This window comes from Panicum virgatum, chromosome 7K (assembly GCF_016808335.1).
Source record: "Panicum virgatum strain AP13 chromosome 7K, P.virgatum_v5, whole genome shotgun sequence".
Taxonomy (NCBI): Eukaryota; Viridiplantae; Streptophyta; class Magnoliopsida; order Poales; family Poaceae; genus Panicum; species Panicum virgatum.
Window position 1 is genome coordinate 25,082,604 of NC_053142.1, and position 66,936 is coordinate 25,149,539.

Genomic DNA, 66,936 nt, shown 5'->3' on the forward strand with positions numbered 1-66,936 from the left:
GGCATAAGTCACTCGGGGCTTATCCCTTTTCCTTAGTCACTCGTTGCTCTCAGCTCTCCTGATGGCTATCAGAATAACTATTTGGATTTATGCTAAGCCGTTGTCCATACAACGGTCGAGTGGTTTGCACGAAAGTGGAGTTAGGTGAGATGTAACACCAACTCGATCCTTTGTTGCGACAAGATGGATATCTCCCTTCCTTGCCCTGCCACACTGGCACGGGCACACCAAATGGCAAATCACACTGAAATGTCATCCATCCCGTCTAGACTCATCTTTCGAAAAACCACTTTTATCCCTTCCCACACACACACATTTTCGTTGTAAAGCGAGTTGAAATGTGTATAAGTTTCTAAGCGTTCTAGCAGCGATTAACATCCAAACAAAATCAGACATTAATCTAGGTGGTCAAGGAATGGTTATCACAAATCAAGGGGTGGCTATCCAACCGTGTTTTCATGCAAGCAAATCATATGCAATTTTGTAAAACAGGCCAATAGGTTGTGTTTATAAAAACTAGGACAGAAGCATGCATCAAAGGGCGGGATTGAACTTGCCGTCTACAAAGCCTTCTGGGATGTCCTGCCCTTCGGGCTCGGGGTCGCGGAATGAGTCCTCATTCACCTGCTCACAGTACTGCTTGTTGACGGGCTCTCCTTCATTCACTCTGTGGTCTACAACGCACACAAACAAGCACACAATCAATACACAGAAGATAAAGATCTATCGTTGAGCTCGAATCGGGAACACATAAGATATAGAGTTCGGAGTAATATTTTTAGGTGGTTTCCTAATGACATGGCTAAAAATATATTAGAAGTGGCGTGGTCGAATTTGGAGGCAATTAGAGGATTTTTGGCGCATGAAATGATAGGTTAAGGAGGTGTTTAAGGGCTAAACCGGGGTTCAAGAAGAGATGAAAATAGGATGAATGGATAGTATATGATTTTATAGGAATTAAGAAAGAAGAATCACTTGAATGGAAGCTTGGATGGGTGAGATATTACATGTATAAGATTGGGTGTTTAAATAATTCCGAAAATAGAAAACAATATTGATTATGTGTGACGTGCTTTAACAGGTGCTGCATGGCCTGTTTGTGCGTGGCTTGAATGTTGTCTTTGGGCTGCACGGCCCAACAGAGCGACGTGTGAGACTTTGGATTGGTGGGTTCTATGTTCCTACATGTGTTCACTAAATTGGCAGAGACGAGAGAGTAGACGGACAGAGCAGCTTCCTGCTCGTCCGCTCCGTCCGCCATGGCTGACAGCTCAAATTCGAGCCGGCGGCAGCTCCGGCCACCATTCTTGGATCCGAGTGCACGGGGAGAGAAAGGAGGGTGAAGGGATTCTACTTTGGTGGCTATAGGCACGGGAGGTGGAGGTTGGCTCCGGCGGCCGCGGCAGCCATAGCCGCGACAACTCGGAGCTCGTGGGGAGCTCACTGGTGGCAGGCAGAAGAAGGGGTGCTGGTTGGGAAAGGTAGAGGAGGGTACGAGGATGCTCACCGTCGAAGCAATCGAGCTGTGATGGCCTCGCGGAGGAGATCGACGATAGTGCTCTGCTTTTGGGGAAGAAACAGAGGAGCTAGGAATTAGAGCAGCGAGGAAGACGAGCGGCGGGCTGCGCAGCTTGGTGAGCTCGGTGGTGGCGTGGAGCTGTACGAGGGCCTATTTATAGGCGCTGAAAGGCGGTGGAGGGAAGGGGGCAGCGGTGACTGGTCGGCCGGCGGGCTTGCAGCTCGCCTTCAATGGCGTGGGGGCGGGTTTGGATGTCGTGGAGCGGCACGGAGCGGCGGCACGAGCGGCGAGGCGGGATGTGATGTGTCGGGCAGGCGGCGACCCGGCGCAGGTGGTGCTGTGCGGCCGTCAACGCGGGCAGTGGGCGGGTGGCTTGGCCGTGTGGAGCACGCGTGCTCGTGGCACGGCGAGGCGGGTGGCGTGCTGGTGCCGTGGCGTGTGCGGGCGCGCGGGTCGTGGCGCGGCCGCGTGTGCGTGGGCGCGCGGAGGCGGTCTGGAGCGGGCGTGCTCACGCGCGCGGGCGGTGTGGGGCTGGCGCGCAGGCCTGCGGCCGTGGTGCGGCGTGGCCGTCGCGGCTCGGCACGCCGAACGCCGTGTGCGCGGGCGGTGCGGCCAGACCGGGGCGGCGCGCGTGCACGCGGTCGAGCGGGTGCTGCGTGCCAGGGTGGGGAGCATGGCCGTGCGCGGGGAAGGTGAGGGTGAGCCAGGCCGGGCATGGAGCGCGGGCAGGCTCGGCATGGCACGGCTGTGCGCGCGGGCGGGTCGTGTCGCGGCGCGCGGCTCGCGCGCGAGCAGGGGGACCGCGGCGGTGTGTGCGCGCACGGGCAGGAGGCGGCCGGGAAACACGCGGCGCGCGTCGCGTGCGACCGAGCGACGGGGCGGCGAGCGGCTCGCAGCGCGCGGGATGGCGAGGTCGGCCGAGGCGTGCGCGCGTACGGCCCGAGGGGGTGGAGAAAGGCGTGCTCGGGTGGAGCAGGAGGCGAGGGGGCCGGGCCAAGCGCGCGCGGCAGAGGAGAATGGAAGGAAAAAGAGAGGGAGAGAAAAGAGAGAGAAAAGAGAAAAAGAAATGGGAGAAAGAAAAAGGAAAAAGGAAAAAAAAGAAAATGGAGGAAAAAGAGATGAAAAAGGGAAAGAAAAGGGAAGAGGGAGAGCGGGTGAGCACCGGCGGCAACTGCGGGGTGCGCGGGCCATGGCGTGCGCTGCCGGGGCGTTGGCCGTGCGCGGCCGGGTGCGCGGGCCCGGGAGGCAAAGGCGCGTGCGGCCGGCGCTAATCGCGGTCGGCGGTCGTGCGTGGGCGACAGGCCGCCGAGCGGCGCGGGACGGGACGTCGGTGAGGAAAAAGAGAAAGAGCGAAGTTCGATCGGTGAAGAAGATGGACACGTCGAAAGAAATCAGGTGTTGTAAATCGGGTGTTCGGGACGGGGAAAAGATTCCGGGAATTATGGTTCTAGGTTTTAGGAGGATTTTGAGCTCAACGATGGAAAATTTTGGAAATAAATATTTTATCGCGTGTGATTTATTTGGTGAATTTTTCGGGTCGTTACAGTGAGGCACCAGTTCCCTGTAGCCGCCGAAGTTACTCGATGCGCCAGTGAGCCTTGCAGTTTCAGATCAATGGTGGGACAGCCTCTCTCGGATCAGCGGCGGCTCAAGCGGCCGGAGCAGCGCCGCCCCCATACTACGCACGCGGTACTGCACGGCCGGCCGGCCGACGGGCCTCGCGATCCTAAGGGACACAGGAGGAGAGGAGGTGGTGGTGGAGGAGGAGGAGGAGGAGGTGGTGGTGGAGACGGCGGGGAGTAGGACGAGGAGGTGGTGATGACGGTGGCGCAGATCCGCAGCGGGGAGGAGGAGCGGCGGTGGGCGAGTGGGACTACGAGTGCGTCGGCGAGGTATGCAGTCCGCAGCACCGTGGCACGTCCGCGGCGGCCGCCGCCTCACCCCGCACATTGCCCGCCGCGTGGGGTGGAGATGATGGCGGCTGGGTCCGAGCAGAGACGAGGTTGTCTTCGCGAGGTGAGAAGAAAGCTCCCGAAGTAGAGATATTTACTGCTACAGTTGCAGCACGAGTGGGATGAATACGTGCGCTTGATTTACCATAGGACGGTGAAAGTTATTTTTACCTCCGTGGCCAGCCTCTTTGTGCGTCGTGGGAACGAACTTTCATCTATAAAAATTTTGATGGAAAACATACACCATCTTTAAAATCGTGTCAGTTCAATTTTTTTAGTTTTTTCTTAAAACAAAGAAGATATCCGAGTACCATAGAGAAACTACATTTTTCAAGTCTTTTTGTTGACTGATCATTGATCAACGATCGGTAGGTAAGATCCAGACCAATGGAAATTGGCATGTAGCATGGAACCCATCATAATTCAGAGTCTGAACAGCTACATGTAGGTGTATTCTTCTACATATATGAGGAAATTAAACCGTGTTCAAGCATGCATGTTCTTGAATTCTTTAATCTAAACCGAACCAACCAACCTTATTACGAGTAGATAATCCTGGTGTCGGTTTGACCGGCCTGCCTTGCACCGCCTTTGCCTGCCAGCGCATTGCCTCCATTTTCGTATCCCTGCACCCCTTCGTTGTTCGTTCTCGCCTGGCCTGCTATTGACTGAAGAACTTTGAGACCCTTCGCTCTACCAACTAGTGACCATACTTTTTTTTAATCTCTCTCACACACACGTTCAGGGTCTCGCTCACCGGCGTAGTGGCCGGTATGGTTTTGTAGCGCGTCAGTGAATAGTGACACTTTGACTGTTTATTACGGTGTCAAACAAAGTCAGTTTACAAAACCAACTCCAGAACCCCGCGCTAGTGACCCTGAAAAATTTAATGAGGCATTTGACCACGCGATTAGAGGATGGTTACTGTAGCATCACTGTAGCAAATCATCGATTAATTACCGTCATTAGATTCGTCATGAAAAGTTACACCCATTCCTAAAATTTTTTTTGCAAATAGACTTCGTTCAGTCCTTCATGCGAGAAAGATTTTTTTCTAACGGTAGGATTCTAGCGCGCATCCAAGCGGGGCCAGTGTCTGCATAAATAAGGGTGCTAAAGGACCAGCAGCCACAGCAGCGGTATCTATCTCCGTTGTCACATCACACGAGCTATGACTTGTGCCAGCGGGGAGAAGGAAAAAGGGCGGATCAGAAGACAACAAAAGTTGCAACAACCAAGGTTCCTAAAGGCTCACAATGCGGCACATGATGGTAGGACGAGCAAGTACCAGTACTTTCCATGTCAGCAGGGGTTGGGCCCACAGGCCAGCTGGGTTCCGAGGAAAGGCCCTGGGTATCTAGATTCCACACACAATGGCAAGCCCACACTCAAAACTAAAGCTAGCTCCCCTGTTTGTGATTAAGAGATGGGCAACAACTAACAGGCCAGCAATGCAAAGAAACCTTCCCTGCTCCCCCCCATGTTCAATCATTGCCGGTGTGAAATGGGGAGAGAGGTATCATGCGTGCACGATTAACATAACATTAGGAGGACTTCGGTGCCAACAACCAATTGCCGGTAAAAGTACGACGGCAACAGCCTCAAAATCTTCTGCCTTCCTTTTTTTTTTTTTGCAAAACAGAGGTGGAATTTCATTTCATTAAGCCATGTTTAGGTCACAATCTCTACACATTAGGTGCTCAAGCCAGCAGCAGCGAGGCAGCCAGCAGCAAGCCCAGCTGCCGAACGGCAGGAGCAGCCAGCAGCAGCCGCGAGCAGCCCAATGACTAGCAGCTGAACACGGTGAATATGTGCAAACCCTATTTTGGTTTCTACTACATTTGTACAAAATCCACCGTACCTCTCGGTGCACCTTAGCGATACAGTAACTTCCTGGACAAGGAAGGCGAGACGATTCTGTTAAGACGTAGCTTACCTTCTTCTAACTTTGGATGAGTGACATGTGGGTCCGGTGCCACGCACACGTCAGCCACTGAGGCATGAGACTTGTCCGAGAATGCCAGCCGCAGGCCACACGGTGTTGAATCACTTGTGTTTTGTGTTTAGATGCCAAAAATTTTTGGCAAAAAACATCACATCACATATTTGAACACTTACTAAATGAAGTCTATTTAGACTCTGTTTAGTTCTCAAAAAAATTTCTACAGTACCCATCACATCGAATGTTCGGACATATATGGAGCATTGAGGGCGGGTTTGGCACAGCTTCGCCGGTAGCGGCTTCGGCTTTGTGCTACAGTAGATGGCAAGAAGCCATCACGCAAGCCGAGGTTCAAAATGAACTGGAAAAGGGACGAAGCAACCGAAGCTTGAAAACATGGCTTCATTGGCTTCAGCTACAGTGACCGAAGCCGAAGCAATCGAAGCTGGGCCAAATGCACCCTAAATGCAGTTGAAAAAAATAACTAATTACACAGTCTAACTGATTAGCACGAGATGAATCGTTTAAATCTAATTAGACAATGATTGGACATTGTTTGTCAAGCAACAACGAAATATGCTACAGTACCAAAATCCAAACCTTTTCGCGAACTAAACACAGCCTTACAAAACTTTTTACATGGATGGATTGTAAATCGCGAGACGAATCTAATGAGCCTACTTAATCCATGATTTGCAACAGTGATGTTACATTAACCATTTATTAATTATAGATTAATTAAGCTCGTTAGATTCGTCTCGCGATGTGCAACTCATCTATGTAAAAAAATTTGTAAATAGACTTCATTTAATACTCTAAAATAGCAAGATTCCCTTTAAAAAATTTTACACCTAAACATCTAAACACGGCAGGCCCTGACTTTGGATAGCAAAGGGGAACAAAAAAAATTCTGCCACCACAGAAAACAAGAAAGCTTTGCATATGCATTGCTAGAGATCCAAACACTCTACCACATCTATTTACTTGTCCAGTAAGATGAGGCAAGGTTTGCCTGGGTGGTCTAAATATAAAGATACTCTTAATAAGATATTTTTTCTAAAAAAAAACTACTCTTACTAAGAATTGCGTTTCAGGTCCGTGGCATCACTATGCTCTGGTGAGCACACTTCCAATTCCTAGCTACGGTCGAGGAGGCGTCGAGCCACGCACTCTGCCTGCCGGAGCGCTGAAAAGAGAGGACTTTCCTGCTCCTCTGCCTCGCCAATAAAAAATGGACCCTCCCGGCTCGGTGGGTCCCGCTCGCGTTGCCAGCGTCTGAGCTGATGGCAATGATTGTTTCGTTCCCGATCGGGACGCCGCCGCTGGTGATGCTGCTGCTGTCGTCGCGTATGTACAGACGGCGGCGGCGGCGGCGCCGGCCGGGGGAGGAGGAGGAGACCGGATTTTTAGGAGAGGGAAAGGCAGCACTGAGCAGCCGTGCATTTACTACGGCTGCTCGAGCTTCACGTGGCTCGCTACCGCCGCCGCCGCTGCTCCTGCCGTCCTGCACGCACCCCCACCGAGCAGCGGCCATCGACCGACAGAGCCCGGCCGTCGTCAGCCACTGTGCGGCGGACGCTGAGCAGCACGTGGGCGAGAGGAAGGCACACTGTTTCCGAATCTTGCGAGTAAATGGCAGCCACCGCCGGCCGGCCCCGGCCGATTGGGTTTCACTTGCCGTCGAGGAAACTGTCGCACGCCGGCGGCGACGCGTGCAGGCCGTGGCCGTAGTCGTGGCATGCGGCGGCGGCGGCGGCGGCGCTGTGGAGGTCGTCGCCCTGGTGCGCCGCCCAGCAGGCCGGGCGGAAGGCGCCGGCTCCGGCGCACGAGTCCACCAGCTGCGCCGACGGGTCGGCGGCGGCGGCGGCGTAGGAGGAGGGGAACGCGGCGGGGGGCGGCGCCAGCATTGCCGCGGTCGCCTGGTAGCGCGCCTCCGCGTCCAGCTCGGGGTTCATCGTCGCCAGCTTCATCGCCAGGAACTGGCGATCCAAGGCATTCAAAATGCACGCGATCGAGCTCAGAATTTTTTTTTTAAAAAAATAAATTACCACGAGGAAACGAAGTAAAAAATTCAGCTGATTTTGCTATTACTACTATATAGAGGTAGTAATTAATAAGGTGATTACCTCGACCTGGCGCTGCAGCGACTGGACGTAGTTGATGATCTCGTCCAGCATCAGCGCCTTCCCCGTGATCTGTCCGCCCGCCCGCCGCACATTATACAATTAATTACTAACCAAGTAATTAACTCATCCAAGGTTTACATTAATTAAATCATCATTAGTTAACCCTTCGACGATAACTATAACAAATCAATTTTACAAAGGTAAGAAATGGAAAAAAAATTCCTAGTTTGACTTTGACCAGCAGCGGTGGCCTGGCGGGCTTGAGCTCACCGCAAGCCAAGCAATAATTGGGCACTAATCCCGCGCCACCACCGGACCCACCCACACCGTGTCCCTCCATTTCATTAATGGCTTTCTGATTAATTAATTAATTACTCAATAAGTATGCTATTACTACCTAGCTAACCAGCGGATTGATTACTAGTATTAATTAGTTCCGGGTTGCTGGACCACGCACAAACCACGGTCAAAGTTTTACTGCGGCCGCCGCAAAACTTTTCATCACTACTCGCACAACAGCCCAAAACTACTGTGCCCAGTGATTAATTAACGAACTGAGTGCCTCAAATCCGGCACAAATTACTCCAAAATCTGAAAAAAGCGTAGTACTACTAGCACTGACATAGTAGATATAATTGCCTTCTCTTTGTGATAACATTGTTTAATTAGCTACTAGTTTCCATGCATGCGATGACAAATGGAGGTTTACATAATGCCCGAGTTTATTAAGAGCATCAGTAATGATGAATCAAATGGAATGCGCGTTCGGACATGACAGAGTACCTTGTTGCTGCCTGGCACGAGGGACTGCAGCATCTTCATCCTCTCGCTGATCCTCTCCCGCCGCACCTACCAACAATGGACGGAGAGAGGCGCAATCAGCAGCTGCGACGAGACGACGACGATGTCGTGATCGATGTGCCGGCCGGCCGCACTTACCCTCTCCGCCAGGCTGTGGCTGTCCGTCGCCTGCCCCCGCCGCGCCCGCACGTGGATGTAGTCCTTGGCCGGCTCCTTCTCCGCCGCGGCGTCGGCGTCAGCGCCAGCTTTGCCTTCGGCGCCGCAGCCGCCGACGACCTTGGCCGAAGAGGCGACCTTGCCCTTCCCGGCCGAGGTCTTGCGCTTCTTGGCCGGCGGCGCGGGGGGGTCCCGCGTTCCGGCGCTGCCGCTGCCCACCGGCGGCCCCGTCTCGGGCCGGCTCGCCTCCGCCTCGTCGGGGCTCCCGGATGCCGGCGTCGCAGCCCCGGCGCCGAGCGACTTGCTGCTGGCGACCCGGGACAGCCTGCCGCCGGCGCCGGGCGCCTTAAGGGCCGCGGCGCCGGCGGGGTAGCCACAGCAGCCCCGGAATGCCGGCGACGGCGCGGCGGCGCCGCGGGGCGGGGAGCTGAGCGGCGTGCTGTAGCAGGAGTTGCTGGCGCTGGCGGCCGCGCCGCCGCCGCAGATGCTGCCGAGGCGCCCGATGAGGTCGCCGATGGCCACGTCGTCACCGCCGCCGCCGCCGTTGTGCGCCGGGGACGAGACGAGGGAGCTCAGCGCGGAATCGAAGTGCGCGGCGCCGGAGGAGTCCGGCAGCTGCAGGTCGGCCCACGCCAACCCGAACGCCTGCATCGCGGCGGCGTCGAGCTCGAGCAGCCCCGCCCCGGCGGGCGGCGCGTAGGAGTAGGAGGCGCCGAAGAAGGGCGCGGCGCCGAGGCCGGACGGGAAGTCGCCGGGGCCGGGGAAGAAGTGCTCGTCGGCCATTGCCACGCGCGGGCGCTCGTCACGGCGGTGGCGCGGGCGGCAGGAGGTGGAGGTGGTGGTGGTGAGAGGATGGGTGCAAGGCAAGCTGAGGAGGGAGGGGACGAGGTAGTTGACCGTTATATAAGAAAAGAGGCAGGGGAGGGAAGTAACCGTATTGGGTGGGTGGGGCCCACTTAGCCGTGTACGTAGAGGGACCTCTCTCGGTAATAAACAGGAAAAAGACAGCGCCGCTAGTTGCTGTTGCAGTCTCTCTTCTTTTTGAACCAACCAGTGAAATTAAAGCGGATGTGCCAACGAGCCGGTGGCTCAGTGGTAGCGCTCGCGGCTGCGAGCCTGCCCGCCAGCGTTCGATTCCGTGATCGCAACGCTGGTGTCGCACCAGGTGACGAGGCCTGTGTGTCGGTGTGCATGTGTGTGGAGGTGTGCGTGTGTTTCAGTATGGCGCGTTCCGAGATTATTCGGGTAGCCTCGTCTATATTGAGTCCGGTTAATATGGGCGCTCAAAATCTTACATGACTACCCAGTGCTCCTGGGTGCTTTCAAAAAAAAAAATTAAAGCGGATGTCCGTAGAATTTCTTTAGTTCTATGGCCACCGGCCCGACACCTCAGAGCAAGGCTAATGGTCTCCGCCCGCTACTGACTGCAAGAGTGCCAGATGAGCATATATGGTGACTAATATTTTAAATAGCGGTCTGTAGGAATTAGCGGCAGGGTTCTCAAAATGCTATTAGCGTCGCTATAGCCCGCTATAATGCGCAATTTTGTACTGCAGTGAGTGATCATAGCGGTAGCTCTGCGAAAATCGCTATAGTGCTGCTATAGCCCGCAATTTAAAACACTGATGGTGACAAACCCCACTAGCATTTATTGCACAGCAGTGAGAGCAGCAGGTCTTTGCGCTTCGCGGGCCACCGACTCCATTCTCTCCCCTGCTTTTCTCTCTCTTCCACACAGAATCTCGCCAGCTCTTCACCCACTCATAATATTTGCTCTCAAATGTTCATCATCCAGATGAAGCTGGACGGCTAATGGCCTAGACTTGTTCTACTTGACATTGCCATTGCACCAGATGAGACAAGGAGCCCGTAAATACTTCTAGTTCATTGACATTGGGGGCTTAAAAGTCAAATAATCCTTATAAGAACAATGCCCTGATAAATAATTTTCCGGACGTGTATCTTATGATGGCACATTTTGTCATGTCCACCTAGCCTTAGCCTCAACATTTCACTCTGGTCCAAATTTGCAAGTCAAAATTTTATTTTCAATATCCTAAATAAATTGCAATTCTGACTTGGGGGTGGGGGTCTACACTACTACACTATCTTTAATCGAGACGGTCAAAACAGGTTAACCGAGACGGTTATTGCAACCACCTCGGACGTAAGGCCTTGGTTAATCGTGGCCTTTACCGAGGCGGGGACCGCCTCGGTTAATATGTATTAACAGAGGTGGTTTCTCTAATATAACCGTCTCGTTTAATAGATATTAACCGAAGCGGTCCTTCTTTACGCGCCCACCTAGGATAAGATTTTACAAAATAAAAAAAAGTTTAATTCATTTCAAATTTAAATCTGAAAATAAATTTGAAAGCACAAACAAATATAAAAACACGTGTATGGAGGATAAACACATATATATTAGATCCATGATATCACACATTGAGTTAATATATTAATTAATTACATTCATGCATGTATCACACATTGAGTTCACAAAATTATCGCATCAAATCAACTACTCGAAGAGGTCCGGCAACTTGTAGTCATTCATGTCGAGGTCAGTTCTCCAATTGCGTAGCTTCACATACTTCTTCTCTGTGGCTAGCTCGCCTTCGTCATTGAATAATTTTCCATGAACATAACAACATTCGTCAGTGACAACCTTACAGATGTCGGATATTTGAGTGATGACTGAATTGTCCATCCTTGTCCTTTTCCATCATCGTACAGATCTTTTGAGCTGCCGTTAGCTTCAGTTGTAAGCTTCGTAGACCCTAAAGTACGTGCAAGCATAGTATCCACACAAGACATTGTCTTCAGGCGCACTACATGCATGTAACATATAGTCATTAGGACACATATAGATAGCATGCATAATGTATAGTAGCACATACGATTCTCCATACGTGTCGGGAAGTCTCGCCTCACGCGCAATTTTGTGCCATTTTTTTCTTAGACTCGGACCTCCGATCATAGCAATCTGGGTCTTCCACGTATTTCTTGTAAGCGTTGTATGCCAACCATTAGTGTCAACAACAGATTTGATACATATTTCGAGTGCATAAATGAATGTCCTCTTTCATTCACCGACGAGGTCATCGTCGACGAGTTTCGCTCAGATGCACCGGTGACGCTCGTATCTCCTTCGCCGTAAAACTTCTAGACGGTGTAGTTCTTGACAAAACCATATCAGATCAAGTGAGATTGCACCACACTATCTTCTTGGTCCAGTTTGTTATGGCACCTATTGCATGGACAGATGGTGTGCTCCCGATCCAGGACAGATGGTGTGCTCCCGATCCAGACTCTCACGATGCTATTTTGCAGCGGCAATAATCTTTCGCACATATTGTAGAAATGTCAGATCGTTGCTAGCACTCAGTATCTTGTACATCCACTCTGCCATGTCCATAGACAAGACCTTGCACAAAGCGAGAAACTAGAGTCAGATAAACAGACATAGAATCGGATCCGATTTTCTCTCTCCCCATTTAGATCTAGATCTAGATCTGGACCAAAATCAACCAAAAAGAGAGCACAAAGCGAGAAACTAGAGTCAGATAAGCAGATCTAAAACTGAATCTAATTTTCTCTCTCCTCCATTTAGATCTAGATCTAGATCTGAACCGAAAGCACTAAAATCAACCAAAAAGAGAGGAGGAGAGTAAGAAATCAACCTCTTGCGGTGCCACCTCCACCAAAACCTCTCCCCCTCTAAAATGGCCAATTTTGATGTTTTGAGCTCAAAATACACAAAAATGAAGTGGGAGCCGCGGGGAAGTTGGGTGGGCGGCTGTGCTGCTATATAGAGAACTTAACCGAGGCAGTCAACTTAACGAAACCACCTCGGTTAAGGACCTATTAACCGAGGTGGTTGCGTTAAGGTGTACCGTCTCGATTAAGATTTTACCGAGGCAGTCAAGTTACACCAATCGCCTCGATTAATGTTTTATTAACCGAGACAGTTTCCTTAGAGCGCCCGCCTCGGTTAATACATTAACCGAGGCGGATGCCAGCCCAGCAGCCCAGCCACCTTTATCAGAGGTGGGCTGCCAGCCTGCCCGCCTCCGGCTGCTTTTCCAAGCTCCTCGCAAAATCCCATTTTGTAGTAGTGCTAGACTCTAGAGAATGCATAGGTTTTTGAATTATCATGTTTTTTATGAATTGAGGGTGCATATCCATCCATCCATCCTTCTCCTGCAAGGTTGCCTTATGCGGTATCTTGGACGCGTTTCTGCATCACGACTTGATTGCGTCAAAAAACGAGAGACAAAATTGTGGTTCCAAGCAACTAGGTTCGTCACATTTCCTTACCGGAGGACAAGAACATAATACCAAACTGTGATCCCGCTACTCCCTCCATTTCAAATTATAAATTGTTTTAATTTTTTTGACCCCAAGTTTGACCACTCATTTTATTCAAAAAGTTTATATAAAATATTATTTTTTGTTGTGGTTTGATTTATCAATACAAGTTCTTCAAAAATAACTAAAATTTGACTATATTTGTATAATTTTTTTGAATAAAACGAGTGGCTAAACTTAAAATTAAAAAAAATCAAACGATAAGAGGAAGTACTAAATCCAAGCGATTGGGTTGGCGCCGAAGGTAGCTGAGACAAGGAGGGTCCGTCGAGGTCGAGGAAGGTCGATCGGAGACTGTGCATGCATGAGCATGGCATGGCTGCCACCGGTAGCAGTAGCACCACCCATTCCGTGCTGGACCGGTGCGCGCGCGGGGGGGCACTGTTAGGCGTCAAGCCAGCAGCACAGTGGCTGTTAGTAAAGTGCTTTGGCAGCTGGCGGGTGGGAGCAGGCGGCCGAGAGCCGACGCCGGCCGGCCGGGCAGCTGTTAGGCGTCAAGCCAGCAGCACAGTGGGGGGGGGCACTGTTAGGCGTCAAGCCAGCAGCTCACGACCGAGCGCACGGCCGAACTCCGGCTCCGCCTTTATTGCGGCGGCCGCCGCCTTCTGCGCGCGGTCCAGGCTTTTTTCGTCCCCCCTCACCTCCTCGGCTGCCGAGACAACGCGACGACGACACGGGCACTGCCACAAAATCTCTCATGACATGTGTGTACACAGCAGACGCTATTTTTTTTAAGTAACCGAGACATACCATTTAGTACCAGGTGATGACCATTTAGTACCGGGTGATGTTATAGTCCGGTACCAAATAGCTGGGGCCCTGAGTGCTATTTAATACCGGACCAGAACACCAACCGGTACTAAATTGTCACATTTAGTATCAGGTGGTGTTATGGCCTGGTATGAAATGGCTCTGGAGGGCTGCTATAAGACCGGTACTAAATTAGCATTAGTATCGGGTTTAAAACAACCGTACTAATTTAAGGTAGACGAATGACTATTTTTCGAGTAGTGGGAGCGCGCGCCGCGCCTGCGTCGTGCCGCTGGCGCTGCGTGCCCACGGAAAAGCTAGCAGGCCGCAGCGAGCGATCGGCAGAGGCGTGCTCGATCGACGTCGGCGCGCGCGCGCTCACCTGTGGATGGGCGGCGTGGCGTGGCATGCATGGATCGGAGCAGCATGCGTGGGGCCATGCCCATGCGTGGCATGGCGCGGCTGACGCCGATCGATCGGAAGCAGCCTGGCCGTGGTGTGTTGCGCGAGATCAACGGGGGATGCATGCATGGACGTCGTCTTGCGAGGTGCGAGAGCTTGTGGACCGTCGAGGTGCTGAGAATCTGAGATGCCGTGTTCTCCTGCACCTGCTGATGGATGACGGACGGGGGATCAACAAGTTCCAGAAACTGAAACTCAGATAAATGAATCGGCACTCGGAAGAGAACAGAGATTTTATTTTTCAGATTTCGAGCATCTCGGTATAAATTTTGCTTGGGTCTTGTTTCCAAGCCGGGGATCACTGTTGCTTGAGTAGTGGCGTAGTGTTCTTCCTCGTCTTCCGGATACTCGTGGAGTTTGTAGCTAGTGTCTTTTAGGATTTTCTATTGTTAAAGTAGCATAGCTGTCTTTTGACAATAAAAAATATGAAGAGTAATAATCCGCGTCTATCTATCTATCTATCTATCTATCTATCTATCTCCCGCTTAAAAAAATTCCGTCTACCCCTCACAGCAGGGACTGCTTATCAGGTCATAAGATGCAAACACTACTGGAGAATAGGCTTTTTGTCCCGGTCGTCAACACCCTTTAGTCCCGGTTTTTCAACCGGGATTGACCATCCGGGACAAATGCATATACCTCTTTTGTCCCGGCAGCTATTGACTCGGGATCAATGCCATTTTCACGAAAAAAAATTAGGTTGCTAGCTCCCACGTTCGTCAGCTAGCTTCTTCAAATTCAAAAAATTAACCAAATTTGCAATCTCAAAATCAATATCTAATTCATAACACATCATACAAGTAACATGCTTATCTCATGACCATCACACAAGTAACAAAATACAAGATCTGAAATTTATTGATTCAATTCACAGAGACATTCACAAATGGGAAAAAAAAATCAAAAGCAAATCAGCTCATGGCAGCGGGAGTCACCGCACCCCTGCTCATGGCCGCGAGCGGCAGCAACGCCTCGCCAGGGCACACCCGCGCCCGTCCCTGCCAGGCCGCCAGCTTGGCCTGGGCTCGCCGCACGCGCCAGCCTGGCGGTGGGTCGCCGGCCCCCGCCTACGCCGAGCTGTGCGCGGGGGCATATCTTGCCGGCCCCAGCCATGTAGCCTGCGCCTGGCCGCGCGTGGCGTCGGTGGCTCGCTGGTCCACCCGTCCCCGCCGGCGCCGGACCACAGCTCGCCGCCCCGCGCCCGAAGCTCGCCGGACCCGCTGGGAGCGGAGGCTCACCGGACTCCGCCTGCGCCGGAGAGGGAGGAAGGTGAGGAAGGGATCTGAGGGAAGGTGAGGAAGGGATCAGAGGGAAGCTAAGGAAGCTTTGCTGGAGGAAAAATGTCGAAGAAGAGAAAGTGATAAGGATGAGAGAGAGGGTGGGGAGCTGTAGTAAAATAAGATGAAAGGTGTCCCCGTGAACCATTTTGTCCCGGGTGGAGTGTCGAACCGGGACTAAATGATACCTTTAGTCCCGACTGGTAACTCCACCCGGGACTAAAGGTCCGCGCGGCTTTTTTCCCGGTTGGAGCCACCAACCGGGACAAAAGAGGGGCCTTTGTTCCCGGTTGGTGTCTCCAACCGGGACAAAAGGCATATGTCCCCCCCGCTGGCCCGGCTAGCCGTTGGACCCGGGACAAAAGCCACCTATTATCCCGGGCCCAAAGGCTGTCGGGACAAATGGCCTGGAACAAAAGTCTGTTTTGTAGTAGTGAAAAGTTTTAAGGTGTTGATAAAAATAGTCAATTCTAAAATATTTCTGCTTTTTTAGGGCTTCTTTTTTCATAGTGAAAATTTTCTACCTGCCCCAGTACCCACTGATCCAATCCCGCCCGCCCATCACTCAGCACTTCCCTTTTTCTTCCCATGACTCCTAAAATTCATCCGTACTATAACCTGTCTCTGTGTTACGCCTCCTAGCTCCATTCGCAATCCGTCTCTCCGCCTCTCCTCTCCATTGGTAGCGGTGGAAGCCCACGGGCCTAGGAAGAAGCGCATGTGGTTGCGGCGGTGGCGGACAGTCTCGGCCATCTCCTCTACATTTACACCACTACCATCGCCCGCTTCTCCCTCAACGTCAAGTTGGTCTGTGCCTCTATGGTGGTGGTGATGTCTGCCTCCCCGACCCCTATGTGCTCTTCCTTTCGCCGTTTGCGCGGGCCAACACGAGCATCAAGGTCGACCTTCGCACTCGCCGCGAGTCGAACCTTGCAGGTATACCGTGGTGGCGGGGACTCCGTGCATGTGCTAGAACAGCTCCATTCCTTGGAGGTCCAAACCCTAGCACGGGACAACCACTGCTCTTGTACCTTGCTCTTCCTTAACTCATGTTCTTGTTGTTGTTTCTGTGTTTCCAATTGGCCATCTTGTTGCTCAGTTGTGTATTCAAGTTAAGGTTCTAACTATTCCCCTATAGCTTCCGCTATAGCCTTCTATACTATTTGAGGCAAGGTACTGTTGGAAAAATAGACAACTGTAAGTTTAAATTCCGAACTAGATTTATCATGACGAGAATTAAACCTAGCATGCATGACTCTAACATACTAGACAGTACGTATATCATAAACATGATATCAGAAAACATGATTATGAAACAAATCTGATCACAAAATGTATACTGTGCGGGAGCCGCCGGGAAGACGAAAGGCGCAGATGAGGCAAAAATGGTCCTTCGAACGGAGCGTAGCAACCGGCGTTGTAGACGATGGTACGCCGCAGCTCTGGACTTGGACGGAGGACGAGCCGTGGCGAAGAAGATGAGCAGTCGCGCTTAGCGCTTCCCAAAAACCTTATTCGCCCTCTCCCGGTGCAGGATCACAAGAGCGAGCGGTTCCGGAGACCTGCTCTCCCGTTCGCCGGTGCACGCCGGCGCTCGGGATGGAGAAGACTACGGTGGCGGCGCAGCAACGAGAGAAGGCAAAACCCTAACTCAGATTAGATTTTCTTATGAATTCCCAAACCTTGGGGACTCCACGTATAACGATCTATGGTGCACTTTTTCCATGAGGGAGGTGATCCGTATTTAAAAGGAGAAAACCCCCTTACACCCTCGTCCATTAGCAATGCGAGACTAATAGATGGTGTACCTCCTCTTAGCACTAATGGACCTTTGAGATTTATTAGGATTATTTATATGGGCCAAGCCCATAAATCTAACAGGTAAAACTAAACTTAAGTAAAATTTTGCCGCTATAACTCATTGAGCACGCTATATATTAGATGTTTTTAGAGTCTAGCCACTAAGCCCCTTGGCCCGCTATTTAGAAGCATGATTCAATTTCAGTTGTTCAAGCCAAATGGCAGACAACACCCTAGGTTATTTGAGCATGATCTTCCCAGGTTATTTGAGCTTGATCTTGTCTTCCTTGAGCCTAAATGCATGTTGGGAAGTGCTTGTAGTTGTTCGAAGGAACTAGTTAGAATATCAAGAACAGGCTAAATCGAACTTGGTTGATTGCTAAAAGGTTGTTGTTTAATAGAACCAGATTTCACAAGTATACATTTTCTTTTTGGTACAGTGTTGTGTGCCACTTGACTTACAGTTTGATTTCGACTCATGTTGCAAGTTGCAACATTCATCCTATGAATCATAAACTGATGGCATATCTGATTCTATCATGCAGTGTGTTGAGAGAAGATATAGTGCAAAGTATGGACATGGTGGGATTTAGAGGTACTTACTACTTAGGTCGGTACCTGGCCTCTGGGCTGTTAATGAGGAAGTTGATCAAATTCCTTCCCCTCCTATCAGTCCATCCATCCAATATAAGCGTGCATCCATAATGCTTCCACGCTCTCCCTCATGGTATTTGTCAACTTAACAACATCTTGAAGTAATGGCTCCCGAAGTACGTAGATGGGAGAGAAGGGGGCTTGTACCGGGAACCAAACTGCATGATTGCTTCAACTGCAATCTGAAACTGCCTTGCTGCTACTTCTGCATTGAATGGTACACCACACTCATAAAATAATAAGGGCCATTGCATATCAACATAGTGCTTCTCTTCCTTGGTCTTCATCTTGGCTGAAATTGTGGGTTTAGAAATCCCTTTACGCCTCTCATCAACTACTTCTTCCAGTGTTTTCCGAAGCATCACAAGAACTGATTGCTGCTTTAGCTTAGTCTTGCTCTTGCTTGCTGGAGCCTTGAATAAATAGTCTGCACACCTTTGTTTGACTGCAGTCCCTGAACTTGGCTGCATCTTGGAACCTTGAGATGTAGGAGCACTTGATTTCACTTGAACAGATTCAGCTGGGTCGGCTTCCACCACGACCACATCATCTTCCTGCTCATCATCTTCTAGGAACAATGGGCTTCTCCTCCTGTTTCCCTCCAAATAATCTCTCATCTCTTTTCTAATAGCAGTAGTGGTCTTTGCAGAATCTCCATAGCCACCTGCCAGATGCTGCTTCAACCTTTTTATCGCTCTACAAAGGGTGCATGTCACTTGATCTTAGTTTTCAAGGTTTGCCCAATAACCATACTTCCAACCTGGATCATTAGACCTAGCCTACCTTGCTTGATCAATCTTTGGATCATAGTTTTCATTGTTAATAGAAGGTGGACTAACCATTCCTTCCTGTTGGCTTGTATTGCATGCAAAGAAAAATGAGCACGTGAGGAGGTGAAGGAAGAGCAAAGAAGAGGAGAGAAGATATACCTGATGTGAAGGGAAGGTCATTGGCAGAGAAGTGGAGCAGAGGAAGCAGCCACGAATCCTTGGGGGTAGTGCTTCGGAGGAGTCATGGAAGCGCAGATTTGCAGGCGGAGGAAGCAGAGGGGTAGATCCATGTGAGGAGGTTGAGCAGAGAAAGAAGCCACGTTTTGCAGGTAGAGGCTTCAATAGGTGGACGGGCTGAGCGCAGATCAGAGCCGTGGGGCGCATCAGGAGGTGAGTCGTGGAAGTGGGAGTGGCTGGATGGAGAGGCCGCGCCGTTGGATTCCAGCTCCGGCCGCTAGATTCCGTCATCCCACCGCGGCCCTCCTCTATCCTCTCTTCCCCCCTTTCTTCTCCTCCCTCCTCTCTCAATTGGCGTTGCTGGGGCGTGCTCGCGCAGGGTATGCGCTTGCAATTTCCCGTCCATGCGCAGCTTCCTGTCCCTTCCCGCACACACATCATCTTTTCCCCTACGTGCACAAGGTGCCGACACATTTTTTTCGTGCGCATCGCCTTCTGCTCGTCTGGCATCCATTCGACGCCTGGTGATGCTTCCTGCGCGAGGCGACGCCATAGGCAGGAAGGGAGTGGCGGGCCGGATGCCCCGATTGGGAACTCACCTGGACTCCAAGGCGCGCCATAAAAACCATGGATGATACTAAATAAATAAATGGCTGTTGAAAGGAATTCGCTTGTGCCAAGCATCAGTAGGATACTGTTTTCTACTTCGGACCAACAATTCGATCTTAAACCGATCTTAGTATATTGGTTTGCTATTTTGTATTCCTCTCTTGAAATTTTATGAGAAAAGAAAAGGAAAGAAAAAAAATTTGGTTCACAGTGGTATCAAAACAATTGATAATGTCCACGAAGAACTATCTAAATTTTTGTTCCCCTCTTAAAATTCTTAAACATAGATGAGCTGTTATTTTATTTGTCCATGGAAAACTATCTAAGTTACATTCATATTTGAATGTTAGGATGACGATGCGGCTTAAAGTTGAAGGTGATGATATATAGAGGGGATGCCGATGATGAGAGGATAGTTTATTGGAATGCCTAGAGAAGCATCTGAGGAAGGAGAAGAGTATTAGAAAGCATGGTCTTGGAGAATTATGAAGGAAATATAAATTTCTCCATGCTATTTTTTAGAGAAACTACATTGGAGAAACTATATTAAAATTTCCATATTGTTTGCTAGACAGATAATTGTGGTTTTTCCGTGCACAACAAGCCAGTTGGATGGGAGTTATGTTGATTGTATTTTCTTCTTATTTTTTATAGAGCGTTATTGCGTTGTCTTGTGGGCAATAATATTTTTTTTGGGCCTATCAATTGGGGGTTACCAAATAAACCATGGTTGAGTGCGGTTCATTCCGCGAGTCAATTAATTATAGGTTCTTTTTAGAAAATTATTCTTAATTATGATGTGTACATCTCCTATAAATACAAAAGTGTTCCTTCTTAAATACTCCATCCTAGCCAAATTATAGGTCGAGCACTCATCTTATTCAAAAATTTATGCAAAATATCACTTCTTTTATTGTGTCTTACTTTATCAATATAAGTTCTTCAAAAATAACTTAACTTTAATAATATTTGTATAAATTTTTTGAATAAGACAAGTGATCAAATTTGGGGTTAAAAAATCAAACAACCTATAATTTGGAACGGAGAGAGTATTTTGTATATATAAATTCTCATTTATTGATTTTCTTTAAAGATGTCCGTGCCACCCTTGAATTCTACTAGTTTTTTTTAAGAAAGAAGTTCTTCTATATTACTCCGTGTCATGAGCTAGCAGAACAATAGCGCACAAAGTAAACATGGAGCCTTGGAGGTGAGTTTAAACTTTGACGGGAATGTAGAGGTTTGCAAAGATAAACAAAATTCCGTCAAACAGGTTTACAAATTACTAGTTTATATTACAACCCTACGTACGTGTACCAATTGGCCGGGGTGGTGCAGGCAGCTAACTGGCCGGGAACAACAGCAGCCCGATAGACGGATCCCATTGAATTCCTCGCTCTCCTCAGCTGCAGTAGGGTCGGGACAGGCCCCTTTGGCTGATCATGATGGCGTCCGCCTGGACCAGCCGCCAGGCCAGGGCGCGGCGGTGCGGCGCCTCTCCCGGCGGGATGGGCGCGCATGGCATCGTGCCTTCTCGACCGGAGGTAGAAATCGATGGCGCCGCCGCCGGGTCGAGACGACTGACGAGCGGCGCAGATGCCGGCACCGGCACCGGCACCGGCCGCACGCGGCTGGATCCATGCAGTGGCGGATCCAGCAAAAATACGTAGGAGGGGCTGAAGTATAAGAGAGTCCAAGTTTATAGTATCCTATGTAAGATCAACATTGAAGTTTTACATCACAAGAACAAGCAAATTTTGCAATTTAAATCGGTGCATACATATGTAGTTACGTACCCAAAAAGTAGATGGCATCGGAGGCTTATTGCGACGCAAATCAATCTTCATGAGAAGTAATCTACACACACTGAAACAATATAACAAATTAGAGACAAGCCTAAATTTTATATGAAAGAATTTAATTTAAATTATCAAACAAGAATAGAATGAAGCATACCACCATATTCTTTTTAGGCAGTAACATACGACGATCTTTCATCTCTTCAAATCTCTTCATGATTATTTCATTACTAATGTTTCTAAATAGTTCCTTCTCAGTGTAGCATATCATCAAGTCATTAAGCCATTCATCTCCCATTTTGTTACGCAGATCTGTCTTTATAATAGACATAGCTAAAAAGATCCGCTCAACTAAAACCGTTGCCACTAGAAGTATCAATGTTAGCTCAATAAGACGATAAACCAATGGATATGATTTGTGCATCCCATGCTTCACCATAATTTCAGAAACTTGTGAAAGCTCTGTACATCCAAGAAAATCTTGATTTCTTCTGGCACATCCAATAAAACCTCTAAGTTGGCTTGGCAATACCGTAATTTCAGCAATATCAAAATCTTCGGCGTAAATTTCAGCAAATTTCACAAGCTTATCCACATCAAAATTGGAGAAGGAGTTTCTTGGGTTAAGACATGCCATGCATACTAATAACTCCGAACTAACTTCACTAAACCGATGATTCATCTCCGACATAATGGCATCGATGGCAGCTAGGAAAATCTCAACATGGTAGAAATGCATGTTTGTTACCTTTTGCCTTCGACGTGTAGATGTCCCTCTAGCATTTATTTCCTTATGCATATCTAGCACTTCAATCTCATTTTTATCACAAAATTGTTTTGCTCTTCTGAGTAATGGCTCCCATCCATTATCTCTCATGTCCTGCAAGCTATCTTTCACACCCATAATCAAATGCATTGCTTCAACAATGTCTTGATCCTTCCTTTGCAAAGCACGTGACAAACCATCCGTGATTCTCAACAATTCTATCATCAAATGCATGATAAATACAAAGTCAAAGCTCTCTATTTTACCAATCAAACCAAAGGCTCCACCATTACTTGTTGGTTTAATAGAATATTTCTTTACTATCTCAAAGACATCTATGATAGCCTCCCACATCACCAAACTGAGAGCATATGCCCTCCTTAACTGGTCTCTAATTTCAGGGGGATGTTCATCAATTGGTTTGCGGTCTCCTGGATCACCAATGATATCTGAGTGCCAAAACTCCACCCTAGTTTTTTTCAATTGACCGATGTTATCATTGCTGGTTGGAGTTGGAGTCCCACTGCTTGAACTCGAATAATATGTGTGCAGCATTCTTTTTGACATTTTGATTTTGCGTTCTTCACAGACAAGCCAAAGATCTGCCATTTATCCATTAAATACAAGATCAAATCATGGACATTGGCCAATTGGATGATTGGACCAGACATTCAGACAATCAGACCATAAATATGCAAAAAAAAACTCACCAACTCGCCCGCTGCGCCGCACCCGCGCTCGGCCGCCGCACCCGCCGAGTGCTCGAGCACGCCAGTGCCGGCCGGCATCCACCAAGCCGGCCGCTGCCGCTGCCGCGTTGTGGTCCTGCGGCCCTGCCCCGTGCGGCCGTCCCACGCGCCCGAGCAGCCGCCGCTCGCCAAGGCCCCGACCTCGAGCCGGCGAGCTGCCCCGCCCCCAAATCCCCGAGCAGGCGAGCAGCAGGCGGCAGCCGCGCTCGCCGTTCGCATGAGCCGGGAGGAGAGGGCGAGATGCGATCAGGGTTTAACTTACCGACCGGTCCGGCCAAACCGGCGGAGTCCGTGTGGCAGCCCCGCCTAAATTAATCCGGCTTAGGTGCGCTAACCATCACCGAAACAGTAACTAGGGTTAACACGCACTTAAAACGGAGTAATCCGGCAGTGCTGTCGGGTAAACTCCCGATTAAACCACTTGAAATAGGATCGACAAAGCAGTTCAGAGCGTGCAATATTCCACAAATTTTACAGCACAGAGTATGAAATTGAATTATTATTACAAACCAAGTTTGAATTTATAAAAAGACAACAGAGTTCAAGTGCAGCAGAAAAAAATACACGATAGTCTAGCGACGATAGAAGACGTCATGATGAAGCCCGTACATGACATCAATCACACACTCAGATGTACCACCTAAAAAACAAAGCCACAAGCAAGGCTGAGTATACTAATACTCAGCAAGGCTTACCCGACTAAGGGTATACTTAGCCCTTTATCTAGACATGCAAGGCTTTTGGCTTGAGGGGTTTGTTTTGCCGAAAAACAGTAAAGAGTAGATCCTTAATTTCAGGTTTTAGCTTCCAAATTCTAGTTTAATTAACCATTTTAGGTGAGCATCTATCCAATAGCATACATGGTGGGAAACAATTATCTTTCATCATCCAACCAACCATATTCATCATCATCATCATCTTTCACTTTTTACTCTATGTGGCAAAAGGGTTAAGCAGTCCCAAACCGTGGGAAGCGGACGATTCGAATCGAATTTGTTAACCTGGCCAGGCAGACCTAACACACGCATGGGGATCGACATCTCGCTTCGCCCACGCGACTTTTCCCTTCAATTCCCGCTGCACGTAACAGGCCCACCACCCTCGACTACAAGAATCCACGCCACGGTACGGCGCCGGGTCGTGAGCCTTCTTGCACCCGCATGTTGTCGCATGAGAACAACGTTCAAAGACGGTGGGGAGTATGTTCCGGCCTCGGTGCAATCCAGTACTTAAGCTTACCGATTACCATATTTCTCGGTATGTGGTTAGTACGTTCAAAAGCTTAACCACCACTACCACACACTGCGGCCTTATCCATTTTCACTAAACAGACGGGGTATCACAAGTACCACAACCCCACCCGTGAGCCTTATAGTTGCAGTATGTAGTAGACATTCAATTCCTATACTTCTCGCGAGTGACAGGAAATCACTCGACTTCTACCGAACCATTAGCCTAGCCATCTAGCGACCTACACATACTAGTGTTCAAGCATAGGTACCTAGGATTATGCAGCTAAGGTTCCAAGCAACTCCTGTAAACTTAAATGCACAAGTAGATAGAAACAATAATAAGTTGCATAAATTTAAAATAGATAGGACGTGCTCCGGGGCTTGCCTGGAATTAACACTAGGTCAGTGTTAGTTAGGGAACAATTGCTCGGCGAGCATCTTCCTTCAGTCGTGCACATCGGGATCCATCCGTCCATCTTCTAGACGTGTCCACCATTCACCATCTTTTGGCTCGGCTCCAACGTCACATCCTTCACGTGGTTCATCTATCGTACTTAAATAAAATATAACAATGCATATGTATGAATGCACAGTTTCGAGTTGCTCAACAATGTAGATGTTATTATTTTTCCTTCACGATAAAATTGTAGTCCAACATGATGTGAGTTTGGATGTGAAACATCTTAATTAACATCTCCTGGGCAGTCATTTATAGAGTAGAAATTTTATCTATACTAACTCATAAAAAAGCTGGGTGTGCTGCTTTTCTTTTATATTAATACAGAAAAAGAATTTCTACCCAAAAATAATTCTCCGGCTAGGGAATGTAAGTCCTGGTAATGAAATTTGACCAGTAGGTTAGATTCCTTAAGATGAGTTTGTGGTAAAGGTTTCATAGATTATTGAGCTATACAGCAAGCATAGGAATTTAGATTCCTTTCCTAGGCATTCATCTAACTACAAACCTACAAAGTAAACTACTTAGTTTCAGTGGCTAAAATTTTACAGGAATGATCATGTTCTGAAAACCAAGCTCTAGTAAAAATATGAGATTTTTCTAATGAAGGAAACTAGGGTTTTTGATTTACAAAGTTTATTCTTGAATAAATCAAAAGGACTAGTTATACATCACTAAAAGTTCCCAAAATTTTTCTATAGCATCTAGAAACTAAAGTAATGTTGCTGTAAAAATTTCAGCTGAGGAAAACTAAAATAGAACCCTGTGGATTTAATTCTATTTAACATAGGCATAAACCAAGATCTAATGAAACATATAGCTAGATTTGTCAAAATGTGCTCAAATTTTTACAGTAAGCTACTCATCTAGGTTATAGCATACTTTCCAAAAATAAACTAAATATCATGGATAGAACTTGAGATACATACAAATGTGGATAAAATGATATTTAATATAAAGATAAAACTATTGGTCAAATGCAAAAGTGGATGTAACAAAAGTTGTAGATCTAGGTTCAAGGATTTCAGAACAGTTGAGTTTGTATTTGTCCGATTTTTCTAATATTTTCTACGAATTTTCAAATTTGATGTTTGAAGTTCATGTACATTTTGCAAACTAGCCCCTGGAATTTTTGTTTCTTTTAACCATAGGTCCCTGGTCGGACCAGGAACAGAGGAGCGGCGGCCGGCCCTGTTTCGCTGAGGAGAGGCACCGAAGGTGGGGGCTAGGTTGGGGAAAATGGAGAGGAGCTCGGGCCGCACCTGTAGATGGTCTCGGTGAGGGCTGGGGTGGCCGGATTGGGGGTTCCCCGCGGAGCAGTTGCTCCGGCGGCGGCGGTGAGCAGTGGAGGCGGCGCTCCGGTGGCTTGGGGCGGCGGTGGAGGGGTCGGTGAGCTTCAGGGGGAGGTCGTGGAGCGATTCCCGGGCTCAGTTTGGGCGAAGGGAGACCGGAGATGGGAGCTCCGCGGGAGCAGGGCGGCGGCAACCATGGCGGCGGCGCTCATGGAGGCCGGCGGCGCCTTTGGCGCAGGGGAGGGGCTGGGGCTCAGCTCTGGGGTGCCGTGGTAGGTGAGAGAGGGGACTGCGAGCTCGGTTGGATCCGAGAAGGAGCGGAGGTGAGGGCACGGCGTGCAGGGGCTAGGCGGCGGCCATGGTGGACGGCTGCGCTCGCGGGCACGGGGAAGCCCGAGCTCTGGGTCTAGTGCGATGCGTGGAAGAGGCGAACTCGGTTTTGGCATCGTGAACCGATGAGGACAGCTTGAGCGGCGGCGAGGTGGCTCGATGAGCGACGCGTGGACACGGACGTCGAGAAGCTGCGGCGGCGCGAGCAGAGAAGGAGATGGAGATGAGGGCAGTTTCTTAAATAAATCGAAGTTCAAAACTCCAGTTTGTAAACTCAATGTTTCTCCCTCTACATAGCCTCAAATGAAAAACTTTTGAATACCAAACTTGCTCAAAATTTCGAGATCTACACTTTCATTTTAGGCACTTTTTCATTTGAGACTTCGTTTGAAAGATAAAATTTGAAACTTGAGTGCATTTGAAAAGGCCCTATATGCTTCGAAATTCAAATTTTTATCCCATTTTTGTGTGGTAACTCGAAAAACTTTGAACACTAAAAGTGTTCGTCTTTTGAAAACCTACAACTTTGGTTTTGGGCAAAAGTTCATTTGAACAACGGTTTAAAATTTGTTTTTAACACCTGTTTGTTACAATTGTAAGATAATTTAAACATTTAAAAAAACTGTGATTTGGAGAACTCGTCATTTCATGTGCCAAAATTTCATTTTCTCATTTTGACTTCATCTTGGCTTGATTTGTCATGACTTTAGTGATATGCCAATGCAATTTCATATGCAAACTTGCATCATTTTAGAAATTATTTAAGTTTTCTCTCCTGTTTTCAAATGCACACAGACACACATACACATAAATATTCATGCATAGACATGCATTAATTCAAGGTTTCCTATTTAATGATGCATGATTTGGTGCTAGTTACCCTAAATTGGCTATTTAAAAACCTGGGCCGTCACAGTCCGGTTCCGGTATACCGGTCCGGTTTGGCCGGAAACCAGTCGGAACCGGTCAAATTCAAATTTGAATTCAAAAGCTGCCGTGCAATCGGTTCGGACCGGCTTACCGGTCGGTTTGACTGGTAACCGGCCAAATTTAATTTTTTTTCTTTTTTTATTTAAATTAAAATGCCCGCAAAGTATACTAAATAAATGTTTGTATAACATATTTTAGCCTAAATGAACCCTCCAACCCCTTTTGTACTACTTTTACATTGTATTTGTATACTTTTATATGCATGTTTTTTTTAACTTAAATTCCCGCAAACTATACTAAATGAACGAATTTTTGAGAAAATTTGACACCATTAGATTCGTCGCACCTTGAAATTTTTTTAGGAATTTTTTTTGGAAATTTTCTATTTTTTTGAATTCAAATTTGAATTTTAAATTTGAGCCGGTTTGGTACCGGCCCAAACCGGAACCGAATCGGACTGGTTTGACCGGTCAAACCGGACCGGTTCCCACCGGTTTGGTGAACCCTGCTCGCCGCCCACGCGCGGAGGCCGACCCACGAACGACCGGCACTGCTGTCCGGGAGCCCAGCCGGGCCGAGCCCACCGCGCCACCAATAATCGCCGGCGATCTTCTCCGAGGCCGCGCGCCCCCTCGCACTGCCAAGCGGCGCGCCCCCGATCGCCGCCCGTCGATATCCGTAGCAGAGACGAGCGCGCGGCTAGCCCCCTACCTTTTTCGGCGCGGCCGTCCCGGTGCCGTGCCGCGCTTGCGCTCCCTCGGGCTCCCACCCGTGGCGTGCCGGGGGGTGACGAGGTGCGCCGCACCGCGCGCGTGAAGGTGTCGCAGGATGGCGGCGGCGGCGGCGGCGCATAAACTAGCTTATCCTTAAACCAGCCGAGATCGATCTCTGTATCCAGTAAGATTTGCTGGTGCCATATCTATCGTCTATCGACCACCCTTCCAAGTTCTTCCTCCCGATTTGCTCGTGGGGCCCCGGCCGGCGTGCGTGCCACGGTTGATTCCGGGCCGGAATTGAAGTCTCGTCTCCTCTCTCACTCATCAGACTTTATGGGCTACTAGCCTACTACTCTTCCCGTACTGTCTGTTAATTACTCTATCTTTGTATTGCAACCAAATTGCAGGTTATTTTGGCTTTATCTGACTACATAGATTTTGCTACATCCTATCTAGATACATAATAAAATGTAAAATCTATATATCTAGACAAGGCAAAACACAATTTATAATTTGGAACGGAGGGAATATAGATGAAATTAAATTAACTTATCTAATTTTTGCTAATACATTTATAGAAAAAGTATTAATATCTGCTTATATTAGTTAGTTTGTTGAATCCGCTATAAAAACATGTCAAAGAAATTTTCATTGAATCCGCTAAATATTAATATCTACTTAGATTTGTTAGTATTGATATCAATATATTTTTCTCAATATATATCTAGTTGAAGCCAAAGAAATTTGACTTATGGCAAAACCAAAAAGAACTATAATATAATTTGGAAAGGGAGTACACCTAATAAGTGTATAAATAAACAAACAAGTGTGCGCTCCGAGGGCTGGTTTCCATCGGCCACATCCTGCTCGAAGCCGCTCTCGAAGCTCTCGGCCAGACGCATCCGAGGGAGAGCTTGTCAGAGTACGCCTACAACTACGACGTCAAGACCATGCACCGCGAGTTTCATTGGCAGATGACTGGCCTTGAAGATGGCATTCGGTAACACTACCAATAACCAAGCATGCAAGGTCAGTGTACGTGCAACTCCTATACGTAAATCTGTTAGTTCCAAAGAGATTTCTTTTTTTTTTGAAAGACGAGATTTCAATTTCGTACCTTTTTTTTTTGCTATGTTGTGCTTGACTTTTTTTTAGATTATAAATGTTGTGCTTCACTTTTTTTTAGATTATAAATGTTGTGCTTGATGATATCGCAATTGGTGTTGCCAACGATCCTTGAAGGTGTGAAAGCCACGGAATCCTTGGTGAGGCTCATGGTGGCTCGGCGACAAAGAGCGATAGGGAAGGTGAGCAAAGTGGCATCATAGTTTTTGCGTGTGTATACAGTAATAAGGTTCTGTTTAGATTGGCTAAAGCTAAAAATTAATTAGTTAGGTGCCCTGAATAAAGTCGTGAAGGGTTAATAGTCAATTTTTTATCCTTTTCAGGTAGCCATAATTAATTAGCCCCTCTCGATTAACTAATGGGCTAAGCAAGGGGTGTGGCTAAAAATTAGCTCCTATTTTAGCTATGGATTGGCTAGTGCTTATTTTCAGCTAACTAATAAATTAGGCATGGTATGAAACAGGCCCTAAATAATCATATTTTTCAACAAATCTTGATCAATATAATACTACATGCTCTCCATTGTGTTTTATCTAATTTATTTTATATCTTTTAGTCATAATTTATCGAAAAGATTCGCTCAAATCCCGCAACAACACGGGGAATCACCTAGTTGTCTACTACACACAGTCACTTGTGCGGTTGTGCCTAGTGTCCAACAGAAAAAAGAAAAAAAAACATGCCAAGATAGGTAATAAGTTGTAAGACCCATGCGAGATGGCCCAAGATTGGAGGCGTATTTAGACAATTGTAGGCCAAATTGGATGACTACAGGCCCAATGGATTCCAAGAGCTGCTTGTTTTGTCAGGCCCATGCGACCCCCATTCGGCCCAATACTGACTTCTCTCCTCTCCTCTTTTCCAAACCTTTTCGTCATTTCCAATGCTACCCTCTCATCTTGTCACTCCTTTTGGCTCCTGTACACTTGTCGGAAGTGGTCAACCTAGTAGTATCCTGTACCCCGTCCTACAGTACTCTCTCCTGAGCGTACCACACCTAGCGAGACGCCGAGACCTCTCGGGACCACGCGAGCATCTCAAACCTTTTGGGCCGACCGACTGCCTTTCCAAAGTTCACCGAATCCTCATCTCGACTTGCCGCCAGGGTTTAACTTATCGACCGGTGCGGCTAAACCGGCGGAGTCCGGTTCCGGTATATCAGTCCGGTTTGGCCGAAAACCGGTCGGAACCGGTCAAATTCAAATTTGAATTCAAAAGCCGCCGTGCAATCGGTTCGGACCGGCTTACCGGTCGGTTTGACCGGTAACCGGCCAAATTCAAATTTTTTCTTTTTTGATTTAAATTCAAATGCCCGCAAAATATACTAAATAAATGTTTGTATAACACATTTTAGCCTAAATGAACCCTCCAACCCTCTTTTATACTACTTTTACATTGTATTTGTATATTTTTATATGCATGTTTTTTTTGTTTAACTTCAAATCCCCGCAAACTATACTAAATGAACGAATTTTTGAGAAAATTTGACACCATTAGATTCGTCGCACCTTGAAGTATTTTTAGATTTTTTTTTGGGAATTTTACATTTTTTTGAATTCAAATTCAAATTTTGAATTTGGGCCGGTTTGTTACCGGCCCAAACCGGAACCGGGCCGGACCGGTTTGACCTGTAACCGGTCAAACCGGACTGGTTCCCACCGGTTTGGTGAACCCTGCATGCGATGCGGAGAGATTGAGAGAGAGAACAACCGAGAGGAAAAAAAGGGGGCCCGGCTCGGCTATTGGGTGTTGCTGGGCTTTAAACTTGGGCCTTGGTGGGGGGACAATTTTGGGCCAAATGGCCAGCCAAACAGCCCAGTTGCGCCAGCAGCCCGGAGGATTGTGCATCTTCAACCTCCAGCCCCTCCTATCCTCTCTCCCATGGCAGAAAATTTTAGGGGGGGGGGGGGCTCCAAGTGTTCTTCGGCAGTAGGGGGGCTCTAGCCCGGCCGCCCCACCTGTAGATCCGCCACCGGATCTATGGCCTCCCCAATTTTAATCTGTTCACACCACGGTCTTTCCTTTCCTCTTCTTGGTCTGGGCCCGTGGCAGGCGCCGTCTGTCCACTCGACGCAAGGCGCACGGGACCCAGGGACTACGTGCCGTGCTCGAGTCTTGGATTGGAACTAGCTGAGGGTGAGGGCCGTTTCAATTTAATTATTCGACACGTTTAATTTCTGTCTCTGATGCACGGCCATTGCATTTACATATTTATATATATGTATATATATTGTGGGTTCCTACTACCGGTAGAGATTATAATATGTAACACACGCCGCCGCACTCAAGCTAAGTACGGTTGTGCAAGTGAATACACAAAGTAACTAGGTGATACCTCGCGTGTTGCTTCGGGAAAATTTTTTAAACAGAATTTTAAGTTGAAAGTTGAAAATAGAAATACTAACCTTTTGCTAATGACATTATATATGAAAACATGTTCATTTTTGTTGAGAACGGCTCTTAAATGATTGATCCTCCATGTAGAAATTTTGTTACATGGTACTCGCAAAGACTAATAAGTTGTATACATGGATGTTATTAGTCACAGAAAATCGATGTAAGAAATAAATAGATGGCCTTAATGGATGGTGACGTGGCGTCTGATGTAGTGGATTCCTATATAACGTGAATAGCTTGCATGTTGAGAGAAATAGAGTTAATGACTCTTTGTGGAGTGCACCTATATATCCAACAACTAAGGGCTAACAATCAGGATTAAAGGTTTCCAAGATTCGTAGTCTTAGTTGGAAAACCGGAACTGCAGCGTATATGTCTATTATACATGCTCCAAGCCGTTTTCACACGACGCATGCATCTGATATGGTCAAGATCTACCAACCACGTACATCAAAGAGGTGGGGGCTAAATTAAAAAAAAAAGCAACAACGAGAGAAAAAATGTCAAATTCTTCTCAGCGTCCTGAGCTCCGGGGACGCTTCTTTGCTTCTTATAGGGTCCGGGGGCCCCCGTTGCATTCCCATGATATGAATCCATGATTGAGGAACCACGTAGCCCCGGCCCATGTGGTAAGTACGCTGCTGCACAGACAAATCAACCTCCAGCTAGCTACGCAGGACAAAAATGCGTATACCAGAAATCAACTTCACGCAACGCTCTTTCAAGTAGTAAAAAAAAGAATAAGAAATCACGTTCTTCATAAATGTGTGCATGTTTTATACTTTTATGCACAACTTTTCAGTACAATGTATCTATAAAAAGCAATAAGTTATAAGGTTATAAAAAGTAGTATATTTTAAGACAAAGATACACGCGGCTGTTATATTTTCAAACTAGATATTTTAAAACTTAGTGATAGTCAAGTTTTAAAATTTCACTGCGTCTTCCGTTCCAACCTCTTTTTTTTTTCTTTTTTTTTTGCGGGTGGTCTTGAAGTCAACTAGACAAATTACACATAATTCGTAAACCTCCCCAATGTTTCCCTTTATTGGAAACCTATTCCCATTTGAAATCTATTCCATTTGTGTCATTTTTTATGAAACATTTGTGGGAAAAAAAAGTTATCCAATTTTTTTGGGCAAATACTTCCCATAAACATTTGATAGATGGCAATCAAGACATCTGACTATTCAGCTTTCATATAAATATGTTCATAAATAGATAAATCCACAAGTTAAATATAAAATACTTTTGATGACAGGCATTGTAGCACTCATTTTAGTTTATTTAACTAATTTATTAAATAGATATTGTTGATTAAAGTAACGGAGGTAGTAACTGCAGCATGTACCAAACTAACTGAGATTAGAGCATCTCCAAGAGTGCCCAAAAAACACTCCCAATAGTTAGTTTTGGGTACAAAACTGAAAAATAGCTCTCCAACAGTGGCCCAAACGTCTGCCCAATTTTTTGGCTCGCCCAAAACCAGCGATCTCAGGCGCTATATTTGCAGCTGCACTACTCCACACCCAATCCTGAAATTGGTCGCCAACGCATTTTCTACCTTTTCTCTCCCCGGCCCGCTCATGCATTTTTATACACTAGTAAGTATGCCCGTGCTAACGCTACGGATAAATTTAAGACATACAAAGTCATTATATTATTTCAGACCAAACCATGGCTACACAACCACATTCAGAAATTACTTCATAACATACATCATGCACACAACAAAACATTTTTAGCTCCTCATTTCGCTCCGCAATTGTCCCGGATCCCTTCCGACAAACCACGACCACCACCCAATCCCCACCTCTGATCATCCCCCGGCAGTGCCATGCGCTTTCCGCCGCAGTGGAGGATGTTTCTTGTGTTGAAGAGGAACAACAGCATCATGAGGCTCTGATCACCGTCGCCGCCACAGCCCGCCCGATGGGCAACGTCTGCGTCGGAAACCCCTTCTCCAAGAACCGCTTCTTCGGCCACTTCTCGCTCTAGCCCGCATGCTCCCGCTCCAACGGGACACCCTCCAACCCCACCAACCACCTCCCGCTCCGTCCCCGTCGTCCATGTCCAGCCCAGCAAGTGCGATGCCAAACCATCGTCGTCGCCACTTCGGCCACCATCGCCATCTCTGAGCCAGGACGGCGCCGGTCACCGCCGCACGCAACAAAATTAAATGTGCAGTTTTCACCTGAGGTCAAGACAAAAGCTTTTTAGCCAAATGGTTCAACTACCCAGAACCTCAAAGTGGATTAACATTATATACTGAAATTTGTTATAGTGGACATCAACATCTCATTGGGAAAAACAAGTATACAGCGCCATCAATGAAACAACACTTGATTCTTCATGATGAGAAAATCCAGAGGCACAACCAAACAATTTTAGGCAATGACAAACTATTATTTCCATTAGCACAAGTAATTAGAGGAAGCGTAAGAGGGCCTAGAATATATTACGGGTTATGTATGGAGCAGGAGTCATAACCTGACAAGATACAAAATCACTCCGTCAAATATGTAGGTATACAGTTGCAGAATCTGAACTGCAATAATCATAGATAGAAGTGGCAATGAACTTTTTTTAGGGAACCACTGCATATCACAAGCTCTGAACTTATGTTCGATGTCAAGTGGTCATATATGAAACCAATTATACACAAGTACTACATCCCATCCCAACTGTAGTTCTTGACTATAACGTTGTTAACTCAGAGTCAAATTAATTCATTGCCAGCAACCATGAGGTCAAAATAATCTCACGAAAGCAGAGAAGCTACAGCTTGCATAACAGATTAAGAAATCTAATACTTGCATATTTGTACCGAGCCATTGTCCCATATCCATAAAGATCAAAGCATTTAGTTGATATCCCTGGGACGGAACAACCTGAATGGAAAAATAACACATAAATAGTTGAGATTGGGATTAGGGTTTGAGAACATCCTAGTGAGGACTGACATGGTGATGTGGTTGCTGCTGAGCAAATGAAGCAGTGCAGTGGCTAATTAGGGTGCTACAAATGCTTCTTTTAACACTAATCATTTGTAAACAGGCAAGCTGCAGCATTTAGACTGCAGGTCAGGGACTTCATTGTTGTACCACGAGTCACAAGCATTCATCATGGGAAGGTCTGGTAACACAACAATTTTACAAGGAATTCACACAAGGCAGTCAGCATTCTAAATACATCAATTGGTTGCCAATGCATATTATTACCAAACGTTGCGATCTCTTTCAGTGATTCCTCTTACAGAAACCACTAAAGAGCAGATTCAATACTGATAAACTATATCTTCAATTTAAAATTAAGAGAAAAATTCAGTATATGAATCTGCTCCATGATGGCAGTGGCACTAATCAATGTAGTCGCCTATCCTATCGCACAAACATGTAGTGCTTAATACTGTTCCATCATGGCATTGGACTCACATACGGATCCACGGCAATTTAGTACTGGAATATAGAAGGGGACAAAAAATCACCATGGATTACCACTTCTGTCTTCACATCCGAGCCACCATCTTGCAGCTTGCTGTTGCTGGGATAGCGATGGAGCAAGTGCCAGAGCACGTGGCAACGCAGGAGATGAATCACAGATCCGCTAGGGTGTGCCGCTGCCGTCGACCTGTTTTCCTGTGCCACGACATACTGTGCTTGCCTCCTCCGCCGTCTCCATCGGCGAGGATCAGAACCGGAAGGAAGGGCGGGGAAAGATGATCTGGTAGGTTAAAAGAGGGCGATTTGGAGGTGGGAGTGTTGGATTTGGCCTAGGTGCTGGAATCACCCACCGCTAGATTTGGCGCGGTATGTCCTACCTCCCCGCCGCCTTCGCGGATGGCGCCACAACGGCAACGGCAGCGGCAGCGGCAGCGTCCCCGTCCCTGCCGCCACTGGCGGAGCCTGTTGGAGGCCAACCTGCGCCCCGGCCTCCCTTCCTCCCAAAAAATTTACGAAGCTTTGATTTATTTTGGTAGTCCGCTTATTACAAATAATTCATGTATCCAAGTTCATTTATGGATCTTGCAGGACTATGCAGAGAGCACCACGTGCAATCATATCTATTGCTTTTCTTGTATTTTGCATCGTTTGACTGTGATTGCTGGATAATGCGTCGCGACGCTCTCTTTTTATTGTATTCGCTAGCTGTTGCTACCTCAGCGACTGCGGAGCTTGCTGGGCACTGTCGCCTGGATATAGGAAGAAGAGCATAGGGCTCCTAAGGGGCTACAGCTAGTCCCTTTGTCGATTCTTTTCTAAAACTTAACTTTGCAAGTTCATAGATTCATAGTTTTTGGTGATAACTTGATTTTTATGCTAATTGCTACCCTCAAAAGCTTAGGTAGCTAGGGTTATATTATTTGATGCCTCACGCATACTTATCTAATATCATCGCCAAGCTTTCTCTCCATTGCGTTCTAGGGTGTCATAACATGTGTCACTTAAAGCTTGCCTGCGGTGCGGCTCTTTGAGTTTGAGCCTTCACAAATTAGCCCCACCTTAATTTTATCTCACCCTCCGCTGCTGCCTGCCGCCCGCTCCATCAACCGCCGCCGCTTCTCCCACCTCCTGGTTGTGTTGGGCTCAGGGTTCCCCTTACCGGTGGGAACCGGTCCGATTTGACCGGTTATCGGTCAAACCGGTCCGGTCCGGTTCCGATTTGACCGGTTATCGGTCAAACCGGTCTGGTCCGGTTCCGATTTGGGTCGGTATTAAACCGGCCCAAATTCAAAATTCAAATTTGAATTCAAAAAAATAAAAAAAATTCTAAAAATTCCTAAAAATACTTCAAGGTGCGGCGAATTTAATGGTGTCAATTTTTCTCAAAAATTCGTTCGTTTAACATACTTTTCGGGCATTTAAAGTTAAAACAAAAAAGAAAAGAAAAAAATGAGATGGCCCATTAAGGCCCACTTGATAAACCAGTCGGTAAACCGGTCAAACCGGCCGGTATACCGGTCCAAACCGGTTACACATGCGATTTTAAATTTGGATTTGAATTCAAACCGGCCGGTAAACCGGTCAAACCGGCCGGTAAACCGGTCTAACCGGTCGGTATACCGGTACGAACCGGTTGAACTGAGTTTTTTGAATTCAAATTTGAATTTGACCGGTTTCTACCGGTAACCGGTCAAACCGGTCCAGTTTGCTGGAACCGGAGTGCTCCGGTTTGGGGTGTCCGATTGGGAAAAAAACGCTGGTTGGGCTACCGGCGCCGCCTTTCATTCATCCTGCGTTGCCGCGCCCGTCCATCCCTCCGTCCAGACCACGGGGTCCCTGCCATCGACGGCAGCGGCTCATGCCCCTGTCCACGGCGGCGGCTCCCCTCGCCCAGAACAGGTCTCATTTGAATCGAAGTTATTCCCCTCCGTCCAGGGCAGTGTCTCACCTACGTCGTCGCAAGTTGCTCGGTTCCATCCCTCGACGAGTTCTCCAGGTGTGTGCAGCCGCCCGGTGATTATTTGACCGGAGATCAAGGAGATCAAGAACTAGCGGTGCAAAATATGGAGTGGGCGGCGTGGTGCATGGCCAAGGCGGGGAGGTGGGCGTCCAGTAAAAAGATGCTGCGTAACCAGGATGAAGTGTGGAGGCAGCGTTTATGCCGCTATTTAATTTTTTTGGGAAAACATTATCTAGAACTGTTGGAGAAGGTGTTGTTTTTTGCTCCCAATATTTGTTGGCAAAGTTCCAAAACCTGTTTTTTTAGGTTCTATTTATTGGGCACTTTTGGAGATGCTCTTATATTTATCTTTGATGAAGAATTTCGGTATGAATAATCTTGTTGCTTTGTTTGTATTGCAGTTTTATTCTTATCCGAATTATGTGAGTGGTTGCCTTGGAGGCTTGGAGCCCACAAAGAGAATATGAGCCACAGCGGATCGATGATGTGAACATCTGGATCTCTATTCCAAAACGCCACTTTAAAAAAATCCAACAAAGGTCCTCAAATGCAAGAGGGAAGAATATTTTTGAAGAGTAAATTGCATCCATCATAACAACTTGATATGTGGGTGCAGATTGGTATGATAACTTGTAAACTACTTAACTTAGTACAATAATATGACACATTGGTACATCTAGCTTAGCAAAGTACGTCTTGGCCCGAAGTCTAGGGTAAATGACTTGTTTGTGGCATGTGCATTGCACTTGGGGTTTGCGATGACCTGTTCAACGCTACAAATACATGTCATGCGAGTACATAAGTAGCTATTTACTCAAGCAATTTATAATACTCAATTTATTATTTGATTTTCTATGATATCAAAATAATTATGAAGCAATTGTATCCAATATTTTTAAACACATGTAATGATGTCCGTTACCAACCTACAAAATTTTAACATTAAGCTCTACAACTATGAGCTTAACCAAGTGCTATATATATACCTTCGCATCTCTGTGTCCGTACTGGATTTTTTTTCTATTTTTAACCTTTTTTAAATAATATTTTATTTTTAATCCGTATTAGTTTTTTTTCATGCCATAGCCCGTTTGGTCATGCCACTTGCCCCGACGCGACAGCTAGCCTTTGTCGTGCCACTGCGCTGCCTCGCCGGGCCAGCGTGGCGAGCCTGTCGCGCCATGCGGATTGGCACGACAAAACTAATGATCTGGGCCCGCGCCAGCCCTTTCTCCCCCACCCTCCCTTTCTTTCCCTGCTCCACTCCCGACCAGACCGCCGCCAAGGGCATCGCCGTCGGCCGCCACTGCCCAGATCCCCCCAAATCCGGCGTTTTTTTTTGGGGGGGGGGGGGGGAGTGGGGGGAAACGTTCCCCACCCTTCCCCGAAGGTATTCGCCCTCTTTTCTCCTCCTTTAACCATGTACATTAGTAGATATTAGTGATTCTTGGTGATTAGAGTTTGGTTCTTGATTTGAGAAATAGTATCGTAGTTGATAGTGTTCTCATGATTAGAGGTTTAGATGATACGTAGATGGTACTCTGCTTGTGATTTGGACGTGAGGTAGTACGTGCATGCATCGATTAGTATGTTTTCTAGGATTGAGTAGTGGGGATGTTAATATGGGTTTTATTTTCATGGATAATAGGCACCGTGAAAAATTCTTTGTGTAGTTGATTTCTTTGTATAAGTGATGAAGGTACAAAAATTTGTTTTTGTTGTAGATGGACGAATTAGTTCGGGTTTTTCATGGTGGTACGGTTACGAAAAATGGAGACTTTGAGAATATGATAGAGGATGTCGAACTGTTTGATAGTCCTCCATTGTTAAAGGATTTGGTAGACCGGGTGGTTTCAAAACATTCTTGTGGAATTGATGAAATATCTTTGAGAGGCAGATTTGATTGTGGTAAAGCTAGAGCACATTATGTTTTGTTGACATTATGTAGTGGACTTATGCTTGTGAACGACTTGTGCTTGTAGTGGACTTATGGTTGTGATGGACTTGTGCTTGTAGTGGACTTGTGCTTGTAGTGGACTTATGGTTGTGATGGACTTGTGCTTGTAGTCGACTTGTGCTTGTGAGTTGCTACTAGTGCCACCAATGAAGTACTTGTGCTTGTAATGGACTAAATGCTCTGTGAAACTTTGACCGTTTTAGTTCGCTTGATTTAGTTCGGAAGTGTTCAGGGAACTGGAACTTGTGTCCAGAGAACTGGAAGACTGCTGCTTCTGTTCTGCTCTCTTCGCACCAGCTTGGGTGGTGCGACAGGCTTGGCCAGTCGCGCCACACTGCTAGAATTGCAGACTTTTCTGGGCGTCGAGGCACGCTGGCGCAGCAGCGCACAATTGTCGCGCCATTTCAGCTGGCGTGACAGGGATGAACAGTGGCGTCATTCATAGTGGCGCGACAGTACTAAACAGCCGCGCCAACAAAGCACGAATTGATCCCTTTCTGGGCGTCGAGGAATGCTGGCGCGGCTGTCCAGTCTTGTCGCGCCAGCGTTGGTGGCGCGACAAGGCTGCACAGTCGCGCCAAACACACAGAAATGTAGCCCACTCTGGGCTTTGAGGCATGCTGGCGCGGCGGTTCGGTTCCGTCGCGCCACCCAGGTTGGCGTGACAAGCCTTTCCTCAATCATATGATATAGTTCTATAATTTTCTCAGTATGCTTTTTTTATTATTTTGAAATAGAAAATACATGTAAAATGTATATATATATATGTGCTGAATTGATAATTGCACTGATAGGCTACTCTGGTTTGTTTATTCTGCTTTGATAAGCTATCAAATTGATAATTGCAGTATCATATATATGTATGGGGCTGAAATGCTTTTATGGCTGTGTCTTTCGTGGTCAATTGAAGCTGGTAGAGACGTTTCAGTGACCGGACTCTACGATACCTAGAATTTTCAGTGAATTCACGTTTCGAGCAGTAGACGTTTTAGTAACTAGACTTTTCAGTGACTGGACTCTACGATACCTAGACTTTTCAGTGACTTCACGTTTCAGTCAATAGACTTTTTCAGTAAATAGGCTTTTCAGTGACTGGACTCTATGGTGCCTAGACTTTTCAGTGAATTCATGTTTCAGTCAGTAGACATTTCAGTAACTAGGCTTTTCAGTGACTGGACTCTACGATGTCTAGACTTTTTAGTGACTTCACGCTTCAGTCGATAGACTTTTCAGTAAATAGGGTGTACGAGATAGCCATTTCAGTGACCAATCTGTTCACGCGCGTCACCCTTTTCACAGACCTTGATGTTGGAATCGAAATGATTCCACCAGACCCGGGGCGCACCATGTCCTTGGTGTACTATATATAGGGACTCCAGGCAGTGTAGCGAGCCATCGAGTGTGTGTAATCTCAGATGAACCATGTCGTGGGTGCAAGGACCCATCGATCCGCCTCCTCCGCACCAAAACTTAGAAGTAAGAACCAGAGCATTCTACGGTGCGCACAATGCCCTTCTACTACAATTCTGGCCGCCATGCCACCATGGAGACAATGCTGTTGTACAGGTCTACGAGCATTTTGGTGATGCCGGAAGAAGGTTCTTCCGTTGCCCTTATTACGAGGTTTTCATATATTTCACCTGTCATTATCAGTTCGTGTACGCAAATTTATGATGACATGTTAACATCTAACTCATTTTAATTGAATGTAGACTAGTGATTGTGGTTTTACTTATTGGATTGATGGCCCTATGAAAGTTCATGTGCAAGAATACATACATCACCTGCACGTACCGAACCAGCAAAAGGACATAGAGATCAATATGAAGCATGATCAAATAAACCAACTTTTACATGAGAATCAAGAACATGCCCATCGCCTCAACAACATTGAGGCGGAGAAGTCGACGATGGCCGAGCGCATCACCCAACTGGAAGAAGAGCTGCGCCAGGAGCGTGCCAATAACTTGACGCGACGCTTCATGCCACCGACAGTTTCGGGACGGCGGAACTATTATGGTTAGAGGAGATGCATCTCTATTTGCCAATGCAACAATCTTGTAGGTGTCATGTATCGTTCTAGTTCTCTATTTGGCACCAAGCACATCTACTATTCTATATTCGCTGTTGGAACATCATGTATCGTTCTAGTAATCTCTCTCAATGTTGAAGGTGTCATGTACTTTTCGACGCAATCCTAAATTATGTACCCATCGACCATTGCCATTTTTTGTACCTTTCTAAGTTGTAATCCTCAATTATGATATCTGTATCCATCTACCATGCAATATTAAATCCAAAAGTTGTAGTTCACACATCCAAGATGACCCTGCATTGCATCACAAACGAAACAAAATAAAATCCCAATTTAACAACCATACAAAGTATATTACACAAACAACATAGTACATTACACAAACGAGATACTTAACTAAAGTCTCTAACACATAAGTCTTGTACGCGAAATTACAATCTGAAACTCATACAAAGTCCATTAAACAAATAACATAGAACGAATACAATACATCCTAATCCGAGTCGCAGTCTGCCAGCAACTCGTCCTCACCCCAATCATCATCTTCATTGCCCACCCAATTAGGGATGTCAACTGCTTTTCCTTTCCTGTCAGACTGGTGATCCACGGTAGGTTAGTCTCCTACAAGTGCCTTCATTGCCTCCATTTGAGTAGCTCTAACACCCAAAACCTCCGTGCTCGCGGATGGCACATCCTTCTCAACGTTGGGCACCTTGTGTGGTAGATCGGCAACTAGGGCCTGCATTGCCTCCATCTGAGCCTCCTGAGCTAACTCCTCCATCTTTTCCATTTCTTCCAACCTCTTGTTAGCCTCCAATTTCTGAAAATATTCTTCCCATGAACCCTTTGGGTATTTAGCTTCAGGATCAACAATAGAACCTTTCTTTGCTCTTTCCTCCCTTAACCTCTACCTCTCCATCTCCTCTTCCTTCTTCTTCTTCTTCTCAAAATTTGCCAAAAGCTCCCTGTCAGTGAGGGGCCGTGGGTACTTGCTTCGGTTCCTTCTCTAATAAACAATGCAATCCTCAAGAGTGGCCTTTTTGGCTGTCTTCTTTCCGTACTCACGCCGTAGGTCCTGGAGTACAAGCCCTGACAGAAAAGACTCAAGGGGCAATGTAACGTGGTACTCCTTCCTTATCTTTATTTTTCTACTTAAAGTGTCTCTAGATTTCTAAGGCTCTTTTGTTCTGCCCAATTGCAACATTAGGTCATACCGGCCTTCAAACGACTCCCAATCACACGTCCTTCCCTCTTGAAAAATAATTGAGAGGCAAACATTCAGAAATGTTAATATATAAACAACTAGCACAATCACAGAATCATACGGAGTTTCAAATTTGTGTTTAATATACGAACCCAGTACTCTCCGTAGATATTGCCACAATAATATCCGTAGCCAAGCTCAGAAGGAACTACGCCTTTTGTGGCCAGAATATCACACTTGCATCGATGACTAGGAGTAGTTGTACATGGCCATGGCTTCTTGCCGCTCTCAAAATCTCGCACTTCCTCTACTGTGGGGCCAATGCGATCTAGGACCATAAATATACTCATTGAAGTCATATGCCGGCCATCCATCCTGCATGACACTTAACATTAGCCACATAATTAAAGCAAAATTAAAGAATCAATGCTACGTTACATGGCACTTACTCTAGTCTTTAGCGAGCATCTAAAAAAGGGAGTGAACTTTGGAGGGACGCCAATATTAGGCCTTTGAAGTTTGGCACGAACATCGCAATGACACTTGGGAGGATTGTTCACATGATATATAGCAGCTTCTTGCTTCTCTTCCTCTGTCATAGGTGCTAGATTTGGTGGGGGAGGCACCCATCGTCTAAACTCATTGTACGGCCACGACTCCAAGGGATAATAAGGGAACAACCAGATTCTAGGGTCGAACTTATCCGGACCATCGATCCACTGGAAGAAAAAGCAGTGACAAGGATTGAATAGATCATTCCACTTGCATACGTAGAATGCTCTACTGGTGGTCTTGGGGTGCCTCGATTGCTTCACTACTGCCAGCTGATTGCCCGGTTCACAATGACAGAATGGAACTGGAAGGGCAGGAGGGACTGGGGCATCCTCATCATACTCGGATGGGTACTGTCCACCACCAAGCAGCTAATACCGGGCATCGCTCATTGCCATGTGTACTGCAGCTACATAAATTCCATTGCTATGTGAAATAAACAAAATACTTAAGGAAACAAAGCATATACAAATTATTGACAATATACCAGCGTTCAAAATATAATGTGTACATTCGTAAAACTATGGAATAAAATTGCATGTAACTCATATTAACCTTTCCATTACTCAATCCTACAAATTATATTAATCGAGTCATGCAAGTAATTCTTCACGACAAAATCGCGAGCAGAGTACCATCTTCGTATCACCTAAACCTCCAATCGTAGTTACACTAACAACAACACCAGCATTTCTCATATCAAGAACCAAACCCTAATCACCAAGAATCACTAATATCTACAAATGTGCATGGTTAAAGGAAGAGAAAATGGGAGCAATACCTTCGGAGAAGGGTGGAGAGGGTTTTCCCCCACTTTCTCCCCTCAAAACACCGGATTTGGGGGGGATCTGGGGGGGGGGGGGGCGGCGGCGGAGACTGGATGGAGCTCTGGTAGGGGAGGAGGAGGGAAAGAAAGGGAGGGGGGGGGGGGGGGGGAAGGGGCTGCCGCAGGCCCAGGGCATTGGCCTTGTCGCGCCCCCACTTTTTTTTTGCTTATATCTCTCTTCTCAAAGAAAGGGGAGTTCCACGAACACATAAATTTGCTTCCGGTGAAGTACCAGCCTGTTCAGGTATCCAGTGACAGCTGATACAGTATATTGGAACTTATATTGTCATTAGTAAACTTCAGGCAAAGTGAAAGCTGATACTCTCTTTGAAGACAAGGAATGACACTGTGTTCAATGGTGTTTCTCCCAGAGTTGATCGGGCTATCCTCCTTGCACAAGAGGAGACCGACCTCTGGATGCTTGTGGGTAGGGATGTAAATGGTATGGATATTTTTCGACCGTATTCGAATTCGATCCGGTCTGGAAAGATTTTTATCCGTCCGTATTCGATTCCGAGTATCCAATATCCGTAACCGACCCGTATCAGAATGCTCAAAAGTTATATTTTTATGATGTCGATATCCACTACAATCTTATCCGACAAAAACTAACACTATCCGTATCCGACTCCGTATTCGAATATAAATATGAAAACAAATACGATATCAATGATATACGTCTGTATCCGATCCGTTTTCATCCCTACTTGTGGGCACTAAAGGGATTAATGCCTTGGTCACTACAGGCCCTACTGGCTGATAGTTTGTAGGGCTAATGGTGGTCCTTTTACTATAATATCTCGGGCACGTATATAGAAACCTTGTACCAGCTATTTTGGTCTTTTCTTCAATCTTATGCATATTCGAGAAAAACAAAGATAGCTGATACTCTGATTGCACATACCCCACATGCCTTTATGATTAATGAATTTACCTGTTGACAAGGTAGATTAATTGTCCACCCTGTTGTTGTTACTATTGTTAGAGTGATGCATGATGAAAACTAAAACTGCAAGAATGAGAATTATCTGACTTTTTTCATTCTTTGCATGAAGAAAGCTTGACTAAGGAGTGCACTACAAGTTACAACAAGAGCATTTTTAGGGCAACAATTTGATTTGGAAGGTATGGATTTCTAATCAAATATAGAACATTTTTTTGCATAACTTTGGGATGTATGATGCATTGTCATTGGTTAATTTTGTTGTTACCCCGTGTAGTGCTAACCTGTTTTAATTGGTTAGCAATCCATTTGATGGTTATTGGCGACACTTTAGCACTACACAGGTTAGCAACGAAGTTAACCAATGAAAACAGTGTGGCCTTAAATTCCCACAACAGACTCTTGAGTTTTGTTTTTTTTTGTAAATAATATTATTCATAAACACCAATAGGTTTATGGTCAATTTTTGCTCATTAGAATTAATTTTTTTTTCTTACTGTGGGATATTACCTATATCGGATGATGCGCCAGGACCTTTGGATATATATGGTGTTAACTAAAACTTTAAACAGTTATTTGGCTTCATGTGGACATATCCTAGACATGTACCGTTCTTGATCATCTGCTTGGTATGTAGGGTTTCAATACTATTTGCAAATTTATATCGAGGCAGCAATTTTTTTTAGATAAGGAATCTTTATTAAATCTGAAGAGCATTACATTGAGTTGATACAAAGTCTTGGAAAATACTTGCAACCTCTGCATAGCAGGATGCACATAGCTAAAATATAGGGAAAAATATAATTCAAACACTCTAACTATATATAATCAATCAGTAGATTAGAGCACCATTCATGTGCCTGGGTAAAAAAAAAGAAAACTCCTTGGCCACCTGCAACAATCGTAGCGATGCTGTAGCAACCAAGTCCGGTACGGTGAAGCTAACGTGTAGTTGAATAAGTAACCTGCAATGTAGAATCATTGTTTTTTTCCAAAGATTATATCATTTTTTACAACCATGTAGCCACAGCTCCTAACATCACTAACGTTCTACCTCCCTCTTAGTACCCCTTAGCTGGTTACCAAACATATTTGACACACTATGAGGCTGAGAAAGGCTAGATGTGACGTAAATAATGGACAACACAACACGAGCAAAGCGACATTCGAAGAAAAGGTGTTTAACTGTTTCATCTCGCTCCCGCTGCGCCAGCAGCACTCCCGTGCCGCGTCGCCTCCGCCGCCGGTCGAACCGCCACCACCGCCGGGTGCTACCCCCACCTCCCACCCCTCGCCGGCGGCCGCTTCACCTCCTTGCAATTGCTTTGGAAGAACAGTGTACTCCCTCCGTATTGTAAAGGAAGTCGTTTCGGACATCGAGACGCTCTCTAAAGACAACTTTTACCATTAACTTTTTACTATAAAAATTTATAAAATAAAGTCAACGTATACTTTTATGAAACTGCATTTCAAGATGAACCTACTTATATTCCTTTTATATTTTCAAACTCAATCCAAAAAATTTATTTATAGTCAAAGTTTAAATGTTTGACTTAAGACAAACTCAAAACGACTTCCTTTACAACACAGAGGAATTACTCCCTCCATCCGAAAAATCAAGTCATTTTATGATTTAAAATTTATCAAAAAAAGTCATTTTACGTATCTTATTTAAAAAGTATATGTGCATGCAAGAATCAATTAGTGTCAAATATGAGTAATAAATAGAGGTGAACATGTTTACTTTATCTTCTTTTAATTTATCCTAAAATTTCTAGGATAATTTGTTTTCAGACGGAAGGATCGAAGCATACGCCGTGACTCAAAACGAATCCCCGGATGTGAAACTGGCCTAACTTCATAAAGTCATTATACCCGCAGTGCAAGTAAGAAAAAAAAATTCTAGCACGTATACTTTGACCTGCAATTGATGTCAACTTCCGTATCTGGTCAATGTCTAACGATTTGTACTAGACTTTAAAAAGGAAAACAAGGCTTGCTGCTGATTTGCTGAAACAAAACTCCTGTATGGTCAAGACCATCAATGAATCTTCCAATAACTAACGGATGAGGATTCTGAATATTAAAATAAAATTTCATGTTAATCCCGTCAACAAGTATATATTTGCACTATATTTCGCCTGTTTTTAAGGCATCGACCATGGTGTCAACTCCTGGGGCCTTTCCTCCTAATTAATCGCAAGACATCAGCGACAAGTAGCTAGCTTAGTGCTCTCTTAAACAGCAATTTCTCCTACTTTTATCATCTATAATCTTTTTGGATCAACCATGTCACTGTCATACAAAAGACACGCACAGAAAAAAAGGTACTGAAAACACACCTTTATTTGAAACTTTTTCAACACGAACAACCAGAAGCAGTCAATGGAATTATGGAAACACATAAAACCTCTAGTTTCAAATAAACATGAATGTAAAAGAAATAAAGACAGCTTTATACGGTATCATTATCAGTTCACTGGAGAATTCATACATTTGTTCCAACTTCACGGCAGTGTCAGCACATGTCTTGACAAACCTCACCAGCTATAATTTCAGTCTAACATGGCGCGCGCCAAATTCTACTCTGGTACTATTCCATTCGCTCGCAAATACCACAGAAACCTCCCCCAGTCCAAAGCGTGGCCGACCAAGCTGCGCTGAAGAGACTGAAAATCGCCAAAAAAACAGGACAATTCAAGTCTTGCATGGACGATCAAAACGGACGACTTCTTGTTGGAGTAATTAAGACCGTTATTACATTTCTCTGAAGAGAATTCAGTACCTGAAGCTATCTAGCTGGACTACAAATTTTTCAAACCACAAGGCTCGGTTAAGTTGCTTGCATGAATGCCAAGCTAACCTCAAGTCTCGCCTTCGCCCCCCATCTATAAAAGGAGATCACTTCCTCAAATAAAATATCAAGAAGCCAAGCTAACCTCTCAATTGCTTGTTAGGTGCAGTGGATCTATGGCGGCGGTTGCAGCAAAGGTGGCCATGTTGCTTCTGATCCTGACCACCCTCGCCGTCATCACCTTGGCAGCAAGGCCGATGGAGGGGAGCGACGGCTGGCCAGAGGCTGCAGTGGTGAGGATGGTGACACAGATGCTTGGCTCGGGGTCTAACCGCAAGAGCCACTGCTGCTAAGTATGTAGAATTGTTAATTGGAAGCTCTGGATAGGATAATACCTCGCCAGGGAAGATATAGCTGGAAGAATTCTTGTTTGTAGTAGTATCTTCTTGAGTGTTAATATGTTCATCATGAATTAAGAAAGATAGCACTGGGGTTAAATTAGTCGACACCCACGTTGATCTGATTGTTTTCTTCACGTTGATCTCATGTCATTTCTAGTTCTGAAATTCCTACTTCACGCGCGGCCAACAAACTCTTTTCAAGCGCCCTCGCCATGGCCCATGGCCAATGCAACCTCTCCAATTGGCACCAACATATTATACATTTTTATGTACTATGTTTTACGTTGAAGTTCAATATTATAAGAGATGGCTGTTATACATTTTCCAAACCGAGATTTACTTTATTTTTGAGGAAAAAAATCCCAATCTACTTCAGTCCAAAGTTTCCGTTGCCCCTCCTCTATAGTTTTGTGTGGCTAGTAGTTCAATCTATTTAAGATTATTCCGAGGCGGCACCTGGCCTAGCATATGTGAGTTATTGGCTATTTTTTATTCACGAAATCAGTTTTCCCAACACACAGAATTGCTACCTTCATTTTTGCTGATGGATCCTTGTGGCGCACTGCCCTCCCCATGCGTTGTTGGGCGTTTCATTTTTGTTGCGGCTGCCCATCGCATCACCACAACAAGCATCCACGAGAGTTCATGTACTGCCACCCTATACACACCACGATTTTCATACCCATCCTTAACCCCTACGTACGGCCCAGATGTCCTAGCCTAGCCCTTCTCACCACCGGATACATGTCCAAGAAAGGTCCTTAGAATTTGGCTTACAGAATCTAAGAGCTGGGCCTTAGAAGGACTAGACTCTAATCATATATATAAAATTTTGAGCTAAAAAATTTAAGAACCATATTGGCTTGTGAAGACCATTAGGAACATGGCTCATTACCACCCGTGTAACCCTATCACATACCACTCACCAATGTTATCATAAATGATAAACGGTAAATAGTCGGTCACCCTTTGTTTAGCGTCTAAATGGTGTTTAAACGGAGTTATCATCAAAATATACATGTTTATGGCTTCAAAAATAAGTATTCTAACAAATATATGTATTTATACATGCAAAAGGGAACATATTAGGTGCAAACTAACCTCTCCGTGCAAACTATGGAAACTTCAATCTGGACCATCAGATCATCATCCAAGGGGAGGGATGCAGAGAGGTGGGAGGGGAGATTTGCAAAAGTGTGATTACCCAATCCAAGGGCGGGTATAGATTGTAAAATTACTCAATCCCTCATACCCCTTGGATGTTGATCCAATGACTCCGATTGAAGTTTTCATAGTTTGCACCTGATATGTTGCCAAGATCAAGTGCATATATATTTATAGAAACTCAAGTATACATATTTATTCATATAAACAATTATGTACAAGTATGTATGCATGCAAGGATGCAAGTCAATTTGCCTTTGTTTGCCTAAACAGTGTGTTAAACAACCGTTTAGCCCATCTAATAACATTTAATTCCATTCTATTTACCTCATTTAGTCCGTTTAATCCTATTTTCTGACCGTTTAAACGATCACCGTTCATAGCCTAAACAACATAGTTTACCTTGTTTACCGTTTAGATGGCAGTTTAGACCGTTTAGGCGAACTACTGCCGCAAAGCTAACCTTCCTCGTTGATCATCTCTATATACAACCACCCAAGGATGATGATCGCAACCACTACTACAAATTGGGTCATTGCAAACATCCCATCACCGATGGTTCCCTTTCAAACCGGTGGTGGGACAACGGGCATCATCGCTGGGTCGTACGGTTGTAATAAGGCCCGACGGTGATACCCATCACTATATAGATATTACCTTCTCATTACTTATCTCCTCTCATTGCCCCTCATCTTCCTCCCATCACAGCTGACACCTCCCCACTGCCTCCCTACTCCATCGCCCCTCCCTTCTCTCCCCAGCAGCACGAGCTCAAGGCTAGCACCACTACCTTGTCTCCCCAGCACCGGAGCTCGAGGCCTAGAAGGAGGCCAGTGCTTAGTGCATGAGCTCAACCTCAGGCCGAGGCTGCCGCCCAACGTCAGAGATCCACACGCGGTTGCCCTTCCACTGCATCTGGATGCTCAGGTGGGTCATCACCAGCGTCCTCACCCTCATGGCTGCACCGCGGACCTCATCGTCGACCGTGGCCATAGTGATAGGAAGCACAAGTTTCTTCCCTCTTCTCCCTGCCTCGCCTCTCCCCACCTCCTCTCCTCCTCTCCCCACATCCTCCTCTCCCTGCCGCTATCGCAAGCGGAGCCGGATGGGCGGTGCAGCGTGAGTTGTGTGTGCAGCCAGCGCGGCGTGGAGTGGTGCAGAGTCACGCTAGAACAGTGGAGATGCACAGGTGAGGCGGGAAGGCGGTGTGGGGTGTTGGATTGATCTCCTTCCTAATAGGCCCAACGGCCTATTAGGCCCTTAATCCGCGCCTTGATCGGGGGTGCCCAACCCTTAATGGTTGGTGGGCCCCCGCTGTACAGCGCCAAAATAAAAAGGGGTGAGGGGCCGGGGCACTGGTAACGAGGTTCACCGCACCGCCTAGACCCTCACCCACAGAAACCCTAAGCCGATCTACTAGGGGGCGCTGGAGCAGCGGGAAGTTCCACCATCGCCGCCGCCAGCTGCGTCCCGCCGTCGCTGCCATCGTCCCCGACGCCGTCGCGCCGGCATCGACCTCACTGCATCACTCGCCGCCGCCTTTGAGCGGATCTCCATCAACGAACCCGAGATGGCCAGCTCAAGCTCTTCTGCAGGCACTGAAGGTCCTATCTCTCTCTCTCTCTGCGTGTATGTTCTTGTGTAGATCTAGAGACTCTTGTACTTGACAAAAAGAAAAGAAGGTTGAAACCTCACTGATCCGTGCACTAGTGCGATCCTAAAGCTAACAATGGTATCAGTCGCCTTGCTAGCGCATAGATCTAGTAGGGGAAAGCATGATTCAAAAACGAATCGAAAGAAACCAAGAACAGAAACGGAAAATCGGTCATGGATCGAAAAAGTGGCAAACCCTAACCCTAGCCAAAGAACATAGATGGCGAGCCTTACCTAGGCTCTAGTCGCCAGCACATCAAGGGCACCCGCGACGCCGGTACACCAGCGCACGGGATGGACCCGCTCCGCCGCTCGTCGGCGAGCGGCACAGAGCCGGACTCCGCGCGTGCGGGTACTCCGGAAAGGGCTCCACCGCCAACCCGCTCGACGGCGGCGCGCTCCCGCACGGGAGAGCACACGTGCCGGCGAAGGGGGTGACGGCGGCGCCGGTCGTTCCCTCCTCCACCCAGAGAGCCACCGCCGTTCGTGTGGAGTGAGAAGGGGGAGGGAGAAATGCCGCTAGGGTTCAGGGGGGAGCCGGCGTCGTCCGTTTTGCTCGCGCGAGGCATGCGGGGGGCCGTTGGATTCAGATCCGACGGTCAGGGGCGATGCGGCGGCGAACGGGCTGAAAATGGCCCAAGAGGGGCACCGCATTGGGCAGATTTGGCGGCCTGGCCGTCGGCTGCCGGGCTGAAGGCCTGAGCGCCGTGCGCGCCGAGTGGACCGGGCTGAATTCTCGCCGGGCCGCTTGAACAATGTAAGATTTAATTGGTTTTTTCTATTTTTCAGAAGCTTTTTCAATAGTATTTTGTATGACCCGAGCGCCGTGCACGGCGAGCGGGCGGAGGCGAGTGGCGGTGGCCCTGCAGGGGAGGGTAAGGGGCCGGATGAGGGCCAAAATTGGTCACGGGGAGGGAGATGAAGCTCCCCACGCAAGGAATTGAGGCGGCGCTCACCGGCGACGGCGAATCGGCGACGGGGAGGGAGCTCGGGGCGGCGGTAATGGAGGAGGGGGCTAGGGTTTGGGGCGGGGAGCGAGGCCAGCCTCGGTAGAGGATGGAGCGAGCGAGCGGATAAGGGTGTGAGGGAGGACGAGTGTGGCACGGCTGCCAAAGATGGCCGGCACATGGCACGAGGTTGACCGGCGGCGGCGACGCGTGCGTGCGGCGCGCCGTGAGCAGAACAGAGAGAGGAGAGGGAGAGGCTGACAGGTGGGGCCCGGTGGGGATTTTTTTTCTGGGCTGTGACAACTCTCCCCCCCTTAAGAAAATCTCGTCCCGAGATTTAGGTAGACAAGAGGGGAAAGATAAAACTCGGACTAGGTTGAGGCCATATTCACCTAGACAAGATAAACCTCTAAGAGATGATGCACGAAGGCAGGGATGAGGTGGTGTGAGACATTCCTAGGGTTTTCTTGATGGTGACTGTGTACACATATATAACATTTAGAACTATGAACTTCATCAAGAAAGTGGGGTGGGGTAGGGAGAAAACTTACTCATCGAAAAAGAATTCTGAGTATTCTTGACGTAACCGATCCTCACGCTCCCACGTGGCTTCATCTTCGGAATGATTGCTCCATTGGACCTTTATAAACTTCACCATGTTACGCTTCACCTTTCTTTCATCTCGATCAAGAATGGCTATTGGGTGTTCCTCATAGGTAAGGCCTGGTTGAAGATCAAGTGACTCAAGGTCGACGGCGTCAGCTGGAACACGATGGCACTGCTTCAATTGAGAGATATGAAAGACATTGTGCACTGCGGAGAGTGATTGAGGAAGTTCCAATTGATAGGCCACTGCTCCAACTTTCTTGATAATCCGAAAAGGTCCGACATAACGTGGCGCTAACTTTCCTCTGACTTGAAAACGGCGAGTGCCCTTAAATGGAGAAACCTTGAGCTAGACATAATCACCAATCTTGAGATGTAGTTCTCGGCGACGACGATCAGCATAACTCTTTTGACGAGATTGAGCAATGCGAAGATTCTCACAGATAATTCTGACTTGATCCTCAGCATCTTTTACCAAATCCGGACCAAAGAAAGGTCTTTCTCCAGATTCGGACCAGTTGATCGGAGTTCTACACCGTCTTCCATAGAGAGCTTCAAATGGAAACATTTTGATACTTGCTTGATAACTATTATTGTAAGAAAACTCTGCGAATGGCAAGCAAGTAACCCATTTCTTCTCATATATAAGAGCAGAAGATCGTAACATATCTTCTAGGATTTGATTGACCCTCTCGGCTTGACCGTCGGTCTGAGGATGATAAGCAGTACTATAGGTGAGTTCAGTTCCCATGGCTTCATGAAGACTTCTCCAAAAGTGAGCGACAAATTGAGGACCACGATCAGAGACAATTTTCTTAGGGACACCATGCAGACATACAATGCGAGTGAGATATAACTCCGCATATTGCTTGACATGATACGTAGTCTTTACTGGAAGGAAATTAGCTGATTTTGTCAAACGATCCACGATTACCCATATTTAATCATATCGTTGAGAAGACTTGGGTAATCTAGTGATGAAATCCATTCCAATTTTTTCCCACTTCCATGATGGAATAGGTAAGGGCTGAAGAGTACCAGCTGGTTTGAGATGCTCGGCTTTAACCCTTTGGCAAACATCGCACTCGGCGACATATCGAGCGATTTCTCGCTTCATGCGGGTCCACTAAAACCTTTGCTTAAGATCTTGATACATTTTGGTACTGCCCGGATGAATGGAGAATTGAGAACTATGGGCTTCATCAAGGATAATTCGTCTGAGGTTATGATCCTTAGGCGCCACAATCCACTTCCCAAAGAATAGAACTCCTTCATTATCCGTAGAGAAACACCGAGCTTTGCCCTCCTTCATTAATTCCCGAATTCGAGCCATACCCTTATTCTTCTTTTGGATTTCCTTAATTTGATCATAAAGATCAGATCTGACTATAAGAGTAGTAAGATAGCCTTCTTTGACCATAAAAATTCCAAGTTTCCGAAGATCATCACAGAGAGTATGCACAGGAGGAGCTACAGTCAAGCAGTTGCATTGAGCCTTTCGGCTTAGTGCATCGGCGACGACATTTGCCTTACCGGGATGATAGTGCACCTCAATGTCATAATCCTTGATTAATTCAAGCCATCGACGTTGCCTCATATTGAGATCAGATTGAGTGACAATATACTTGAGGCTCTTGTGGTCAGTACAGATATTGCAATGTTTACCAAGCAGATAATGATGCCATATCTTTAGAGCATGGACAACAACCGCAAGCTCTAAATCATGGGTAGGATAATTTTCTTCGTGTCTCTTGAGTTGACGAGAAGCATAGGCCACTACTCGGTCTTCTTGCATAAGAACACAGCCAAGACCGATGCGAGAAGCATCGCAATAAACATCGAAACTCTTGGAAATATCTGGCTGAGCAAGAACTGGAGCAGTAGTGAGATGATCCTTAAGGGTTTGAAAGGCTTCTTCACAGGCTGGGGACCACTCAAACTTGACCCCATTTTTCAGTAACTCGGTCATAGGCTTCGCAATTTTAGAAAAGTTCTCTATGAACCGGCGGTAATATCCCGCAAGTCCGAGAAAACTCCGGATCTCATGGACATTCTGAGGTTGCTTCCAATCCAGAACATCTTGCACCTTACTAGGATCTATAGCAATACCATCCTTGGAGAGGACATGACCAAGAAAAGATACTTCTTCAAGCCAAAACTCACATTTGCTAAATTTGGCATAAAGACGATGCTCCCTAAGTTTTTGGAGGACGATATGAATATGACGAGCATGATCTTCTTTGGCCTTGGAATAAATGAGAATATCATCAATGAAGATGATCACAAAGACATCGAGTTCCTCCATGAAGATGCTATTCATCAGATACATGAAATAAGCCGGTGCTTTGGTGAGGCCGAAGGACATGACAGTGAATTCATAAAGACCATATCTAGTAGAGAAAGCCGTTTTCGGAATGTCTTCAGTTCGAATCTTGATTTGATGATAACCCAACCTTAAATCAATCTTAGAGAAATAACGAGCTCCGGAGAGTTGATCAAACAAGATATCAATCCGTGGAAGAGGATATTTGTTCTTGATAGTGACTTCATTCAACGGACGATAATCAACACACATCCGTAAACTATCATCTTTCTTTTTCACAAAGAGAGCCGGGCATCCCCATGGAGAGGAGCTCGGACGAATGAAACCCTTGTCCAACAGAATCTTGAGTTGTTTCTTCAATTCCTTCAACTCATTGGGAGGCATTCGGTACGGCTGTTTAGAGATAGGAGCAGTCCCGGGCATGAGCTCTATCACGAACTCTACCTCACGATCAGGAGGCATACCCGGTAATTCTTCTGGAAAGACATCCGGATACTCACAAACCACGGGAATATCTTCCAACACCGTGGCTTTGGTACCCGCCAAGGCATATAAACAAGATTCCACCTTGGCAAGAGACAGTAAAACTCTACTCCCAAAGGGTGCAAAAGATCAATGGTGCGGGGCCCACATTTGATAACTCCGTCATGCTTACCCAACCAATTCATCCCAAGAATCACATCTAACTCCAGCTTGTCTAGAATGAGAAAATTGGCTCGAAAAGTAACTCCCTCAATGAGAATTGGAACCTCACTAGCAAAGTGTCTGGCAATGATTTGCCCACCCGGTGATTCTATATGGTATGGCACTTGTAGGTTTTGCATCTCAAGCTTACTATGCAGCATAAATTTCTTGCTGATGAATGAAAGAGTTGCCCCAGAATCGAAAAGAACACTTGCAGGGTGAGAGTTGATTAGGAGCGTACCCATGAGTACTTCAGCATCCTCCGGAACTTCTTCAGCGGTGGTGTAGTTGAGACGACCACGCTTAGGAGCTTGTTGTGGCTTAACTTCTTGACGCTGTGCTTGAGGTAGAGGGTTATTGGGCCTGGGTGCATTGAAGGCACCACCACGCCTCGGAGAGGGGCAGTCCCTGGAGATGTGGCCTAGGCCACCACAATTGAAGCACGGACCCTTTGCGGTAACGTTTGGATTGCTCCAATAGGCATTGATCGGCCTAGGAGCTTGTCCTTGAGGAGGTTGAGGGTGACGCACAATCCACATAGGACGGGGAGGTTGAGCACTTGGCGCCCGAGGTGGAAAAGGAGAAGGCCCCAGACGTGGACGTGAAGAGCTACCGCCTGCCGAGGTAGGAGCGGGACGCTTGTTCTTTGCCTCAAGATTTTTCATCTTGTGCTCAGCTCTGATAGCGATATTCACCAAGTCATTGAAGTCTTCAAACTTGGTAGTGGAGAGCTTGTCTTGCAACTCTGCAGAGAGCCCATCGTACAGGCGTTCTTGCTTCTTGGCATCGGTGGCCACTTCTTCAGGTGCATATTGGGAGAGGGTATTGAAGGCATTGACATAGGCCATCACATCACGACTTCCTTGAGTGAGATTCAGAAATTCCTTCTTCTTGATGTCCATGATACCCTTGGGAATATGGAAGGAGCGAAAAGCTGTGCGGAACTCCTCCCATGTGAAGCGGTGGTTGGCAGGGTGAGATGCCTTGAAGTTCCGCCACCAAGCCCCAAGGGCATCATGAAGTTGGTGAGCAGCAAAAAGAACCTTCTCATATGGCTCACACTCAATAAGACCTAGTTTCTCTTCAATGACATTGAGCCAGAAATCCGCATCAAGGGGATCCTTAGAGCCACGAAAGATGGGCGGGTTGGTGCGGAAGAAATCCCCAAACCTGTTCACTTGAGGCTCAGCTCTTGGACCATTATTGCCGGCATTGCCCAACTGATTGACTAAGTGCGCCATGAGTTCAGTTTGTCGGGCCAGGACGTCCGCGAGGGTTGGATGAACGGGAGGATTAGGAAGGGGATCCTCGTTGTGGCGATTGTTGTTGCTACCCGAACCATTGGCACCATCCCTTTCGGTTCCCGAACGCAACACCATCCTGTTAATAAACAAAACGGTTAGCGGTCAGGAATGAAAGATAGAGGATGCACAAAGGAAGGGTGGAAAGACAATGCGCAGTTAAAACCTGACCCACGATCAACACAAGAGTAGTAACTCTAAAAGATAGAGTAGATTTGGTCCACTAAAATGAACTAGAACCAACTAGGCAAGATCTTGACAGCAGCACACTAAATTGATCAAGTACAAATTTAGAAACCACAGGAAAAAGTATGCATGCATGCAAGGTATGAATGCAACATGTCGTCTCCTCACATCGTGAGCACGCCTTAACGTTCTAGCACTCACGACCCGAAACAACCACATTGTCCAGCAGCGCTACAACCCTCCTAATAGCGCTCAGGACAATTGGTGATTCCCACCTTCTCAACTCCGGTAATAGGCTCAAAAGGTTTCCAGCAGGTGAAAGGGGGTTTTCCTACGCTCCTGCTACTCATGCAGACAAGAGGGGTTAAGCACATCTTAATTAAACAAGTGAAGCAATAAGAAGAAATTAGTTCTAAGACCAAGGAAGAAAGTTAGCATTTTACCTTAAGTTCAAATTTTTAACCAAAGTAAATCTCAATGCAAGTAATTAAATTTTATTTTACTCTCAACCCACTAAGCAAATTTTAGATACACTTCATGGAACCTTAGCTCTGATACCCGTTGTGAGAACCGCCCAATTTGATACTATTTTAAATGAACCGCCGGTCATTATCATCCAGATGAGAGTTAACACGTGCTTGCCAGAGAGCGTGCCACGTGTTATCCCACATCTAAAGACACGAATAACCGACACATCATTCATCCAAAATAATATCAAATCTGGTAGTCCCGGTATGTGGTCCAACATACACCCAGAATCAGCATATGCACATACCGTTTACAATTGAATACATCGCCAATAATCCATAAAGAGCAGTTTTATCAAAAACAGGGTTCGAAACTTATTATTACAAGTTCAATATAGGTGGGTTTCAAGCTTCACTTACAAGCCTTGGGCTCACGAAAGTCATATTAAATAGAAACATAAAGTTTATTGAATTTACATGTTCTCTCGCAGTTCAGCTACGATAAAACATATTTAAGATGATGATGCCTTGCTCAAGGACATCACCACAGCCGCAACGGCCTACTCCTCCCCCGCATTAGGATCAGCGGGGTAGTAGTGGCCGAACACCACTTCCGGCTCACCTGCAACTAGGTTTAGAAAGCACCCTGAGTACAAAGGTACTCCGCAAGACTTACGCGATTAAATAAGCAAGGATCATGCATTGGCTCAAGTAAAAGCTTTAAGGTTAAGTAATTATTGCATAAGCATTAGCTCTCTACACTATCACCTATCAGAATTATTTGATCTTACCCACCCCAAACACTTTTAGTTGATTAAGAGAGTAATAAGAATAATCCATAGATCATTGACAAGACATGATTCCAAAACCAACAATACCGAAACTCTCTAAGAGGAATTCGGCGAACCAAGAGCTTGCTCATATCCGAGAGCGCGGCAATTCGAATTGATTATAACCATGCAAGGGTGTACTACTTTACCCACACGACGCGAGGACCATGCGACTCACCCAACCGATCACGCCGGGCAAGGGGGTACTCACGCCAACCGTTCCCAACAAGGCTCGATCATTGAACCTCACACCTAGATTACGAGTAGAGACTTAGTTCCACCAGGGACATCTCTAAACTTTCCTACACATGGGTCCACCTAGGGACACACTAAGCCTCTCTACATAGCCCGTAGCCACGTATCTAGGACTGCACATCAATGATCAAGTCAAAGAAGGTAATTGGCTCATCCGTTCCATTATATTGGATATGTGGTAGCACGGAAAGGTGCTCAAGGCCGATGGCATCCACTCGGTCCTTAATCAATCCAAGCGGACTATGCCCATGTGACTTCATTCTCTAGGCCCTACCATCCCGCTCGAATCTCGGTACTACCAAACTCTACTTGCCCCAGTTGCTCAAGTGTGATCAAGGATAATCAGGTAAGTGTGATACTCCAAACCATTCCTTTCTCGCAAGCAATTTATTATTCTGAGCAGGGCTAAGCTTCTAGTCAAGTTTAAGTGAGTAACTGACTAATGTGTGGCAAGGACATGGTTGAACATTTCAAGGAAGGATAATGCATCAAAGTAGGTACAAGCATGCAATACACACATAATATATATAACCCAACATTACCCGGTGAGATAGTTAAACTAAATCAGATTAAATAGGTGCAAGGAATATGCTTAGCTGCTTGCCTGGGTTAACTTCCGGCTCGACCACGAATGGGATCCCGGGTTCAGGCTCGACGGACTCGGTGGGCTCTTCGGGTTCGACCTCCGACGGTTCGGTCACTATAATGCATGAATGCGATGTAAGAATTAAGAAATGAACTAAACAACAAGAATAAATCATGAAATAATTTGAGCATGTAGAGAACCAAACAAGGAACTCATGAAAATTGGTTTTGCAGCAAAGGTATTTTCCTATAATTAACCATAAATATGCGAGTTTTCAGCCACTCTAAACAAGGTAAATCAGAAAAGAAATGCAAACTAAACTAAACAAATCCAAGAAAATTATCATATAAGCTAGGCAGGAACACAAAGCTAATAAAACTAGTTTTACTATTTTCTCACTTTCCAGCAAAAAGTTCTATATTAAACCATTTTCAGACAAAGCATAAGAAAACAAGCTAAAACTTTGATAAACAGCAATGAATCTTGTGAACAAGTTGCACCACTAAAAACTACACCCCACAACGAGTCTAACAAAATTTGGTTTGGCATTTTTCGAGTAGTATACAAATACCTAAGCATTAAACTCACTTTTGCAAGATAAAACTATAGATACATCTACAGCAAAGTGACATGCAAAACAACATTTTTCTTGGGTAGATATCATCTAGAGGAATCCAACAAAATAAGTTTCATAATTTTTGGAGCTATACACGAATTTCAACAAATTTTGCAAGTTTGCAGATATATAAAACCTAAAGAAACCCTAGCAAAAACGCTAGGTACACCCGGATCCGGCCACACCCATCAGCTAGAGGCCGACAGGTGGGCCCCACGGGTAGGCGCCCCACCCAGCCCGGGTCAAGGCAGGCCGGGCCTTGACCGCGGCGTGGGCGCGGCCACGACGCCGCGCGCGTCGCGCGGTGCGCGCGGACACCGCGTGCGCGGCGGCGCCGACGGACGGCGGCATGAGGCGGTGCGGAGAGGCGGCGCCGGAGTGGGGAAAGGAAGGCGCGCATGGGGTGGAGGGAACGGCGGCGAGCCCTACCGACGGCGGCACAGGCAAGGAGCGGCGACGAGGCGGCGTCCCGGCGGCGCTGGGCGGCGGCGGGCGGAGGCGAGCGGCGGCGGCCCTGCAGGGGAGGGGAAGGGGCCGGATGAGGGCCAAAACTCGTGTCACGGGGAGGGAGATGAAGCTCCCCACGTAAGGAATCGAGGCGGTGCTCACCGGCGACGGGGAGGGAGCTCGGGGCGGCGGTAATGGAGGAGGGGGCTAGGGTTTGGGGCGGGGAGCGAGGCCGGCCTCGGTAGAGGATGGGGCGAGCGAGCAGATAAGGGCGTGAGGGAGGATTGCCGGCACGTGGCAAAGATTGCCGGCACGTGGCAAAGATTGCCGGCACGTGGCACGAGGTTGACCGGCGGCGGCGACGCGTGTGTGCGGCGCGCCTTGAGCAGAATAGAGAGAAGAGAGGGAGAGGCTGACAGGTGGGGCCCGGCGGGGATTTTTATTTTCTTTTTTTTTCTGGGCTGTGACAGCTATGGCGCTGCACAGAAAATCCTCAGCCTGACACCAGCTGGCCTCGACCCATTTTGCTTTCCACCAGTGCCTTATCCAATCCCCAGCGCCACCTCCCATTCCATCGCACCTAAGGATTCCCCTTCTTCTTGCTCAGGCTGAGCCGAGTAGCACCTCCGTCACTGACCAAAATCCGTCGGCCACGCCCCATCCCCTTCTGATTCCTCGCGTCCCAAGCCTCCTCACCACCCCCTCCACCTTTCCTGCCACTCACCCGATCGACTCTGGCAGTTCCCTAGCTGGATTCGACCCTGCACCGGTCGGCCACCATTGGAGCTCCGCCCGAAGCTTCGGCCGCTCGTCGACGACTCTCCTCCGGCCCTCCACCTCGCCCTCCGACCTGCAAAACGCATTCGCGGTGAGCCCCCTCACCTCCCCGGCCCTTTACCCACCTGTCTCCCCCACCGTGCCGCCGCGCTGGCCAGACTGCCGCCGCCGCCACTCGTCGCGGGCCGCAATCGCGTAGCCTACGCCGCGCCGCCGAGCACCCCGGCTCCGACTGGATGCGCAACCCCCCCCCCCCGCCCCCCGGCCGCCGGTGGGAGCCACTGGCTAACCGCTGGCCATGGCGACGAGCTGGCCATGGCATGGCCTTGACCGGCCGGGCCTCCTCTGACCCGTAGGGCTCGACTGTCAGGGGCTGTTAGGGTTAGGTGTTTTTTGAAAATGGTTTAATTCGGCTGAAACTTATAAATTGCATAGAAAATCAAGAGAAAATTCTAAAATCAAAACTAGTTTTGTTAGCTTGGCTAGATCTAAATCTACATAGGAAAAATGTTCATGCATGTGTAGTGTCCTTTTTACCCCTGCTAGAATTTAATATGTGCTTAAGCTTGTTTAATTAGTTTCTGCAGATCTCTTAGTCCAAAAATTATGAAATTTATGCTATAGCTTGTCTTTTGCATGTGAAGTTCACAGTAAACATTTCATGTCCAGAAGCTATGTCTATGTTTGCAAATCTTTTATTGTTCAGTTTCTGTTGCCAAGGATAAAATAAATAGTTTCTATTGTTAATAATTGTTGGTCAATTCATGCTTTATCAGTAGCTTATCATGCCGGTTTGTTTGTGTTACCAGTTTATTGCTGCATGTTAAGTTTTTACATTTATTTATTGCAACAGTCTTTATCGTGGTAGCCGATCATATAAGAAACCACGTTTTGACGATGGGCCTCGTAGGCCGATCATAAGGGAAAGATGCGAGGAAAGATGCGAATACGGAAAGCGTGTCCCTATACACGATCGGCTAGGAGGCAGAGTTCCTGTGCATGATCGACTGGGGGGCAAGGCTATGCTACGTGACCCGTCAGGGGGTTGGATTCCTGCACACGATCGGCTGGAGCAAATGGCGGATGATATGGTGCCCGATGATCAGCCGTTGCGTAGGGATCCTGAGAGAGAACCAGTTCATCACCGCGTTGATCAGCCTCGTTGGTGCCCTGCGGGTTTAACTAAGTCACAAAAGAGGCGCGTGCAGAGGTTGCGTCAATTGGAAATACTGGAAGAAGAGCCAGAGCAAACTCTCAGCAAGAAGAGGGTCAAGTCCCAAGTTTTGTGCGTCAAGCCAAAAGCCGATGATCGGCAAGACCCTGGATCATTGGCTGCACCTGTCAACATGGTCTTCATGCTGCCAAGGGAATTCATGGCACCATCCGATAGTGATGAAGAACCAGAGTTAGAGGAAGCAATGGCTCAATTAGCCTTAGAGCCTGTACCGGCTACATTCGAGAAGCCAGAGGATGAAATGCGTCAGCATCTTAAAGCTTTATTTTTGAAGGGTTTTGTCGATGGCAGGCCAATCACAAAGATGCTGGTGGATGGAGGTGCCGCAGTGAACATAATGCCATATGTTATGTTGCGCAAGCTTGGAAAAGGTATAGCATCGGCTGAAACTCACACATGGAGTTATGAAAGGGTGGCCTATTTCTCTGGTCAAGCATGGGAGACAGATTTTTTGAAAGTGGCCAATTATAAATTAAAACCAATCCAAGCAGTCGGTTCTCCAGATGATTCCTGATGGATGAGTTCCTTGAAGATGAAGGCAACTTGGGCACGGGTTCACGTCGGCCGATATGTTAGAAGAAATTGATATTGGAGATGGCGATAGGCCAAGGCCGACGTTTATTAGTGCTAAGTTGGATTCTGAGTATAAACATGAGTTGATAAAATTTTTAAAAGAATATAAAGATTGTTTTGCTTGGGAGTATTATGAGATTCCTGATTTAGATTGATCTATTGTTGAGCATCGGTTAACTATAAAACCGGGGTATCGGCCATTTCAGTAGGGTGCAAGGCGTTGTAATCCTAAAGTTTTACCAGATATAAAGGCCGAGATCACACAGTTAATTGAAGCTAAATTCATCAGGTAGTGTAGATATGCTGAGTGGATATCTAATGTGGCTCCTGTGTACAAGAAAAATGGAAAATTATGGGTCTGCATTGATTTCAGGGATCTTAATAAAGCCTTGCCGATGAATGGTTATCCGATGCCAGTAGCCAATATGTTGGTAGATACTGCTGCAGGGCACAAAGTGATTAATTTTATGGATGATAATGCTGGGTATAATCAGATATTTATGGCAGAAGAAGATATCCATAAGACTACATTCAGATGTCCTGGACATGTCGGTTTGTTTGAATGGATTGTGATGACTTTTGGGTTGAAAAATGCTGGTGCTACGTATCAAAGAGCTATAAATTATATTTTCCATGAACTCATCAGCAAAATTGTGGAAATTTACATTGATGATGTCGTGGTGAAATCAAGAGGGCATCAGGAACATCTAGCTGATTTGCGCAGAACTTTAGAGTGCACAAGGAAGCATGGGTTAAAGATGAATCCAGACAAGTGTGCTTTTGGTGTATCGGTTGGTCAGTTTTTGGGATTCATGGTTCATGAGCGTGGGATTGAAATCAGCCAGAAAACTATTGCAGCAATTAATAATGTTGTTGCACCAGAGACTAAAGTTGAACTTCAATAGTTGATCGGCAAGATTAATTTCATCCGGAGATTTATTTCTAATTTGTCTGGAAGAATTCAGCCGTTCAGTTTGTTATTGAAGTTGAAGGCCGATTAGAAATTTGTGTGGGGAGAGGAGCAGCAGAAGGCGCTAGAGGAAATTAAGCATTGTCTGGTGTCACCTCCGGTGCTGGTTCCGCCTCAGAAGCACAAGCCGGTTAAATTATATTTATTGGCTGATGAACGTGCTATCGGATCGGCCCTTATTCAGAAATTCGAAGGAAAAGAACGAGTGATATACTATGTGAGCAGAAGGCTCTTAGATGCTGAAACCAGGTATTCTCCTGTCGAAAGGCTGTGTCTTTGCTTGTATTTTTCTTGCACCAAGTTTAGACATTATTTATTATCGGCTGAGTGTGTTGTGGTGAGTAAAGATGTTGTGATTAAGTACATGTTATCCTTGCCGATATTGAATGGGAGAATCGGTAAATGGATTTTGGCTTTGTCTGAGTTTGACTTAAGGTACGAATCGACTAAAGCAGTTAAAGGGCAGGTGATGGCCAATTTTGTTGCTCAGCATTGTGGGCCAGATTTGGGTGTTGTGGATCTTGCTCCATGGACTTTGTTCTTTGATGGTTCTTCATGTGGAGTCGGATCTGGTATCGGCATAGTGTTAGTTTCGCCTCGGGGGGCAACTTTCGAGTCTTCGTTTCCAATTGAGGCTTCTGCTACTAACAATCAAGCTGAGTATATGGCTATTCTTAAGGGGATCCAATTGCTCAGGGAGATTAAAGCCGATACAGTGGAAATATTTGGGGATTCTATGCTGGTAATTAATTAGTTGATTAGAGAATATGAATGCAAGGATGATATTCTACGAGTTTATCATGAAGAATGTCTCCAATTGTTGAAAGAGTTCAGAAAGGTAACTATCGAGCATGTTCCCAAGTTTTATAATGGTAATGCGATGTACTAGCTTTGGAGCCAGTAGCTGATGATTGGAGGAAAGAGATTGCCGATTATTTGAAAGATCCGACTAAGAAGGTGGATCGGAAGGTTCGGTTTCAAGCAACCAAATATGTATTGCTTGAGGGAGAATTATATTATCAGACGATTGATGGGATATAGCTCAAATATCTTGATAAAGGGGAATCTAGAGTTCTGATGGGGGAAATACATGAAGGTGTTTGTGGGTCCCATCAATCGGCTTTCAAGATAAAATGGGTAATTAGGAGGAATGTGTATTTTTGGCCGACGATGCTGGAAGATTGTTTTGCATATTACAAAGGTTGCCAAGAGTGTCAGAAATTTGGTAATGTGCAGAGGGCTCCGGCGTCGGCTATAAATCCCATAATTAAACCATGGCCATTCAGAGGATGGGGAATTGATTTGATCGGCCAGATATATCCTCCATCTAGTAAGAATCATAAGTTTGTGTTGATGGCAACATATTATTTCACAAAATGGATTGAAGCAATTCCCTTAAAGAATGTGACGTCCAGAGATATGGTAGAGTTTGTTAAGGAACATATTGTCTATCGGTTTGGTATTCATCAAACTATTACGACCGATCAGGGAACTATGTTCACGTCTGGAGGATTTGAAGAATTTGCCGCCAGTATGGGGATTAAATTGTTGAATTCCTCTCCGTATTATGCTCAGGCTAATGGTCAAGCAAAGGCATCGAACAAAGGGATTATTAAATTGATCAAAAGAAAAATTAATGAACAGCCAAGGCGCATATCAAATGGCTTGTCACGGTGCTACTAAGGTATCTCCTTATCAGTTGGTATATGGGCATGAAGCTGTTCTTCCTTGGGAATTGAAAACAGGCTCTAGGCATGTGACATTTCAAGATCAGCTAACAACCGATGAGTATTCAACATTAATGAAAGATGGGTTGGAAGATTTAGCTAGTCATCGGTTGAATGCTCTTATAAATGTTGAGGCAAATAAAGCTAGAGTGGCTAGATGGTACGATAAGAAGGTCAAGGTGAAGGCTTTTGCCCAGGGATATTTGGTATGGAAATTAATTCTGCCGATAGGGTCTAAAGATTCAAAATTCGGCAAATGGTCACCGACTTGGGAGGGGCCGTACAAGATAAATCGGTGTGTTCCTGGTAATGCATATATTTTGGAAACACTCAAAGGAGAGGAATTTTCTAGAGCCCTTAATGGAAAATATCTGAAAAGATACTACCCTAGTATATGGGTAGATGTGTAGCCAATGGGCAATTGCATCGGTTGAGTTGTAAGTTGTAGGGTGCAAAAGGTATCGCCTTTAGTGCAAAAATATATGAAAGCAGAAAAAGGTTGGAAGACCGATTGTGATTTGGATACATCGGTTGATACATGGCCGATGCGATATGCATCGACCTTAGTGCAAAAAGAAAAAACTCAAATAAGGAGGCGACAAGTATTCTGAGGGGTTAGATGCTTGCATGATGGGTATATACAGCAAAATATTGTTCACATCGCGGTTTGCATCATAGAAGGGCTAAAGTGTTCACATCGCAGTTCAAGTGTATATCTGAGGCCTATTACAGTGGTCCAAGGGAATTTTGGATCACATTCATCGCACGCAGGCGAATCTCATTGGCTTCTTGGATCTCCCTGTTGTCATCATCGGCTGAACCAAGAATCGGTTGGAGGCTCTTATGAAGCTGATAGGCTTTGTGGGCTTGCTCCTGCTTCTCTTCCTTGAGCTTCTCGATTGCCGATGGGATCTGAGACAAGTTATTGTCTATAGTGGCAATTTCTTGGTTGACTCGGTTGAGTTCTTGAAGGAGCAGATCGCGCTTGGCTGTCAGCTCACCTTTGGTTTTCTCCAGATCGGCCTGAGACTGGTTTGGTGAGTTGATTTTATCACGGATCGAGTCTACGAGGCCTTTGACATCATCTCTTTTCTTGATGGCTTCTTCCTGTTGGAGGCGATCGGCAAGACGCTTCTTAGCTCTGAGGACTTGGCACCTGATGGCTCTCGATGAAAGCAGCAGGGATCAGTGCTTCTTCGATCGGCTCCGAAAGTTGGCCTCTCAAGGTTTTCAGGATGGCACGGATCGGTTCAGCGTCCTGAACCAGTTGGCCGATGTCTTGATTTAAGAAGGAGAGTATCTCCTGTAGTTTGGCTCTGACATCTTCTGGTATTACAACTGATTTAGCCGATGACGCTTCTTGTTCTTGTGAGGCGACTCCGATTTGAAAGGAAAACATGCTGTTATCTGGAGTATCTTGCGCCTGAGGAAAAAAATAGAAAAGTTAGTCGATGGGAATTTTGGGGTATTATGAAATCGGCTGAGAAAAGTTCTTGCCTGCTTCAAGTTTATCTCATCAAAATTTGATCTGGGAGGAGGAGATGGCATCGTCATCGGCCGGAGAGAATTGGTCCCAATATCAGGAACATCATGAAGTAGAGCAATTGTCTGGCTGGAAGTTCCAACTAGTGCTTGCTTGGGAGCAGCATCCTGAAAATAATTATTGGAATTGAATAATGATTCGAAAAAATGGGGGATCTGGATTCTACCTGAGAAGTCGAGACAGTCAATCTTGCCCTTTTGGGTGCTGGAGACAATCTCTTTATCTAAGGTGATTGGCAGATTTTGTTAACTTGAAGATAACATGAAAGAAGGAAAATGTTATTGGAGTGAGATTACCTGAGCTGAAGGAGAGGATAGTGGCAATTTGTCATGGATTTCTTCTTCTCCTGTTCCTGTAGCCTAACCACCAGCAGTATCATGGATGTCCTCGGCGTATTCTCCAGCTGACAATGCAAATCGGGCATGAGAGAGTTGGAAATACTGGCTGGGGAACTGAAGATAAGTTAGTTACCTGCCGGTGGAGAATCTGGGACTTCTACAATTGGCAGATCGGCAACTTGTGCCGATGATGTTATTGCCGATGGTTGGGTAGGCTGACTTGAGGAACCTTGCGCAAGTACCTTGTGTGTTGTTGTCTTGGTGCTGGTGGCTCTGTGTTTTCTCCCAGCCAAGATGTTTTCCAGGGTTGGGGCGCCATAGCCGATGTGGGGATTCTCCGATGGAGGGGCATAGACGATCGGTTGATTGCTTTTGTTGACTGTTGGAGGAGATGTGCTGGGAACCTGTCAAGTAATTTTCAGGATTAATCAAAAG

At 46.5% G+C, this 66,936-nt stretch overlaps 1 protein-coding gene and 1 long non-coding RNA gene across 2 annotated transcripts; both read right to left on the reverse strand.

The window, feature by feature from the left end:
- Positions 1-6,360: 6,360 nt before the first annotated feature.
- On the reverse strand, positions 6,361-9,358 carry LOC120640615 (transcription factor bHLH62-like). The gene is made up of 4 exons (XM_039916506.1): positions 8,479-9,358; positions 8,323-8,388; positions 7,540-7,608; positions 6,361-7,392 (listed from the first exon to the last, which is right to left on the reverse strand). The coding sequence occupies exons 1-4, from the start codon at positions 9,277-9,279 to the stop codon at positions 7,084-7,086; spliced, it is 1,245 nt and encodes a 414-aa protein (XP_039772440.1). The 5' UTR covers positions 9,280-9,358; the 3' UTR covers positions 6,361-7,083.
- A 23,398-nt stretch (positions 9,359-32,756) lies between these two features.
- LOC120640616 lies at positions 32,757-35,129 on the reverse strand. Its single transcript, XR_005661915.1, has 2 exons — positions 34,647-35,129; positions 32,757-33,353 (listed from the first exon to the last, which is right to left on the reverse strand). It is a non-coding gene; the product is annotated as an uncharacterized LOC120640616 (long non-coding RNA).
- Between the last annotated feature and the right edge of the window lie 31,807 nt (positions 35,130-66,936).

What these genes read in the sequence shown, in the direction of transcription:
- LOC120640615 (XM_039916506.1), bottom strand. Translation starts at nt 9,279, where the DNA reads ATGGCCGACGAGCACTTCTTCCCCGGCCCCGGCGACTTCCCGTCCGGC. An exon ending in GCCACAGCCTGGCGGAGAGG is followed by an intron (nt 8,389 to 8,478) that starts GTAAGTGCGGCC and finishes CATTGTTGGTAG; the next exon opens with GTGCGGCGGGAGAGGATCAG. An exon ending in CGCTGCAGCGCCAGGTCGAG is followed by an intron (nt 7,393 to 7,539) that starts GTAATCACCTTA and finishes TTGGATCGCCAG; the next exon opens with TTCCTGGCGATGAAGCTGGC.